This window comes from Salvia splendens, chromosome 4, assembly GCF_004379255.2.
Source record: "Salvia splendens isolate huo1 chromosome 4, SspV2, whole genome shotgun sequence".
Lineage (NCBI taxonomy): Eukaryota > Viridiplantae > Streptophyta > Magnoliopsida > Lamiales > Lamiaceae > Salvia > Salvia splendens.
Genome location: NC_056035.1, coordinates 23807657 through 23879745, shown reverse-complemented (window position 1 = coordinate 23879745; position 72089 = coordinate 23807657). Strand labels below are relative to the sequence as shown.

The 72089-nt window shown below is 38.9% G+C and overlaps 1 long non-coding RNA gene and 1 pseudogene across 1 annotated transcript; one reads left to right on the top strand and one right to left on the bottom strand.

The window, feature by feature from the left end:
* Positions 1–22603: 22603 nt before the first annotated feature.
* LOC121800320 lies at positions 22604–29219 on the bottom strand. The gene is made up of 4 exons (XR_006050477.1): positions 29083–29219; positions 26429–27421; positions 23666–23721; positions 22604–22789 (listed from the first exon to the last, which is right to left on the bottom strand). It is a non-coding gene; the product is annotated as an uncharacterized LOC121800320 (long non-coding RNA).
* A 37846-nt stretch (positions 29220–67065) lies between these two features.
* On the top strand, positions 67066–69157 carry LOC121800862 (annotated as a pseudogene).
* Positions 69158–72089: the final 2932 nt, after the last annotated feature.

Below are 72089 nucleotides of genomic sequence, written 5' to 3'. Positions count from 1 at the left end.
ATGAAGGTCCAGTGATGAGGACGAATGAAGAAACACCTCCCGCGGAAGCCAAGGAAGGGAAGAACTCTGTTCCTGAACCTGGAAATTTGAAGATAGGGAGTACCGTAAGAGGAGATGACCTTCGGGAAGGTGATCTAGGAAGACCGCTACCTAGTGTGGCTGAACTGTTTTTCCTAGACCCAGAGCCAGAAGTGGAGAATGAAATAGTGAGGAAGGAGACAGGCGAGCTTTCAGCTGGAGGTTCTACAAGTCCAGGGAAACAATTGAAACCATTTTCGCATTGAGGTGAGACTAAGAAGAAGAAGGATGAACCGGTGGATTTTATGGATATCTTTGGAAAGTTGGAAATCAACCTACCGTTCTTACAGGCTTTGAAACTGCATGTCTTCAGCAAATTCATCAAGGAGTTCATAGCTGGAAAGACAAGAGCCAGTGGGAAAATCCTGATTGGAGAAAACGTGTAGCAGTGATTCAGAAACGAAGGATGCCCTCGGAATGCGCTGACCCAGGTATGTTCACCCTACCCATTTCCATCGGTGATGTAAGAATTGAGCATGCTATGTGTGACTAAGGGGCGTCAATAAATGTTTTACCGCTTTCCATATACCAAAAGTTGGTAGGAGTAGGAATGGTGGATACGAAAATGGTAATCCAATTGGCGGATAGGTCGTGCATTTGTCCAGAGGGAGTTTTAGAAAACGTTATAGTCAAAGTGCAAGATTTTCTGTATCCGGCCGATTTTCATGTTATTAGAATGAGTGATAATGAATCTTCTGAGTCTAGCGGCGTGCTTCTAGGTAGACCTTTTCTGCGTACCGCTAAGACCATTATAGACGTCTTTGACGGAACCATATGCCTGGACTATAATGGGGAAAAATATACATTTAGCATAGATGAAGCAATGAAGAAACCATTAGATGTTGAGAATTTGCATGTTGTCGATGTTATTAACCCCCTGGTCTAGGGATATCTTGAGATCGAGTTAATGCAGGAGTAGATTGATAATTCAGAGTTAAGTCACTCTATTGACAGAGATGTAGTTGGTTGGTGCGAGGTAATGCTCACAAAGGAATTAACGGATGAGAACCTAGCCGAAGCTATTTCGGAGTTTTGTAAAAATCCGAAGTCAGCCAGGGCAAGGGGATTAGCCCATGTGGCTAGTGTGGAAAATTCTTCTGGGTCTGAAAAGGGAATGACAACTGACGCGACAGAAAAATATCCCTTGTCCCAGGAAACAAGTACCCCCAAGAAGGAACTGAAAACGCTCCCACCAGGCCTCAAGTATGCCTATCTGGAAGAAAATAAGACTTTCCCAGTAATCGTTAACAGCAACTTGACCGAGGAACATGAAAGGGAATTACTGGAGGTAATCAGAAGGAACAAGAAGGTAATAGGATGGACTCTCTTAGACCTAGTAGGAATCAGTCCCGATCTTTGCATGCACCACATCAGGTTGGAAGAAGGTGCGAAGGCCTATAGGTGAAGGAGTTGGCAGCTGAAGCGTGCATGTAATCCGATCACATAAATTTGATCTATTTAGTAGATTATTTAGACAAATTCTATTCGCGTAATTATCACATGTATCATGCTCATAACTTGAATTAAAACATGCTTTAGCATATGAAATCCCGAAAACATGCTTACTACGGAATTAGCCAATTTACCTCGTGGATTCACTCAAGAATCGATGATGGCTTGCTCCGTCTCCACGTGAAGATCTTCAATACTCGATCTCGGATCTTCTGACTGGTGTCCAGGACTGTACACTGATATTTGTGTGGGCAAATCTCACCAGCGTACTAGGACTTGAATAACGAAGACAGAACTCAACTCACGGAGGAGGCAAAATTTCGAACTCTCTCTTTCTCTAAGGGGGACGAAAATTCTGAGCAATAATTGTTATGTTTTCTGTCTCCTTTATTCTCCTATTTATATTAAGTCACATATTGGGCCCAGTCAGGGATCTAAGGAAGAATTTGGACATGGCCTCACCCAATTAGCTTTTTACTAATTAAATTGAACCTACAATTTAATATAAGCTTATATTGGAATATTACAAGCAGCCACTACAGAAGTAATATTGCACTGCCTTTCCAAATCCGAAATTACAAGTATTCCGGGTTTCCTTTTATTTGTTTAATTCATAGAAACATCCATTAATTAATTAATGTCTGCTATGGACTTAGTTAATTAACATATTATATTCTCCAAGAGTGGACTTAGCAAGAAACTCTTATTTATTATTCATAGAGTAATTAAACTCCAACTAGCTAGGTTCCGAATAATAAAACCTTGTTTCGAGCTCCTCTTGTGGATGTTATCAAACGAGACTCTCCTCGCGCACGATTCAACATAATAGCAATCCTAGCACCGCTAGATAATGATCACCACTACCCAATATACCTGGATCGTTGGGTGACGAAAAACCTGCACCTTTGGTAAGTCAAAGTAGTAGATACTCAATATCGTATGCTCAATGCTAACGTACATTGATTAAGAAATTAATTTTCAAGACCTCGTCTTTCAGTAGATAGCATAAAGACTCGTCTTGCTGTTAGATCCATTCAGTGCTATACCACACCAACGTCATCATATTTCAATAATTCTTAGAAATAATCGGACTGACATTGCAACATTTCACGATAGGTAGTCTAGGTCTATCTGGGTTGTGAAATTCTTATTTTTCTTTGTTCAGAACTGACCGCGTACCTTAAATTGAGCGCAGCCCACAACCGGTCTACTAGAACAAAGACTTAAACTTATGTTATGTTCGCTTATACATTTAAATATGCAATAAATATCCATTAAATGTAAAACATAACAACATTACGACAAAAATAATCTGTTGCATTCATTGGAAAAAATTATTAGAGTTTTACAGTATTCAATCACTCGAATGGTGATTTCTAGTATACAAACCCTAACAATCTCCCACTTAAACTCAAAATAGTTTTCGAGTATATAAAACAGTGTGCACACGTCAAATTTCTCCCACTTATACTGAAAGCGAGTTGAGGTCTTGAATGAGTCGAACTCCCATCTCTTCAACGTGGCCTCGAACGGTTTTACCGCCAATACCTTTGTAAAAGGATCTGCCAGGTTGTTCTCTAACGCAATCTTAACCACTTGTATGTCTCCTCTCTGCACTATATCCCTTATGATATGATACTTCCTCTCTATGTGTTTGCTCGCTTTGTAAGCTCTTGGCTCCTTCGAATTTGCCACAGCACCAGAATTGTCAAAATAAACCGTGATGCTCTTGGGCAGATTCGCAACCACTCCTAAATCCATAAGGATGTTCTTGAACCATACCACCTCTTTTGCAGCCTCCGAAGCGGCCACATACTCGGCTTCCATGGTCGAGTCCGCGATGCATTTCTGCTTCACACTCTTCCAAATTACGGCTCCATCTCCTAAGGTGAACACATATCCTAGAAGTAGATTTTCTCGAGTCCTGATCAGCTTGAAAGTCTGAGTCAGAATATCCCAAAGGACAGAGCTCGACTGCATTGTAAACTAGAGCATAGTCCTTAGTCCGTTTAAGGTACTTGAGTATGTTCTTTACGGCAGTCCAATGTCCTTGGCCCGGATTTGACTGATATCTTGCCACCATGCCAATAGCAAAGCAAATATTAGGCCTCGTACAAAGCATAGCATACATGAGACTTCCAACTGCCGAAGCATATGGAATTTTTCTCATTGCTTGTATCTCAGACGGCATTTTGGGGCACATCTCTTGAGATAGATGGATGCATGTCTAAAAGGTAAGAAACCTTTCTTGGCATCCTGCTTGCTAAAGCGACTAAGTACTGTTTCAATGTAAAGTTCCTGAGATAAGCACAACATCTTCTTTTCTCGATTCCTAAGAACCTTGATCCCGAGGATGTGTCATGCGTCTCCAATATCCTTCATCTTGAACTGGTATGACAACCATGTTCGTACTGATGACAACATCTTTTTATTGTTCCCAATTAGAAGAATTTCATCTACATATAAAACTAAGAACACTACATTCCCCTTTCCAACCTTCTTATACACACAGCTTTCACTTGGGCATTTTTCGAATCCAAACCTGCGAACAGTGTTATCGAAACACTGGTTCCATGGTCTAGATGCTTGCTTAAGGCCATAAATGGCCTTCTTAAGCTTCCAAACCATGTGTTCCTTGCCCTTTGTGGTATAACCTTCGGGTTGTTCCGTGTAGATGGTCTCCTCAAGACCGCCGTTTAGAAACGCAGTCTTAACGTCCAACTGCCATACATCCCAATCCATATAAGCTGCTATAGACAATAGTATCCAGATCAATTTGAGCATGGCCACTGGGGAGAAAGTCTCGTCGTAATCGACACCTTCCTTTTGGGTATACCCCTTAGCCACTAGTCTTGCCTTGAAGACTTTAACTCGTCCATCGGGTCCACGTTTACGTTTATATATCCACTTGCTCCCAATGGCAGTACAGCCTTCGGGTAGGACGGACAAATCGTAGACGTCTTTGTCTATCATAGATTGTAGTTCCGAATCCATTGCATTCACCCATTCGCAATGATCGACATTTGTCTGCGCTTCTGCAAAGTTCCAGGGATCTAATACATTGTTGTCTGAGTAGTGATCTATAGATTCCCCCAAACCAATGTATCTTTCGGGCTCATGTGAGACCCTCCCACTGCCGCGCGGCACTACAATTCTTGGAATAGAAGTTGAAGTTTCTGGAATTGTTTGTACACTTGCTACTCGTTCTTGGTTAATGGAATTTGTGACAGAAGTTAGATCATCAAGAGCCACTTCACTGTTGGGTTTATGATTCATTACATAGTCTTCCTCTAAGAATGTGGTGTGAGTGCTCACAATAACTTTCTTATCTCGGAGACTAAAGAATTCATAAGCTTTCGTTCCTCTGGGGTACCCTATAAACAAACATACCTCCGTCCTAGATCCTAGCTTAGTTGGATCCTTTTCCAATACATGAGCCGGGCAACCCCAAATCTTGAGATGTGGCAGATTGGGCTTGCGCCCAGTCCACAACTCATAAGGAGGAGTAGGTACGGATTTTGATGGTAAATTGTCTAAAATATGGCTTGCAGAAAGCAAGGCATGTCCCCAAAACGAAGTAGGTAGCCGTGCATAACTCATCATCGATCGGACCATGTTTAATAAGGTCTTATTTCTTCTTTCAGCCACGCCGTTCTGCTGGGGCGTGGCCGGCGCAGTCAGTTGGGATTCAATTCCCGATCAGATCGTAGGCTTTTGATACTCTTACCATGATACTTCTCCACAAGAGTCTTAAAGTCCTTGAACTTATCAAAAGACTCTGACTTGTGGCGCATCAAATAGACGTATCCAATTTTCAAGAAATCATCAATAAATGTGATGAAGTATCGAAAACCACCTCTTGCCTCAGTAGACATTGGTCCACATACATCGGAATGAACGAGCTCAAGTACTTCCTTGGCCCTATTGTCCTTCGCCTGAAAAGGCCTCTTGTACATCTTGCCTTTTAAGCATGACTCACACTTATGAAAAGGTTCCTCCTCTAGATCTTTAATAAGATCTTGTTGAACAAGAGAATGGATCCTCCTTTCATTGGCATGACCAAGTCTAAGGTGCCATAAGTACGTTTCGTTCATTGAACTTGAAGGTTCATTTCGTTTCTTTGAAATTTTCGATGTTGTATTGAGTTCTGATTTGCGATTATTAAACTGTGTAGATGTGATTGTGTACAGATTGTTTTCCATGATACCACGACAGATATAAGAACCATCTTTCTTAATAACACAATTGTCATTAAAAGAAATCGAATATCCTTCAAAAACTAATTTAGAAACTGAAAATTTCTTCTAAGAGAAGGTATCAACAAAACGTTCTTCAAAATAAAAAATCTATCACTACTAAAACGCAAATATATGTCTCCCACTGCTACGGCCGACACTTTAGTAGCGTCGCCCAGCTGAACCTCGATCTCACGATCATGTAGCCGTCTTGTCACCTGCATTAAGTCATGATCAAAACAAATATGATCAGTGGCTCTAGTGTCAATAACCCAAGTGCAAGTAGACTTCGAAGCCAAACATGACTCGACTACTAAAGCTTGGTGCATACCTGTAGGCTTGCCCTTTTTAGGACAATCTGGCTTCCAATGCCCCTTCTCTCCGCACTTGAAACACTTCCCCGTGGGCTTCTTGTTTGCCCTCTTCTTCTTCTTATCCTTAGCTATCTTGGCCGGTCCTTAGTTCGGTGCCTTCCTTTTTCCTGCGCTAGGCTTGAAGCCAGAGGAACGAGGCGCCGAAGTCATCATGGCCGCCTTAGCCTGGATCATAAGGTCCTCTGCCGACTGAAGGTCAGTCAACAGCTCTGCCAAGGTGTAGTTCCTTTTGTTCATCTCGAAGTTGAGCTTGAACTGCTGGAAGCTAGGGAGAAGACTTTGAAGGATAATAGTCATCTCGAGGACATGGTCCTTCACAGATGAGCCTTCCTTCATAGTCTTCGACATGATACTCAGAAAGGCTTCAGACTTAGCCGTTCGATTCTGAGTACCAAAAAGATTCTTGAGATTTTGCATGATCTCGGCGACAATTTCCATGGCTGAATGCTGATGATTGAGTACTGCTGATATAGATGCCAACATATAGCACTTAGCCATCTCATTCGCCTTATGCCACCGTCTGTGTGCATCTCTGACTCTTTCCGCAGCGTTAGCTGGAGGCACTGGAGATCGCGGGGTTGTGAGTACAAAGATGTACTCATCTGCTGTGAGAACGATGTCCAAATTTTGTTTCCATTCTATGTAATTTTTGGCCCTCGAGTTTATTTTCTTTAAGTATTGCAGAAAGAGGTTTGAACGACATATTGACGATTTGATTTGCACTTTAAAACAGAATATTCACCTTTTGTCATTAACTTATGTAAGAAGTTTGATTAGATTAACCATAAAACTTTTCAAAATATTACAACAGTAAAATTAAAATTTTGTATCCTCAAGTGGAAGTTAATACGCATTAAAATCTTACAATTTTTACTGGTCACAACACCGACGAATAGTCCAGAGACTACAGAGTGGCATGGCCGCCTAATGTTGCCTAAGCAAGACCATCTCTTTAGCATTACATAGTCTCATTTTTACAACACACTCCCATAACAATGCTCGTGTGCTGCTAACAAGATCAAGCTATCTCATAAATTCTGTGTGAACATTTGAATCTCGTAGTTTCTTAGGATTATTGTCTCCACATAGCAGGTGGCGATAATATTGGAAACCACATTCTAGTTCATACTATTTATTTTTTTAGAAGTCCGCCCTCATGAACTTGCTATTTTCTTAGGATTATCGTCCCCACAGAGCAGGTGGCGATAATATTAGAAAAGGGCTTCATAAATTGCAGACCAATTGATGGAGACCATATACAAACGTTGAGTTCGTAATTATAGCTTAGATATTTGGGTTATGGTTTTTCTTTAATTATCCTTAGCCTTTAGGTAGATAAAAGCTTAATTAAATTATGTTGGTATTTAATTTACTGGATAATTAAATCTTTAGTTTTATGTCGTTATCTTCCTTTAGGAAACTATTATTCTAGAATTTAATTCTTATTCATGTCTACTATAAGGATATCTAAAATAAATAAATTATTTAATCCTTAATAAGACATGAAAAATAAATTCAAATTATTTCCTTGTTCAAGATTAGGAAGTGATATTTTATTATTTAATGTATTCATACATATCTATCCTTATTAGGATCTTAGATATATATAAATATTAGGAAACTATTAATTTTTCTCATCCATATCATCTAGGAATCAAAATAATATTATGTATTTCCATAGATATAGAAAATAATAAAAATATTCCTTAAATCTAGATAAATATTATGAAACTATTAAATTATTCTCATCCATAACATCTAGGAATCAAAATAATATTATTTATTTCTATATATAGAAAATAATAAAAATATTCCTTAAATCTAGATAAATCTTTCAAAAAAGATTTTATTTCCATTAAATAATAATATTTTAATGATATATTTTAATAAAATAATTAAATTATTAATAAAATAATCCTTCATCGTTATCTCATCGTACGAGGTTCGCACGAACGATGAACGATGAAAATCCGACGAGTTCTTCGTCGGACCACGACGCACGCAGTGTCTCGGCCACCGGCGCGCAGGTGGCGCGTCTGCGTCTCGGCCCGTCGAGCAATCGGGTGTCGCCTCCGTCTCGGCCAGCGGCGAGTACCCGTCTTGGTCGTGTCGACAGTAAGGTGCCGACGCGTCTCGGCCCAGCGTTCCATCGGGTGGCTCGAGCTCTCGGCCAGCAGAGCGCACGGTGGCGCGCCTCCTCTCGGCCAGCTCCGACCGCCTATCTTGGCATCTTTGATGCGCCGGGTGGCGCGCGCTCCCGACCAGCGGCTCGCACGTTAGCGCAGCTGCTCTCGGCCAGTGCCGCCATCTGTTTCGACCCTTCCGCCTAGGGTTCTCGGCCTGGTGGCTCAGCACCTCGGCATGTTCTCAGTCGAACTGCCGTGCCACGCCTTCCGTCGTGTCGATCTCGACGCGAGCTCCGTCTAGGGCGTGAGGTCTCGGCCAGCGGCGTGCACGAGCCCACACTCATCTGCACGTCGCCCCGTGATCGGGGTTCCCTGGCTCCCACTGTCTCGACTACCCTACCTCGATCGCGCGTCGTGCGATCCGTCCCGGCACGAGTGCCGACGGATTGCACGTCTCGTACGATCAAGCAATTAAAGTTCTTTGTTTCGATAGTTCTGAGTTCATCATGCATAATAAATTAAACAAAACACCAAGAACATGCTACGCAATCAAAAAATACATGCATACATAAATTTCGTGAAATTTAAATCCAAATAATCAGAGCCAAAGACTGGCTCTGATACCAATTGAAGGGGTTGGCAGCGGAAGCGTGCATGTAATCTGATCACATAAATTTGATCTATTTAGGTGATTATTTAGACAAATTCTATTCGCGTAATTATCACATGTATCATGCTCATAACTTGAATTAAAACATGCTTTAGCATATGAAATCCCTAAAACATGCTTACTACAGAATTAGCCAATTTACCTTGTGGATTCAATCAAGAATCGATGATGGCTTGCTCGGTCTCTACGTGAAGATCTTCAATACTCGAACTCGGATCTTCTGACTGGTGTCCCGGACTGTACACTGATATTTGTGTGGGCAAATCTCACCAGCGTACTAGGACTTGAATAACGAAGACATAACTCAGCTCACGGAGGAGGCAAAATTTCGAACTCTCTCTTTCTCTGAGGGGGACGAAAATTCTGAGGAATAATTTTTATGTTTTCTGTCTCCTTTATTCTCATATTTATATTAAGTCACATATTTGGCCCAGTCAAGGATCTAAGGAAGAATTTGGACATGGCCTCACCCAATTAGCTTTTTACTAATTAAATTGAACCCACAATTTAATATAAGCTTATATTGGAATATTACAAGCAGCCACTACAGAAGTAATATTGCACTGCCTTTCCAAATCTGAAATTACAAGTATTCCGGGTTTCCTTTTATTTGTTTAATTCATTTCCCGCCCTTAAGATAGAAACATCCATTAATTAATTAATGTCTCCTATGGACTTAATTAATTAACATATTATATTCTCCAAGAGTGGACTTAGCAAGAAACTCTTATTTATTATTCCGAATAATAAAACCTTGTTTCAAGCTCCTCTTGTGGATGTTATCATACGAGACTCTCCTCGCGCACGATTCAACATAATAGCAATCCTAGCACCGCTAGATAATGATCACCACTACCCAATATACCTGGATCGTTGGGTGACGAAAAACCCGCACCTTTGGTATGTCAAAGTAGTAGATACTCAATATTGTATGCTCAATGCTAACGTACATTGATTAAGAAATTAATTATCAAGACCTCGTCTTTCAGTAGATAGCATAAAGACTCGTCTTGCTGTTAGATCCATTCAGTGTTATACCACACCAACGTCATCAAATTTCAATAAGGCTTAGAAATAATCGGACTAACATTGCAACCTTTCACGATAGGTAGTCTAGGTCTATTTGGGTTGTGAAATTCTTATTTTTCTTTGTTCAGAACTGACCGCGTACCTTAAATTCAGCGCAGCCCACAACCGGTCTACTAGAACAAAGACTTAGACTTATGTTATGTTTGCTTATACATTTAAATATGCAATAAACATCCATTAAATGTAAAACATGACAACATTACGACAAAAATAATCTGTTGTATTCATTGGAAAATAATTATTAGAGTTTTACAGTATTCAATCACTCGAAAGGTGATTTCTAGTATACAAACCCTAACTGTAACGCCCGTACTTTTTATGGAAGATGACGCGCGTAATTTGAGGAACGGTTGAATGAATATTATATTTGGAACAACACCAAATATAATTTATGTACGTTTTTCTCGTACTTTAATTTTTGATTATGAGGAACGAGATAGCAAAATCTAATAAAGGACCGTGAATTTTAATGAACAAGGGAAATATGAAAAAAAAAAATATATAAAAAGTATGAATTTATTTTGGCTTCTCCAAAATAAATTTGAAGCCAATTAAAAATGAACAACTTGTTTTTCTAATCACCCTTTTATGTTGGGCTTGTATTTCTTTTTAGCTCATTAGAAAATAATTCTATATGCAAGCCCAAGCATGAATTTAATTAATTAAGCCCAAGTTTTTCTTTCTTTCTTTCTTCTTTCTTCTTCTTCTTTCTCCCCCATGACCGACGGTTTTCACCCCCTCCCCATGATGTCGACGGTTTTCTTTTTACCTCCCCACTTCCCCATCAATACCCACACCCCAAAAGCCACCCCCTCACTTTCACTTTGCAAAGAAAAAAAAAGAGAAGAGAGGAGGAGAAGTGACGAGAGAGAGAAGCCGAGAGAGGAAGCGAGAGGGGAAGTTTTCACATCTTTGTCCATTCACCATCAAGTCCAACCATTTCTTTTTGGAGGTATACTCCCTTCTCTATCTCAAAGCATGAGTTGTTATTAGCTTTGCATGCATATAGTTGATTTATCCTCCATAACCGAGCTAGGTAGAATTTAACGTAGAACCTTTCCGAACGATCGCCGCGAGTAACCGGAACTTAGAAAGAACTTAGTTTTTGGTTAATAAAACGTGTTGCGAGCCTTTGCGGGGTGTTTTCGGGCGGTTTCGGAGTGGTTTCGGAGGAGGAGGAGTCGCCGCCGGCGACGGGCAGCGGCGGACAGCCGCGCTCGACGTTCCCGGTGCGGATGACGGCTCCCGGTGGCGACGGCGGCAGCAGCAACGCGACGGGAGGCAGCAGCGGCCGGTGACCCCGGCTGGCGGCGACGCCGTGCGCAGCCCTCCGCGGCAGCAGCTTCTCGGCGAACCCAGCGACGGCAACCGGCTGAAAGCATCGACTCCTTGACGACGGGGCAGTAGCAGCGACGTCCCTCGCCGGAGAAAGGGCGACGGCGGCATGCCTTCGTCGTGGTGGCAGTCGGCGAGAGGGAAGAGTTGGCCGAGAAGGAGAAAGAAACGGCGAGAGAGAAAGAAGAAAGAAGGGAGGAGAGAGAGGGAAGAGAGAGAGAGAGGGAATTAATCTTTTGGGCCATGTGTTTTTAAAAAGATTGGGCCTTGATTAATTATGTTGTTGATGGGCCTTTTAATAAATTTTTTTGGAAGTCAAATTAAATGTGGGCTCTTCTTTTAAATGATGGGTTTCTAATTAATTGTCTTGAGGAATAAAGTGGCTAAGAAATTTAATCTCGGCCGGTAATTAAAGTTCGATCGGAGGAAATTATTTAATTAATTTCCGGAAAACTTTTAGAGGAATGAATAATTTACCTAAGTATGAAATGATACTTTTTCAACGGTAAATAATTACGAAAAGTTAAGCTTGCGCTTGAATAATTTTTAGAAGTTATTCCGACGACATGGAAAATACGAGGAGCCAACGGAGGAAAAGAACGAGCGTAAGCGGCCGACCGGCGTCGCACGCGATGCCTTGGGCGGCCGCCGAATAGCTGAAAATGCACGAAAACCGAGAAAACGAATTAAAGGATTTAATTAGAGTGCATGCATTCTAAAATGGTTTTTGTTACCGAGATTGATATGAATCTTATGTATTTTCCGAAAAAGTGGTTCGCACTCACGTTAAAAGTCGGAACGAGGAATTTACGGAAATCCGAAGCGTTTGAGGTGGGCTCTATTACTTAAACTCTTTTATTTGCAATGATATGTTTACGGAGAGATAAGGGTGGTTTGAATGTTATGTCATGCCGTATTTTATGTTTTGAATTGCCTATCTGATTGTCTACTAGGATAACGTCCTACTAGACTTTGATGGTTAACGAATTCGGGTCTGACTAGGGAGTGAGTCCCTACTCGGACTAGTGCACTGATGGGGATCGTGAGCCGTCCTTTGTGGTCGGCCGGTCCAGTGATCGAGTTTGTGGCCACATTCTCGTTTCACATGATGGTTCAGATATGGTACATGATGAAGGATGATGATGATGATGTTTGCATGCGCATGCACCTTTTAAGGAATGATTTAGTGTTTCTCGGCCTTTTAAAGTAAAACCCGAGTTTCACTCAATGATGGCTTGACATATCTTAACGATGAATGTATTCCGGGCATGAGTTCACTGAGTGCATCAAGTACTCAGCCCCTGCATATGTTTTCCCTATGTGCAGGTTGAGTGTGGACGGGGGACGGGGGACGGAGGATGTTGAGCATTGGACAGAGACAATATTCAATAAATGATCCGGTTGCTATTGTGTCTTCATACATAGTAGTAGCTAACTCTCAAATGCTTCCGCTATGCCAAGTTTAGGAATTTCTTTGATTCCTTTGAATTGTCAAACTATATCATTCACGTTATGTACCTTCGGGATTTGGAACCCTGTTGATAAATGAAATTTCGTATTTCGACCGATATGTCGTACTTCTTTGATTGTTTCCCTTTCTTCCCCGCTTCTTAATTCCCCCACTAGTCACGATTCCCTGTGTTTTCTATCCTTAGGAAGCGCGGTCGTGACACTAACAATAGGGACCCGCAACGTAAGCTGAATCCAAACTTGAGGGAGGAAGTTCTGAAGGATGTTTTGAAGTTGCTTTCCCTAGGTATCATCTACTCCATTTCAGATAGTGAATGGGTCAGTCCAGTTCACATGGTGCCCAAAAAGTCAGGAATTCAGGTAGTTAAGAATGACAAAAATGAATTAGTGCCCACCCGACTTGTCACTGGGTGGAGGATGTGCATAGACTACAGGAAGCTGAATGAAGCAACCAGGAAGGATCATTTCCCATTACCCTTCATTGATCGGATGCTGGAGAGACTGGCCAGAAAGCAGTACTTTTGTTTCCTTGACGGGTACAGTGGATACTTCAAGATCTATGTAGATCCCGAAGACCAAGAGATGACTACGTTTACGTGCCCCTTTGGCACGTACGCTTATAGAAGAATGTCGTTTGGTCTGTGCAACGCGCCAGACACTTTTCAACGCTGCATGATGAGTATCTTCTCAGATCTATTGGAGGTTTGTATTGAGATCTTCATGGATGACTTCACCGTATATGGGAACTCTTTCGAATCCTGTTTGGCAAATTTGGACGTAGTATGCTAGGAGAAGAATTTGGTCCTTAACTTCGAAAAGTGTCACTTCATGGTACCCGAGCGAATTGTCCTGGGCCATGTAGTCTCAGAGAAGGGCATATAGGTGGACAAAGAAAAGGTCGATGTGATTTCGAAATTGCCTTACCCTACGAATCAGAAAGAAGTCAGGGGGTTCCTAGGGCATGCAAGTTTTTATAGAAGATTCATAAAGGACTTTGCAAAGATGGCTCGGCCACTTACCCACCTTTTGCACAATGATGATAATTTCGTCTTCGACGAAGAGTGTAAAAAGGCATTTCAATTATTGAAAGATAAACTAGTGTCTTCCTCTATCATCAGGGCACCCGACTGGAGTCAGCCGTTTGAAATAATGTGTGATGCAAGCGACTTTGCAATGGGGGCAGTACTAGGTCAAAGGATTGATGGAAAAAGTTACGTGATCTTCTATGCATCGAAGACACTCAACCAGGCCCAGAAAAACTATGACACCACTGAGAAGGAAATGTTAGTAGTCGTGTATTCATTTGAGAAATTTCGACCATAATTATTAAGGTCGAGAGTAATAGTTTTTACCGACCACACGGCTATGAAATACTTACTGGCGAAGAAAGAATCAAAGCCAAGGTTAATCCGGTGGGTGTTACTTCTGCAAGAGTTTGACTGGGAGGTGAGAGACAAAAAGGGGACGAAGAATAAAGTGGATGACCATCTGAGTCGGATCTTCCAGGGAGAGACTGAGGAAGCTATACCAAACGCATTCCCTGAGGAACATCTATACTACATAGGAGAATCTCCTAGACCTATTAGTTGGGAGGCAATAATGACGATAATAGGTACATGAGATGCTGAGAAAGGGAAGTGTCAGCTGAACGCTGAACCTTGGTTCGCAGACCTGGCAAATTACTTGGTCACAGGAGAGGTGCCCCGTTCAGAAGAAATTTCCCGGGCCCAGAAGATGAAGCTTAAGAGCGAGGATAATTATTATTTTTGGGACGACCCCTTACTTGTGGAAGATGGAAGCTGACCAAGTAATCAGGAGATGTATCCCTGAATGGGAGAAGAGGGATGTACTTAATCATTGCCATGCGTTGGCATGTGGAGATCATTTTGGGCCTAGGAAGACTGCGAGGAAAGTCTTAGACAGTGGATTTTATTGGCCTACATTACACAGGGACGCCTATGAGTTCTGTCAAAACTGTGGGCGATGCCAGCAAATTGGAGGAATTTCAAAGAGAGATGAGATGTCGCAGGTCCCAGTAATCGTTATGATATCTTTGACGTCTTGGGGATAGATTTCATGGGCCCATTCCCATCTTCATACGGAAATACGTACATCCTTGTGGCCGTAGATTATGTGTCAACGTGGATAGAAGCCAAAGCTACCACTTCTTGTGAATCCAAAGAGGTGGCTAAATTTCTTAGAGCTAACATTTTTAACAGGTACGGTGTGCCCCGAGCTATTATATCTGACCAAGGAACACATTTCCATAACCGAACCATAGAAGCTCTGATGAAGAAATACGGAGTCCACAACAGGCTTTCTACTACCCATTACCACCCTCAGTCTAATGGTCAGGCAGAGATCTCGAACAGGGAGATCAAGACAATATTGGAGAAAATGGTGAACCCGTCAAGGAAGGATTGGAGCAAGAGGCTTGACGATGCATTGTGGGCTTACATGACTGCGTATAAAACTCTTATTGGGATGTCGCCTTGCATGCTGGTGTTTGGCAAGATGTGCCATCTGCCCGTGGGAGTGGAGCATAGAGCGTATTGGGCGGTAAAGGAGATCAATATGAAACCCCAGGCTTGTGAGGAAGAAAGGAAACTGCAATTTTAGGAGCTAGAGGAGTTAAGACTTGAGTCGTATGAGTCCGTAATGTGGTACAAGGAGAAGACAAAGTTGTGGCATGACAAAAACCTCCAGGTCAAGGAACTACGAGAGGGTCAGAAGGTGCTCCTCTTCCAGTCCAGGCTCAAGCTGATGCCTGGGAAGCTGAAATCCAAGTGGATTGGGCAATACACCATTGTTGGCCTTCGAGCGAATGGAGCTGTGGAAATCCAAGGAAGTGCCTCGAACTCTATCCCTTTCCTTGTTAATGGTCATCGAGTGAAAGTCTTTAGGGATAATTCAGAGTTGTGTGTAGTGGAGGAAGTGCCACTACACGCACTCTCTATTATCGTCTAATCGGTCTAGTGAGTAAGTATTCTCGAGAATACACAAATGAAAATGTAAATAGTTTAATTGCTTAAAAATATAAAAAAAATATTCGAAACACCAGACCTCTTAGGGAAATTGTTTTGTCTCATATCGAATCCTTGACCTGGGAGTCTGGCGTTTCATCTTTGAAATTTTCCTAAGCGTGGTATTGCGGGAAATGACATTTACATGGGGAGGGAGAGATTTTCGGACCAAAAGTTTTGGGAGGGAAGTTGGGATATTTTCGTAATTCAAATTTAAACTTTATGGGGGAGGCATACAATTGCTTACATCACTCCTGCAACCGTTCCTCTCCCTTATACAAAATACCCAATATTTTCTACCCTTTTTTTTTTCCAATTTAACAAAAAAAACTGAAACTCTTCCACTCTATTTTCTCCCCCAAATCTTTTCTCTCGCAATACCCACATTCCGCTAACCCTAATCAAGAAAAAAAAATTCCCCAAGTTCTTGAAACTTTTGCAGAAAATAGATCATGAAGAAGGCACCTGCTTACACCACGAAGACAGGGAATCCCACCACCACCATAGATTCCGATGCGGTGGCGCTCATGGACGATTTGACGCGGAAGTTGGGAAGTAAGGAGGAGGAAATGAAGGCTTTCGCCTTCTTCTCAGCGATGAGTGAAAGGGAAACACCTACAGCAGCCACAACCGCAGCACCACCGCCGCCGACGTTTCCAGAGGATTCGACGGTCCCAACCCTTAATCTCTTTTGCAGTGAACGAGCCGAACACAAGTACGCCGGAGCGTGAAGCAGTGGAGGGCGGTGAAAATGAGGATATAGTGGTCTGGTGGAGGGACTTGAGCGCGTGGCGGTGGGTGAACAGAAGACAGAGAAGGCTGTTGAGGGGGATATCCCTAATTCTGAAGCGAGTTTGGAGGGGAACACCCCTGTTTCTGGAAGAGTGGTTGCTGAGGGGTAAACCACTGTCTATTTCGAGGGAAGAACCCCAAATTCGGAAGATGTGGGGGAAACCCCGAAAGAGTCTGTGGGGGAGAAAGCCCCCGTTCATGCTGAGGTTCAGGTGCCTGAGGAAGGAGGGCTTAAAGTAGTTGTGGATCTGGTGGACAAGCTAGAGGAAGAGGACTCGCCGATAGGCCAGCGAGATGCCCGACGAAAGGCCAGACGGTGCTTGCGGGACTAGATAGATGACCTCGCCCAGCTTACAGAGAAGGAGTACCTTGCCCCAGAGGCAGAGGGCGAGCAGGGGGAGGAGACTCCTGGGTCTGACGGGGAGGTGGATGAAACGGAGGAACGCCGCTTGGCCGCGGAATGAAAGTGAAAAGGGAAGCACGCGGCCACTCCCCAGCCCAAGAAGTCGAAGAGGATTGCATCGGTCACGTACGTTGAGGTTCCACTCCCCGCACCAACCAAGGTTCCTTACGCCAACGAGCAAGTCGGTCCTAGCCCAGCCAGCGAGTCTGAAGATGAAGAAAACGAAGTGCAAGAGGAAGAGCTCAACTACGAGCGAACGGAGGTCTGGATAACCAAGGGGCTGCTAGAAGCTATGGGAAAAATTGATGACCCAAAAAGGGCAGCGACTTATAAGGAGCGGAGCAGCATTGGAAAGCTGGCCAAGTCTGGAAAGCAATATGATCCAGAGGAGCTGAGGGAAATTGATTCGGACGACGAATTCGGCACATATATCGATGCTATTAGGTTCGAATGGCTACTGAACCATAGCACGACTGAGGTGCCCATAGCGTTAGCTCGGGAATTCTTCTCAACCTTCCGTCTCAACCCACTACTGACCTCGACGCTGACTCCATCACCTTCAGGCTTTTCACCGAGGAGTATGAGATGAGCATAAGGGAGTGGTCCCTGAGGATGGGTTTATTCACCCGAGCTGAGGACGAAGATAGAATCTGGAATGAGCGCATGGTCGGAGCCCCCAACGTACCACTCAGTCTGGCTCCCGCGGGGGCCAGACTCAGAATTGATATCCTCAGAGACCAAGTAAATTTTACTTTTCAGTTTTTTTTCATTGTCTTTTTGTTTATTATCTGTTTGTATGTTTGTTGTTCTAAGTCTGTGGTCTTGTGTTCGTTGCTCAAGCTTGCCTCGTTATGTATATATTTGTATGTGTTTTCTCACACTTAGCTCAATCTTTGGTCTAAGTGTGAGAAGTTTGTGTTTTTTGGGCATGTTTTGGTTTCTGTTCTGTTTTAGTTTCTCCCACTAAGTCCGTTGCTCGGTCTAAGTGTGAGAAGTTTGTTTTGATTATACATGTTTGGTGTTTTGTGTGTTGTGTTTTATGTTTATGTTTTGTTCTTTTTAACTGCCCTGTTTCCCCCCTTCACTGGTATGGCTTGGGGACAAGCATGAGTGAATGGGAGGGGAAGGGAGTTAGTGCAGTCTGTGTCTAACGTGAATATGAGTCATTAGGTCTAGGTTTTGTGTCTTGTTTCATGAGTTGATGAATATAATAAGGCAAGATTCCCTTAGTGAGAGTAATTGAAGATATGATACATGTCAACTTTGAGGCCTCTTTCTTTAATAAGCGGAAATCGGTTTGGATGAAGTGAGAACGATAGAGGATGCCTTAGCAGACCTAGTTGTGAAACCCCACTATATAAGTGAGTTATAAGCCTAAACACTTTGAGCTAACATATACAAAAGAGGGCCACCACTGGATGTTTAGGGAGAAGAGTCAGAAGGATAAAAATAGTGGGGAGTGGGTTCTAGAGGTATAAGCTGGACGAAGTCCAGAAAAATGAGGTATAAGCTGGACGAAGTCCAGGAAAAGGAGGTATAAGCTGGACGAAGTTTAGGTAAAAAAAATCTAAGGGTAGGAAGCAATAGTAACCTAACCCGAGAATGAAAGGAAAAGAAGTTGTAGGAAGGAGAAACTCTCATAACCCGAAGCATCAGTGGTGTGGCAATGACTTAAGAGTGAATCGATCCTAACATCCCTGGTGAGGAATGAGTGATCGAGTGAATCCAACAATTGGGAAGTTAATAGGTTATCTTGACGAACTAATAGACCGATTAGGTAGAAGAAGAGAAGGGGAGGATTTGGAGACTATAGACGATCGGATAGACCTTAAGCTTGTGGGGACAGCTGCCTAAAAGTTGAAACTGGTTCATGCATTTTTGTTTTTTTTAAGTGTTCATTTTATTTTTCGTCGTGTCTGTTAATGTTTCTAGGTCTAGGAGTTTGTGTCTGCAGGGTCGGTCATAGGATAACCATGCATTGAAATTCACCTTATTTCCTTTTCTTGTCTTTATACTTGAGGACAAGTATGGTTTAAGTGTGAGCAGTTTGATAAGGTTAATTTCATGCATCAGTTATGGGGTCAAATTCAACAATTTACGAGGTCTAACACATCTTTTAAGCCAGGTGTGTAGAAGAAATCGTCAGGTCCAGGAAGGAAGGAAGATAATCGCCTGGCGAAGGAAATTGGCGAGAAAGTGAGCAGAATGAAGAAAAATTTCCAGACGGAGGAGATCATTAGCTGGAGTGCAGAACGGAGAATTCAAGAGAAAGCTTCTAGAAGATCGCCTCCACGTCTATAAAAGAGAGAGCATGCAACAAAAAGAAAGAAATTTTTGCAAAAGGACTTTTGGCTCTGAGCTCACTTTCACACACTTCTACACACACTTGGGGTGATCGGGAATCTATAGGGGTTAGGTTCATTTTCAGTTCGCTATTGTGTACCACCGTCCTCGTGTAGGGTGAAGAAATAATTTATCCGCTTTCGTTTTAGTTTTCTGTTCGAATTTCTACCGAGTCTTTGCTATTCGAAGCTCGACTTTTGTTATTTGTTGAAACTTGCTTATCTATCTATGGAATTTCTGATTGTGCATGAATCTGATGTAGATCTGTTCGGTTTCCGATTAATCGCCCGTTTCCGACGTCCAAATTAAATTGTTCTGTTTGAATCTGGGTTATTACTCTGTTTTCTCCATGTTCGAGCTTGAATCAGGTGACGAGACGCAGAACGTTGTTGGTTGAATTCATAGTTAGTTATTTTCAGCTTTTCATCCGTACTTTACTATTTTCGGGAAATGGTCCCCACTGCATGTTCAATCTCTGTTTAGCTAGATTAGGAAGCGGTTTGCTAGGTCGAGGAAGTTTGTTGAGATATTGAAGTTAAGATGATGTTCCATTCTTGCATGATGTTCTCTGTTTCCTAGGTCTAGTGTCAGCCAATTTTCATTCCTCAACCTAGTTATAATTTTCTCAACCCCAAAATTGTGTGGCAGCAGCCAACCCCCTTTTCAGAGTCTTTTAAATGCATTCTTACGCATCTGTCTTCGTAGGATCGATCCCTACTTCTCTGTACTAATTCATACTGTAGAGGGCTGAGGGTTTTGAATGCAAAAATTGTGTGTCCGACGACCGAGACTTCCAGGATCCTCTGAGTCCCTAGACCTTGTGATCGAGCGTATTCTCTGTGTTTGAGAAGCTTGACCAAGCACAAAAGCACACACAGTTTCCGATGAGAGTTTTCACTTATACATACAATTCACAACTTTAATGCAATCCTTGCTCTTCGTACCCATGTACGCATAACAACCCTTGTCAACACCATAACACAATCAGTTTTTCCATCAATACATTTATCATGCATACCCTATCGTTCCTTTCATCGTTTTTCTTTTATTGCCCATCCCAAATGTTCACCAACATAAACGAAACGAACATTCTAGCATACAACAATGTGCAACACATAATCACATCATAGGATACGTTCCTTATTCACACATGTATCATGTAATTCGCTCAAAACTTGTCAACAAAGCTTATTTCAAAAAAACCAGAATCTGGCATAATAGCGCAGTCTTTTTGTAAAAATTATTAAAATTCCATCTGACCTCATATGAACCTAAGATTTGGTCACCACACAGTAGACACATAAAGTTTTATTCAGTTAAAATTTCACACCAAAATATGTCTTTTGATCGTTGAAAACAAAAACGAAACTCACTGGATGGAACACACAATTCTGGCAGTACTGCGCAGTTCAATTGAAAAATTCATTATAAATTCATCCTTCATCAAATGAAGCTGAAATGTTGACACGACACAGAAGACATCTAAAACTGCATCCAGTTAAAAATTCGGGTCAAAATAAGATCGTTTGATTGGTCAAAAACCCGTCGGAACCTACTGTCTGTACACAACAGTTTTCATGCTCAACATTCACAGACCCTAGTTCGTCTATTATACATTCACACATACATATTCATGCTTCCAACACATATTCATGCTTCAAAACGAGATTACACCCATGATTTCATAATCACACGTAACATTCACCAAAGATTCAACCACACACTTACACACACACAAACATACATGGACACGCATAAACATTCTTGTGCAACCATCCTTCCCAACTAAATAATTCATGGATTTACGATTCTCCACTCACTATATGCATGAGGGGTTCAAAAATTATGGATTCAATGGAAGAATGAGAGGGATGAATCAAAGTATACCTTTCCCTTGAAAAACAATCGGTAGGAATGACGAATGATGCGATTCTTCGATGAATCTTGAGTTTCCAACTCCAAAACGAAGCAAGAACAGGGAATTGGTGAAGGATTTGTTGAGAGGGGGGAGGCGTGTAGGAGAGGAGAGGGAGAGAGGGAGGCGTGAAAATGAGGGGTTAGGGTTAGGGTTTTTAAAATTTATATTAATCCCACAATTAAATAAAACAATTAAAATTGTGGGAGAATAAAATAGTAGTCAATGAACAAATTCCACAATTTAAATGAAAATAGGCGTGTAGTAACAAAATAATCCAAGAATTCTCCAAGTAGGAAAGGGGGGGGGCATGTAAAATAGGGAGTAGTCAAAGGAAATATTTAAATCCTCCAATTAAGTAGGAATAGGATTTAAATTTTGTAATTTCTTGTGGGAAAGACTCCCATAAAATAGGTAACAATTAATTTAATCCCACAAGGAAAATGAAAGGCATATGGGGCGAAAATTATATGGTCTTAAAGATGGAAAGAGTCAAATCCTAATTAAAGTAGGATGCGGAGAGATTTAATTGGATTTTAATTCAAGGAAGGAAATAAACAAAGTACTAATTAAATCTGCAAAATAATTCCTTCTCCTAAACAATAGGAGATTTTTAAAAATCCCAAGGAATGGGGCAAGGGTCGAAAATTATGTAGAATAAATTAGGGGTATTTTGGTTTTGGATTTAATTTGGATAAATATCCCAGAATAATTAATTAAATCCAAGAAAGAAAATGTTATTTCTAATAAGTAAGAGGGCCGAAAATTCCAACAAAACTGGCTAGAACAAATATGCATGATCCCATTTAATTTAATCCACACATTGGAACATAATTCACTCTTATTCCACATATCTCACAACAACTTATTTCACATAATTAACTCAATTACCCCGAACAATTAAATTTCATAAAAGAAATTCCCATTCAACATCCACATTAATGAAAACAAAAGTCGCAAATTTTTCGGGGTGCTACAATAATGTACCAATAGTATTTAATAATGTACACAGATCAGTAAATAATGTACAGATTGAAGAGAATAATGTTGAAAGTAAATTGAATTCTTTCCCTTTGGGTTTAGCAATCTATGGGTTAGGTTGTACTACCCGCTCACAAGCGGAACTATCAATAATGTATCACATTAATCTAATGTAGTATATATATCCTTTGACATGCATAATGTACAAAATCAATCAATTATTGTATACTAATCTGTTAATAATGTAACTAAATAAAGAATCAATGTATACATAAAAAAACAACAACCATACAATTACAACAAATGGTGAACGACCAAATAATCAATTAAACCCTCCTGAAATAGAGGAGGTTCCCTTTCTTTGAACTACTGGGCCCTTCACCCACTTCAGCTTGCACTTTAGGGTGCTTCTCTTTTTGTTCTACCATTCTCTGCCGGAAACGCTGCGCAATTGCTATCGGAACAACACCATCCAACATCTCTTCGTAGTCTACCCTTGGTAGCTTTGATACGGTGTAAAACACGGTTTCAAAAATTTTAGAGTGTTATATACGATAATATTGTACACGCAACATCAATTAATGAATATGTCATCACATATGATGTAGTACATTAGTAGCAAATAATATACCAATTAACCTGAATAATGTAACCTAATATGTGTAAGAATGCAATAGAGACTACTATACCCTAGCCCATGAATTGCTAAATGATTTGTCCAAAATAAGACACAGTAATGTATCACATTAATCTACTGTAATGAACACTTCTTTATAAATAAGGTACAAAAATAAACAAATAATACACCGATCAATAAAACATCGACTTAATTCCAATATTTCTTTGAAATCAATTGATACAGCATATCACAAACACATAATGGACAACACTGCTTACAATAATGTACAACTATTCCATTTATACAAATGACAAGTTCAATAGATTGCTTAATAATGTACAACAACAAACAAATAATGCACAAATTCAGGGGAACTAATAGTTGTAGCTTAAACCAAAAACTTATACACCACTGCCTACTACAATGTACAAGTTCTCGATGAATACAAATGCCAAATGTAAGAGATTGGTCAATAATGTACAACATCAAGCAAATAATGCACAAATTCAAGGGAACCAATCGATTCAGATTAAAACAACATCATCATATACTCCACAGTTACAATAATGAACAATTTCTCGATGAATACAAATGGAAAATGCAAGAAATTGGTTAATAATGTACCACAAGAAACAAATAATGCACAAATTCTGGGAAACCAATCGTTTCATATTAGAACAAAATCATCATATACACCACAGACTACAATAATGACCAACTTCTCGATGAATACAAATGGCAAATGCAATAGATTGCTCACCTGCAGTCTGGGTAGGTTGGCTTTTGAAGGGTCTGCCTCTTTTTGTCATTGATGTTCTGTCAGACAAACCAACAATCAAAACATAATAAGATTTAATTTACAAAATCGACAATTACACAATTGTATTCTGGTAATTAACTACGAAATTCAACAATGGACAAAACTAACAAAAATGAGCCCGATTTCAGGATTTACGGATATATGAACTGAACATTTGTGAAAAATCGTGAAAAATCAGCCGAACGATGGTGAAATTCATCAATTCAAAGTGTCTATTCACGAAAAATTGGAACTTTTAAAACCTACCTTATTATCGAATGGAAAAAGACCGTCGCGTGCGAAGGGATTGAGGCTTCAACTCCGAAATGGCGGCGGAACGTGGATTTGATGGCGGAAATCGAAGATAGGGTTTAGGAATGGTTGGGAATGTGGGGAGAAGATTGAGAATTTTGGGTTGACGAGGGGATGCGGTTGGAGAGTGAGAGATAGTGAGTATTTGGAAGGTCACTCAAAATCCCGCTTAATTATGTGTGTGATTCATTGTATTTTTAGATTTATAACCCTATAATGTACAGACTACAACTAATAATGTAAAACGGTTCCCTATATCAAAGCCTCATCATAACCGTCTAACATCTTAATCCAATGGTTGATATTAAGTTGGAACTTAACACTAAGGGGGCAATAAGACCTTAATACTCCTATATATATATATATATATATATATATAGGGGTGCGTTAAAATTATAACACCTCTTAAAGTAACACCATACCACCATCCTAGCCAATCATTTGTACACGTGGACGAATAATCAGCTGCCATGTGCCAATCATAAAAAATGTTCAAGGGTAAATTTTATCGGCTAGCAATATCCAAAACACTAGACAACAATCTATAGATTGTTTTCTAGCGTTTATACTCTTGCTGGATACGCGGTGTCACAGTGTCACTTTAAGAGGTGTTGTCATTTTAACATAGATATATATATATATATATATATATATATATATATATATATATATATATATATATATATATATATATATAGAGTTGTGATCAATGTCGAACCAATTTTAAAGACCGAACTAGAGACCAAATCTGGGCCATTAGATCTAGTTTTTTTGATAAGATGTGCTGCTGTGTAAATTTTTCGGTCTTCATTACAAGCGCATTTTGCTTCATTGTATAGGTTTATTACTTCATTCCGTACGTAATACCTTGAAACTACAACATGTTTTTACTTTCTTCCAGTAGGTTTTGAAATGATTCAACATATGTTTCATTTGAATTCATTGATCTGAGTTTTTACTTTATTTACATTAAAAAATGTAATTTATTCAAGTGCGTTGATTACTTCATTCAGAAACTTTATTACTTCATTGGATAAGGTTTTTACTTCATTCCAGTAGGACTTTCAATGCTTCTACACATACTTCATTCCAATAATTTATTACATCATCCCATGTGTTTATTACACCATATCAGCGTTGTGGCGGTGGTGATAGAAATTGTAGAGAAAGAACGGCACGCGACGGCGAAACTGCATTTACGTACTAGAATGAAGTAATAATCCTACTGGAATGAAGTAAAAACCTACTGGAATGAAGTAAAAACCTACTGGAATGAAGTTAAATCTTCGTAACATGTTAGTATGACTTATTTACCTTCGGATGAATTAAAATAGGCTCGTGATGAAGGCTAAAATAATTGATAAATTTGTGTCTCTCATCCATAAAAAACTAGATCTAAAAACCCTAATTTGGTATGGTTCGGTGGTTCGGTCTTTAAGAGTGGATTTGTGAATAATGGGACTCTATATATATATATATATATATATATATATATATATATATATATATATATATAGGGGTGTGTTAAGGTCCTTCGCAGCTTTTTAGACCAATCTTCAATCAGATCACAGTCCTTGGATCTTTGAATTGGATGGTTGTGATGATCTGCATTATTAGTCGGTGTGCATTATTCAACTGAAATCTGCATTATTAGATGACACGTGGCATCAATCTAACCGTCGGATGACAAAATCGTGTGGCTGAGGTTAAAAAGAACAATAGAACAAAAGATACAAAAAGGAAATGAATACATCCATATATATATATATATGGTTGTATCAATTGAGATTTTTTAGCCTAATTGAAAATTGAGATTCATTATCAGCAACTCATTTTTATTAAATCGGTGGTCCAGAATTTGCCACATAGAAAAGATTTTTAGATTAATTAATTATGAAAGGGCAGAATGGTAATTGCACTGGCTTATTTATGATCCTTCTGTCAAAACTCTCACTCCGAACAGTATGAATCCTCTTCCACAACCGCTTACTTCAGATCCTGTGCACGAGCTTTGGCCATCTTCCCGGCGGAGGTGTCGGAGCGCATCGCCGCCATCGGTGTGAAGTAGTATGTATCGCCTAGTTGCACCACCGTACACGTGGAGGCTCAGTTAATGTAGAGAGAGAGAGAGAGAGAGAAAGGATAGAGATGCAGAGACGAACGACGAGGGTAAGGTAGTCGACGGCGGAGGAGCCAGTGGCGAGAATACACCGACAGGAGTGGTGGGGTTTGGAGCCCCTTGCACAACGGAAGTCATGAATTCACAAATAAATCATACATACAGATCTATTTGACCGATTATGGGATTAATTAACTACATGTTAAACAATCAAAAATGCATGCTAGAACGCACATAAATCATGTAAAAGGAATTAAAACCTAAAACATGAATTTCCTACGGATTAAAATTACCGATCTAATTCTCCAAAGTATCGTCGATTGCTTGCGGCTTCTCCACGTGATGTTCTTCGTACTCAACCAAACCTTCTAATCTGTATCCCGAACTCAGAATCCGACCTTTGGGTGGGCAAAGCTTGTCAGAATCGAAAAGGACTTGATTAGAAAGGAGACAGAACTCTAGTTCTGTGAAGAACTATTTTTTCCGTCCACTCCTAGAAGGGAGCATGAAATTATGAGTTAAAAAAATTCACTTAATCTTCTTTCTAATCACCTTTTATATAGAGTTATTATGGGCCAGATTAGGGATCCATGGAGGCTGGACTTGGGCCAAGCCTGTTGGACTTTTACTAATTAAATTGAGCCCCAATTTAATACAAGTCCAACAGAATATTATTATCAGCCACTATAGTAAAACAATATTGTCTGCCCGTCCAATCCTAAATTATGAGTAATTCGGGCTCTACCTCTTTAATTTATTATTTCCCATGTTTAAGATATAAATATCCATTAATTAATTTAAGCCTGTGTCACGACCGCCCATACTAGGGTTACCACAAACGCGACGATCGTGACTAAAATGCACGGACAACGTCTTTAAAAAGAAACTTAATTAACTTAAAGGCAGAAAAAAAAGCATTTTTGTTTTAAAAAAAAAGTTTAAGGTTAAAATTGTACTATTAATTAGAAATGACTCATGATAAAAACACTTTTAAAAGAAGCAGCGGAGAAAAATAAACTTTAAGAAACCCAAATAACTTCTAAAGTAAAACATTTAATTTAATTCACGGAAAACACCATTTTCAAAGACAACGTAATTACTTGGTTAAAACCTAACACCACCATACATGTTCAAAACACAATACGGAAACGATTTAAGTCTTGAGACATAATTAATAATATAGCAGCGGAAAAAGGTTTAAAGAGAGAGTCAAGGATCAAGCCTATGTATGAAGACACAACACATCCTAAGGCTAGCTCAACATCCTCCGCAACATCCTGCTCAACCTGCACATAAGAAAAAATAATATGCAGGGCTGAGAAAACATTTTTAATATAATTATGTCATCCATACCAGTGATCTCGAGTGATAGATAGCAAGAAAATATCACGAGAATACAAAACATTTCAAGTCTGGCCAGACAATTTATCTCCCCAATTTTCACATCATTCCATCAATCACAATCATCATATCACAGTGCGACGAAAGTGTGGCCACACTATTCGCCCACGAGACCGGTCGACTAGCAAGGACGGCTCACGATCCCACCATTGTACACAGCCTGATAGGGTTTGCGGCCCTACTCAGACCCGAATTCGTTTTATAACACAGCCATATAGCCTAACGGAGCAAGCTCAGACGAATTAGGCATCAGGCAACAATCTCACAAACAAAAACATGGCATGACATAACAGTTAAACCACCCTTATAACACCACGTAATATTTTCGGAAAATAAAGAGGTTTGAAAAGAAAGCCCACCTCGTTCGCTTAACAATTCACAACCTAACTTATGGAAACTGTCGTTCCCCGAGTTCACGAATACACAATCACCCGTGTAAATCCCAACACAAGTCAGCCTTCCACCAAAAACACATTACTATGCATGTCCTATCGTTTCTCTCTCATCATTTTTCTCAATTACCCAACCCTAACATACGTCACAAAGATGGAAAGACACACTGTAATATATTTCAACTTATCTCACGCGATCACATCATTAAACACGTTCCTTGGACATACATGCATCATATAACACTTTTAAACTTGAAAATAAGATTTATTTTAACAAGGCAGAAAACTGGCAGAACTGTGCGACCGTTTTGTAAATATCACTATAAATTCACCCGACCTCATATGAAGCTAAATTTTGGTCACAACACAGAAGACACATTCAAGTTCATCCATACAAGTTTTCACACTGAAATCACGTCATTTAGTCAGCCGTATCAAACACTAAACTCTCTGGTCGGAACATAAAATTTCTGACAGCACTGCGCAGCTCATTTGAAAAATTCACCATAAATTTATCCAATGCCCAAAAAGGCTGAAAATTTTACACGACTCAGAAGACACTTCAAATGTTCATATAGGTCAAGAATCACATCAGTCAGAGGTCATTTGGTCGGTCAAACAGAAAACGAAACATTCTTGGTGAGAACACAAGTTTCTGGCAGATTTGCGCAGTCCACTTCAAAAATTTATTAAAAACTCATTTTTTGACAAAAAGGGCTGAAATTCACACGAGACATAGAAAACAACTTGGAGTTTACTCAGTAAAAATTTCATACCAAAGTTCGATCGTTTGATTGGTCAATTACAGATCAGAAGCTACTGGTCGTACGCCACAGATTTCAGGTTCATAGTTTCGAAAATAGGGTTTTCCTCTTCCATCGAACAACACCAATTTTTCATGCTTGAAACACACAAAGTCATGCTTAAAAGTTTCTCATAAACATGTTTGCACATAGACTCACACCATTCACCAAATATTCCAATCCAACTTCACATGAATTCAATAAAAAACACATAACTATCAAAGTTCTTATGAAATTACACTTTCCCACCGTTAAATTTTGCGATCTATCAATCCTACACCCACTACATGCATGTAGGACTCAAGAACATGGTTCAAACGAAAAGGATGAGGGAAAGTGAAGCAATTATACCTTCTTCGACGAAAACGGATCGGTAGGGACAAGAGACGATGCGATTCGTCGGAGACTCTTGGAAAAATAGGCTTTAACGGATGCAAGAACAAGAATTTGATGGGGGATCTTTGGAGAGATTGTAGAGAGGGAGGGGAGAGGCGTGTGAGAGTGAGGGAGAGAGAGAGGAACGATTTTTGTGAGGGAGAAATAGGGGCTAGGGTTTGTTTAGGTGGTATTTGAAGTCTAGGGTTATGTTTAATATTTAATTAATTAAGTAATTGTGGGGAAAATACAATTAAATAAATCCCACAATTAAAAGAATAAAATAGGCTTGTGGGGAGGGAGGAATTTCGAAAATTCCATGTAGCACACAATAAGGAATTTATTTGGTATTTACTTGGAGAATATATTCATAACTTAGGAAATAAAAATAATGAATACAAGGAAACAAATAAATTAAATCTCCAAGTAGGAAAATAAGGTGGGGCTGAAAATAACTAGAGGAAAGCACAAGGAAATTATTTAAATCCTCAATTAAATAGAATAGGATTTGAATTTGGTAATTTCTTTATGGGAAAAGACTCCCATATAATAGGTAACAATTAAATAAATTTCCACAAGGAAAAAATAGGAGCATGGGGCGTGTGATATGGGTAAGAATTAAAAGGAAATATTCACATCCCCATTTAATTAGACATAGGAAATTAGTATGGTATTTAATTGAATAAAAAGGGATTCCACAAAATAGGAACAAATAAATTCTCCCCTACAAAATCATGAGGGGGGCCGAAAATTTGGCTTAAAAGGCCAAGGAATTGTTTCAACTCTTTATTTAAGTTGGGAGAATAAATAAAATATGACATGATTTAATTGGATTCAATTCAAACGAAGGGAGTCAACAAAGCACCTAATTAAATTAAAGAAATTAATTCATCCTCCCATTTTAAATAGGGGATTATCGAAACTCCCAAGATGAATAGGCTAGAGTTCGAATTTCATGTGATACAATTTAGGGATCAATTGGTTTGGATTTAATTTGGATAAGAAAAATCCCAAAACAATTTATTAAATCCAAGAAAGGAAATACTATCTCAATAATTAGGAAGGGCCGAAATTTTCAATGAATTGACTCGAAAAGAATAAATGCATGATCCTATTAATTTATTTTTTTCCTCAATGGAAAAAAATATAAAAACTCAAGCTCATCATTCCACATCAACCACGACAATCTATTTCACGTAAAGCACTTAATCACATAGAACAAAAGTCTCATATTCGAAAATTTCAAAAACATAAATAAAAGAGTCACAAAAGTTTGGGATGTTACATCCTTCCCCTCTAAACAGAAATTTTGTCCCGAAATTTGATCGTCTCACATAAACAACTCGGGAAACTTTTCTTTCATTTTATCTTCTAACTCCCACGTAGCTTCCTCGGGACCATGGTGCTTCCACAACACCTCCACGGACGATATCGACTTGTTTCGTAACTCTTGTACCTTCCGATCTAAGATTGCTTCGGGCCATTCCTCGTAGCTCATGTCGGGGGTTAGGATTACTTCCTCCTGATGAATCACATGCTTGGGGTCGAACACGTACTTGCGCAACTGCGACACATGGAACACGTTGTGCACGTTCCCAAAGCTGGGAGGTAAAGCCAATCGATACGCTACAGGACCTACTTCATCGATAATCTCGTACGGTCCTACAAAACGCGGTTTCAGTTTGCCTTTCACACCAAACCTCACAACTCCTCTCATCGGGGATACCTTCAAGAACACCTTGTCACCAATGTCGAATTTGATTTCTGTTCGACGCACGTCAGCATACGACTTCTGCCTATCTTGAGATTCCTTGATCCTTGCGAGGATTTGATGCACAATTTCGGTCATCTCCTTTATAGCGTCGTGGCCTAGCATCTTCCTCTCGCCGACTTCATCCCAATAAAGTGGAGATTGACACTTCCTGCCATACAAGGCTTCATACGGGGCCATATCGATCGTCGCTTGGTAGCTGTTGTTGTAGCGAATTCAACCAATGGTAGAACAGTTTCCCAACTTTCACCTCGATCTAAGACACGGCTCGCAGCATATCCTCAAGCGTCTGAATCGTCCTCTCTGACTGCCCATCCGATTGCGGATGATAAGCAGTGCTGAAGTTAAGTTGCTTGCCCAATTCTCATTGCAAACTCATCCAAAACTTTGATGTGAACTTCGTATCGCGGTCGGACACAATGGTCTTTGGCACCCCATGCAAACACACAATCTCATTCACGTACAACTTTGCTAACTTGTCTGCGCTTTTCGTTAGTCGATCGATGATCACCCAAATTGCAGTGTTGCCCTTCTGTGACTTCGGCAAACCCGTGACGAAATCCATAGCTAGATGCTCCCACTTCCATTCGGGAATTTCAAGTGGTTGCAATTTCCCATATGGTCGTTGGTGTAAGGCCTTCACTTGTTGGCATGCTAGACATTGCTCTACATACGACGCCACGTCTCCTTTCATTCCATTCCACCAAAAGCGTTGCTTCAAATCTCGATACATCTTCGTGCTTCCGGGGTGAGCAGTGTAAGGCGTGTCGTGCGCTTCACTCAAAATCTCATCTTTTAGCGTCTCATCGCTCGGCACACACAATCGTCCATCGTACGTCAAAGCATTATCCGCCTCCTCACGGTAATGATCAAGCTTATCGGCTCTCACCTTCACACGTAACTCTTCCAACTTCTCATCACGTCGCTGGGCTTCTATAAGCCTGGTTCTCAAATCTGGCTCAATCACTAGTGTCGCCAATCTTGCTTCTACTATCTCGAGCGCTTTCACTATCTCTAATCTCATCTTGTCGAACTCGTGAATCAATGCTTCCTCTTGCGTTAGGACATAAGCCAATTGCGGTTGGTTCTTTCTACTCAAAGCATCGGCTACTACGTTCGCCTTGCCCGGGTGATAGTGAATACCACAGTCATAGTCTTTCACAATCTCTAACCAACGTCGTTGTCGCATGTTTAGCTCCTTCTGTTCGAAGAAATACTTGAGACTCTTGTGATCCGTATAGATTTCGCATCTCACTCCATAGAGATGGTGTCTCCAAAATTTTCAGTGCATGCACCACTGCTGCTAACTCCAAATCATGAGTCGGAAAGTTCAATTCATTCGGTCTCAACTGTCGGGAAGCATATGCTATTACCTTCCCATCTTGCATTAACACGCATCCCAGTCCCACTTTTGACGCGTCCGTATAGATGGCGAAGTCCTTATCGGGTTCTGGTACCGCTAGGACTGGTGCTGTAGTCAATTTCTCTTTCAATGGTTGGAAATTCACCTCGCACTCTGGCGTCCAAACCACCTTGATTCCTTTCTTTAGTAGTTGCGTCATTGGTCTCGCGATCTTAGAGAATCCCTCAATGAATCGTCGATAATATCCCACCAATCCCAAGAAACTGCGGATTTCACTTGGCGTTTTCGGCGATTTTCAATTCTGCACGGCCTCGACCTTTGCTGGGTCTACTTGAATTCCATTTGCCGTCACAACATGACCAAGAAAGTTCACTCGAGTCAACCAAAACTCACACTTACTGAACTTGGCATAAAGCTTCTCCTTTCGCAACGTTTCCAACACTGTTTGTAGATGCCATCTATGTTCTTCCTCATTCTTCGAGTATACCAACACGTCGTCGATGAAGACTAACACAAACTTGTCAAGATACTCATGGAAAACTCGGTTCATTAAGTCCATGAAAATGGCTGGGGCATTGGTCAGCCCAAATGGCATCACGACGAATTCATAGTGGCCATAACGAGTGCGAAAGCAGTCTTGGGCACATCCTCTCGTCAGACCTTTAGTTGATGATACCCTGATCTCAAATCCATTTTCGAGAATACGCCCGCTCCTCGAAGTTGGTCAAACAAATCATCAATCCTTGGCAGTGGGTACTTATTCTTCAAGGTCATCTTGTTTAGTTCACGATAGTCGATACACATCCTCATTGTTCCATCCTTCTTCTTAACGAACAAAATTGGCGCTCTCCACGGTGACACATTGGGTCGAATAAAACCCAAGTCTAACAGTTCTTGCAACTGTACCTTCAACTCGGCTAACTCCTTAGGGGCCATTGGATATGGCGCCTTTGATACTGGCGCTGACCCTTGGTTCCAAATCAATGGTGAACTCCACTTGTCTGTCGGGCGGCGGTCCTGGCAAAGCTTCGGGAAACACATCGGGAAAATCTCGCACCACTGCCACGTCTTCCACTTTCAACTCCATCTTTTCCTCTCCATTTAAGTACACAAGATACGCCGGACGCCTTTTTCTTATCATCGTAGTTGCTTGCAAAGTGGAGATTATGGAGTTTTGTCGATTCATGGAGATCCCATTCAAGATAGTCGGCTTTTCGCCCGGGGCTTGAAAAGAAATATGTGTCTCTTTACAGAGAATTGTTGTGTGGTTCTCGGTAAGCCAATCCATTCCCAAGATTATGTCTACATTCTCCAAAACCATAACGTGCAAGAGTTGGGCCACTACTCCTAATTCTCCTAACACAAACTCTAGGTTCGAGCAAGTTCTCACAATATCAATCAATCCTCCAACCGGTGAAGACACATTCAATTTCGGTTCAAGCTTAGCAATAACGAGTTCTAAGGCATTCACACATGACATTGAAATAAAAGAATGCGAAGCACCCGTATCAAACAGCACGATAATAGGAAGTTGTTGGAGCTTTCTCATACCTGCCAAATTCTTCTTGCCCTTGATGGCTTGGGGTTCCTTCCCTTGATTTCCCCTTAGCGCATATGCCCTCGCTTGCTGTGGGGCCACTTGTCGGATTGGTTGTGGCTGTTGGGGTGGCCTCTGTCCTTGCCCATTCTTCGCTCCACCATTGTTGTTATTTGGGCACTCTCGAGACATGTGCCCATTTCCACCGCAGGCATAGCACCGAATGCCTCCAATTCTGCATTCCCCAACATGATACTTGGAACACCGATTACAGTAGGGTGTTCTCTGCGGGTTTCCCCTCTGATGTGGCACAACTTGGCGCCCATGGTTCTGCGGTTGCCGAAAAGTGGAAAAACGCCGCTTGTTGTCAAAAGGAGCTCGGTTTCCATCCCACTTCCTCTTGTCTCTAAAGTTCGATGGGGGTGCGGACGTTGTAGGATTTGTTGTCCTCTCATTCTTGGGCAGCGCTTCTTCCACCTCTAGAGCGCAGCCCAACACCTCAGAATAAGGAATTCCCCTGCGACTGGCCACAGCTACCCTTATCTCGGGTCTAAGGCCGGAACGAAACTTCGCAGCCATCTTCTCGTCTGTGTCTACCAATTCTGGCGCATAACGGGTCATCTCACATAGGGTGCGGTCGTACTCCGTGTCCGTCATGTTTCCTTGTATTAGGGTGCGAAACTCCACTACCTTCGCCCTCCGATAACTCATAGGAACATACTTGTTGTAAACTTCTTCCTTAAACTCTTCCCAAGTAAGCGCCTCGCGGCGAGCGGGGTCCATGGTTCTCTTCTTGGTTTCCCACTAAAAATCAGTGGGTCTTGTCAGTTGATAAGTCATGCAGGCCAGGCGTTCCCTATCCGTGCATCCCATAAAGTCAAAGATACGCTAAAGGTGGCGTACCCATGCTTCCGCCTTCGGGGGTTCTCCCAATCCATCAAATTTGGGTGGGTTCTCTTTCCGAAAGGCCTTGATGTATTCCCTTTCATTTGGTTGGGGTAGAGGTGGTGGTGGAGGAGGGGGTGGATTCCCGACACTTCCCTCTGTCTGTTCCCCCACATTGTTCTCCACTCTTGGACCACGTCTACGTCTTGGTGGCATGGTGATCTAAAACACAGGTTAGCACCGTTGTGAATATTCATTGTTATTAAAACACCACTGCTTTCATGCACGCGTACGATACGATAAAACACAAGCACGTAAAGTTATGCGAAAAGTGGAACTTCCATAGATAAGGTGGAAAGGAAAAACATAGTACTCGTTCGGAAACAAAAAGGTACTACTGCCATCGTCATAACAACTTAAGAAAACAAAACGGCATCTAACTATTCATCGTTATACTCTTTCTCTTCCGGGTCCTCTTCCTCTTCCGGGTCTTCTCCTTCCTCTGGGTCCTCTTCTACGTGATACTCGTCAACCATGCGGAGGGCTTCTTCGATATCCATGCTATCGTCCACATAATCATCCTCAAAACCCGGAACCATTCCTTCTTGTGGTACTGCTTCTCTTTCTCTGTGGGTTTAACCTCGATCACGTCTTTGTCTTCCCATACTGTTTCATCTTTCCCTTCTTCTGTCGACGGTGGTCGCTCGGAACGTGAGTCAATCAAAGCACACGTTAGGGCCTTCAGGAAACCTTTCATGTCACCGGCCATCATCTGGTTTCTTGGTTTGTACCACGTGAATCGACTGGCTGTTGTTTCCATCCAAGATTCCCAATTTCGGGCATCAACTCGATTAGTCTTCTTATGCCACCATAGGCCGATACATGGTACCCACAGACGTCTCGCCATAGGGTTTCAAAATGGGCGACAACCTCTCTCAAGGATTTTCCTTCTTCTCTCTCAAAGTGATCGTAATCGTATATTGCTTGTCGCATTCTGGCACTATATAGACTGCTCTTAAGCGCGGTTCGTTTAGTTCGTGCCATCTACGCGAAAATGAAAGTTTCTTTTTCAAACGCATTTTATAACATTGTTTGTTTACGATAGTCCCTATGTTTGTCACGTAGTTTGATGTTTAATATTATTTTACGGCTTCATATCTTTTCATGCTAAAGTCGTGGTGTTCTCGCACATGATACACATCCAAAAACATTACTAGTTCATGCTCATCCAAAATCATGCCATATCAATATCACTTTCGTATATACAACACATGTCTTTAATTATCATGCCAGTCATTCTTGTATTCCACGAGATCATGCTATTGCAACATCATATTTACGAACTTAATATATGCTTAAGCTATCACAGCAAACATGCCCACATAGTCATCCCATTACAACTCATCCTCATGCGTATCGTTCATTCACATGTATAAACTTGTCAATCGTCATATCATATCATCATCCATTTCATGCCTTCAACAAATAAAATATACCTCACTTTCATTGGTTGAGCGTGATGTTGTGGATGTTGAGCCTTCATGACACTTCTAGTCAATAAGGAATCACTAATCTATACTTAAGACAAAAGAAGACTATCGGACCAGAGCGAACACTAAACTCTGATACCACTCTGTCACGACCGCCCATACTAGGGTTACCACAAACGCGGCGATCGTGACCAACATGCACGGACAACGTCTTTAAAAAGAAACTTAATTAACTTAAAGGCAGAAAAAAAAAACATTTTTGTTTTAAAAAAAAAAAGTTTAAGGTTAAAATTGTACTATTAATTAGAAATGACTCATGATAAAAAACTTTTAAAAGAAGCAGCGGAGAAAAATTAACTTTAAGAAACCCAAATAACTTCTAAAGTAAAACATTTAATTTAATTCACGGAAAACACCATTTTCAAAGAAAACGTAATTACTTGGTTAAAACCTAACACCACCATACATGATCAAAACACAATACGGAAACGATTTAAGTCTTGAGATATAGTTAATAATATAGCAGCGGAAAAAGGTTTAAAGAGAGAGTCAAGGATCACGCCTATGTATGAAGACACAACGCATCCTAAGGCTAGCTCAACATCCTCCGCAACATCCTGCTCAACCTGCACATAAGAAAAAATAATATGCAGGGCTGAGTACTTGTTGTACTCAATGGGCTCATGCCGAAAACATTTTTAATATAATTATGTCATCCATACCAGTGATCTCGAGTTTTAGATAGCAAGAAAATATCACGAGAACACAAAACATTTCAAGTCTGGCCAGACAATTTATCTCCCCACTTTTCACATCATTCCATCAATCACAATCATCATATCACAGTGCGACGAAAGTGTGGCCACACTATTCGCCCACGAGACCGGCCGACTAGCAAGGACGGCTCACGATCCCACCAGTGTACACAGCCTGATAGGGTTTGCGGCCCTACTCAGACCCGAATTCGTTTCACAACACAGCCATATAGTCTAACGGAGCAAGCTCAGACGAACTAGGCATCAGGCAACAATCTCACAAACAAAAACATGGCATGACATAACAGTTAAACCACCCTTATAACACCACGTAATATTTTCGGAAAATAAAGAGTTTTGAAAAGAAAGCCCACCTCGTTCGCTTAACAATTCACATCCCAACTTATGGCAACTCTCGTTCCCCTAGTTCACGAATACACAATCACCCTTGTAAATGACAACACAAGTCAGCCTTCCACCAAAAACACATTACTATGCATGTCCTATCGTTTCTCTCTCATCGTTTTTCTCAATTACACACCGTAATATATTTCAACTTATCTCACGTGATCACAACATTAAACACGTTCCTTGGACATACATGCATCATATAATACTTTTAAACACAGTTATGGCAGAAAACTGGCAGAACTGTGCGACCGTTTTGTAAAAATCACTATAAATTCACCTGACCTCATATGAAGCTAAATTTTGGTCACAACACAGAAGACACATTCAAGTTCCTCCATACAAATTTGCACACTGAAATCACGTCATTTAGTCAGCCATATGAAACACTAAACTCTCTGGTCGGAACATAAAATTTCTGACAGCACAGCGCAGCTTATTTGAAAAATTCACCATAAATATATCCAATGCCCAAAAAGGTTGAAAATTTTACACGACTCAGAAGACACTTCAAATGTTCATATAGTTCAAGAATCACATCAGTCAGAGGTCATTTGGTCGGTCAAACAGAAAACGAAACATTCTTGGCGAGAACACAAGTTTCTGGCAGATTTGCGCAGTCCACTTCAAAAATTTATTAAAATTTCCGTTTTCGTCAAAAAGGGCTTAAATTCACGCGAGACACAGAAAACACCTTGGAGTTTACTCAGTAAAAATTTCATATCAAAATTCGATCGTTTGATTGGTCAATTACAGATCAGAAGCTACTAGTCGTACGCCACAGATTTCAGGTTCATAGTTTCGAAAATAGGGTTTTCCTCTTCCATCGAACAAACACCAATTTTTCATGCTTGAAACACACAAAGTCATGCTTAAAAGTTTCTCATAAACATGTTTGCACATAGACTCACACCATTCACCAAATATTCCAATCCAACTTCACATGAATTCAATCAAAAACACATAACTATCAAAGTTCTGATGAAATTACACTTTCCCACCGTTAAATTTTGCGATCTATCAATCCTACACCCACTACATGCATGTAGGACTCAAGAACATGGTTCAAACGAAAAGGATGAGGGAAAGTGAAGCAATTATACCTTCTTTGATGAAAACGGATCGGTAGGGACAAGAGACGATGCGATTCGTCGGAGACTCTTGGAAAAATAAGCTTCAACGGATGCAAGAACAAGAATTTGATGGGGGATCTTTGGAGAGATTGTAGAGAGGGAGGGGAGAGGCGTGTGAGAGTGAGGGAGAGAGAGGAACGATTTTTGTGAGGGAGAAATGGGGGCTAGGGTTTGTTTAGGTGGTATTTGAAGTCTAGGGTTATGTTTAATATTTAATTAATTAAGTAATTGTGAGAAAAATACAATAAAATAAATCCCACGATTAAAAGAATAAAATAGGCTTGTGGGGAGGGAGGAATTTCGAAAATTCCATGTAGCACACAACAAGGAATTTATTTGGTATTTACTTGGAGAATATATTCATAACATAGGAAATAAAAATAATGAATACAAGGAAACAAATAAATTAAATCTCCAAGTAGGAAAATAAGGTGGGGCCGAAAATAACTAGAGGAAAGCACAAGGAAATTATTTAAATCCTTAATTAAATAGAATAGGATTTGAATTTGGTAATTTCTTTATGGGAAAAGACTCACATATAATAGGTAACAATTAAATAAATTTCCACAAGGAAAAAATAGGATCATGGGGCGTGTGATATGGGTAAGAATTAAAAGGAAATATTCATATCCCCATTTAATTAGACATAGGAAATTAGTATGGTATTTAATTGAATAAAAAGGATTCCACAAAATTGGAACAAATAAATTCTCCCCTACAAAATCATGAGGGGGGCCGAAAATTTGGCTTAAAAGGCCAAGGAATTGTTTCAACTCTTTATTTAAGTTGGGAGATGAAATAAAATATGACATGATTTAATTGGATTCAATTTAAAGGAAGGGAGTCAACAAAGCACCTAATTAAATCAAAGAAATTAATCCATCCTCCCATTTTAAATAGGGGATTTTCGAAACTCCCAAGATGAATAGGCTAGAGTTCGAATTTCATGTGATACAATTTAGGGATCAATTGGTTTGGATTTAATTTGGATAAGAAAAATCCCAAAACAATTTATTAAATCCAAGAAATGAAATACTATCTCAATAATTAGGAAGGGTCGAAAATTTCAATGAATTGACTCGAAAAAGAATAAATGCATGATCCTATTAATTTATTTTTTTCCTCAATGGAAAAAAATATAAAAACTCAAGCTCATCATTCCACATCAACCACGACAATCTATTTCACGTAAAGCACTTAATCACATAGAACAAAAGTCTCATATTCGAAAATTTCAAAAACATAAATTAAAGAGTCACAAAAGTTTGGGATGTTACAGCCTACTATTTGACTTTAATTAATTAATATCTTTTTCCAAGAGTTGTCTAGTTCAAAATCTTTATTTATTATTCTGGAATAAATTACAACCGGCCGGGTTTCTGAATAATAAAACCTTTTTCGAACACCTCTTGAGGATATTATCAAACTGGACTCACCCAGCACACGATTCATTCCAATAACAATACTAGCACCTTTAGACATTAATCACCACTACCCCAGATATCAGGATTCTTAGATTGCGAAAAATCCACACCATTTGATAAATCAAAGTAGTGCATAATCAATATCGTATGCTCAATGTTATATCAACAATGATTAAGAAATAACAATCACTGAGACCTTGTCTTTCAGTAAATAGCAAGAAAGACTTATCTCAACTGTTAGATCCTTCAGTGCTATACCACACCAGTGTCGTTTATTTCCTAAGGTAAGGAAACATGAGGACTGACACTGCAACCTTTCAAGATAGGTAGCCAAAGCTTATCTAGGTTGTGGAATTCTATTTCTCTTCTACAAAGGACCGACAACGTCACCTTCTGTGAACGTCGTTCACGACTAGTCTACTATGCAGAAGAATTAGACTTATTTGCTTCTTATACATTTAAATGTTTGAGAAACATCTTATAAATGCATAAGCAAACACCAATGCGATAAAATTAATTCTTCTCGCCTTGGGTTAAAAGTGGATTGTAGAGTTTATTGTATACAAGCAATTCTATCCGTGCAACATGCTAGTATACCAATCCTAACAAGGAGAAGGAGCAGGCGCCGAGAATCGCGAGAATTCGGATCATGTTTAATCAGCGATTCTCCTTTGAATATCTGCCGGATCGCGTTTGGATACCATCCGGCGTATTTGCTGCCGTCGTTGCCAGAGGCTGAATTCCGCTCTGAATTTGATCAGCGAGAGGTTCAATTCAAACATAACTTTTCTCTGGAAGATCAATCACGCCCTAGGTTTGGGGAAGGAGAAGAAGCTAACGGGGAAAATCGATGAGGTTTGTGAATTCGCGAAGAAAATAATGAGAGAGAAGGAATAGGAGCTGCGACGGCGATCGATGCTTGAATAGGAGGATTTACTCTCTAGCTTTCTCAAATCTGGTTAATCCAACAAGGAATTCATCATCGACGTCGTGATCTGCTTTATCCTCGCCGGAAGAGACACCAAGTCAGCGGCGCTGACGTGGTTCTTCTAGCTGCTGTTGACATTTTGCTATAAGTTGTTGACATTTGATATGCAGGTTGTTGACATGTGTTGTATGATCATGATGCCAGAACTTGTGTCAAATAAAAAAAATAAGATAAAATCGTTGTTATTTTTTAATTACAATAATTTTTTTTGAGTTGTTGACACTTTATACAAGTCGTTGACAAGCTGTTGACATTTTATATACAGGCTATTGACATGCTATTAACATTTTGCTATAAGTTGTTGACATTTGATGTGCAGGCAATTAACATTTCAACTTTTATTTTTCCGCCATTATAGAAATAAAATGACGATAATACCCCTTAGTTGACATAATCTACTTGCAGTTGACATTTCAAAAATTTTGTGGATAAGGGGTTGAAAATGTATCTCAATTCTGAATGAAGCTAAAAAATCTCAACCTAACATAACCATATATATATATATAGGGATGTATTCAAGATTTTTCTTTAAATTAACTCCTATATAAGGGAGGAAATTACAAATAAACTCATATACTATAGATAGGAGGAAATTACAACTGATGTCAAGAGGGCTCGAACTCGGCACCTCATGCAATAATGCCTAAGCTCCTTGCCGCTAGGACAAAGGCTCTAGACTAGGGATGTATTCAAGTTCAACATGTAAATATTGTCCAAACATTCAACTGAATTTCAGCCCCACAATTTTGTCATCTAATGGTTAGATAAATGCCTCGTGTCATTTAATAATGTAGATTTTCACGCTAATAATGTACACCGACTAATAATGTAGATTTTCATTCTAATAATGTACACCAACTAATAATGTAGATTTTTCATCAAATAATGTAGCTCGGCTATTTTGAGCACAACCATCCAATCCAGGGATCCAAAGGTTGTGATCTGTTTGAAGCTTACACTAAAGAGCTGTGAGGACCCTAACAGGCCTATATATATTGGCCCCCTTAGTGTTAAGTTCCTACTTAATATCAACCATTAGATTAGGTGGATGGACGGACTGTGTTGCATTATTAGGCATAATCTGTATATTATATGGGTATAATTGTAAAACAACATTGAATCACACACGTTTCAAAATGGAAGGAGCGAGAATTAAGTGGGATTTTCATACACCTTCCATCTACTCACTCTCTCACACTCCAACCGTCTCACTCCTCAATCCACGACTGAATTTCGTCTCCCCTAGTTCCCCTCAATTTCCAAACCCTAGCCGCCACTACAAGCCACCAGAAATCAACAAAAATGTCAATTTTCGCCGTTAAATCAACCTCCTGCGCCGTTTCATAGTCCAAACCTCACTCCCTTAGCGTGCGACCATCAAGTCAAGGCGACGACAAGGTAGGGTTTAAATGGTTAATTTTTTGGTAATACCCTCTGTTAATCGCCAATTGTCACCGCTGACACACCACCTACTTGTCGATTCAATAATTTCTCCCAAACAAAATCACGGTTTTCAAACTCGTTTTGGTCGATATTTTCGTAAATCATAAAATTGTGTTCATTTTTGTAGTTAATTACTAGTATAAAATTGTGTATTAGGTGATTATGTAGAGGAAATGTTATCGGGTTCTGATTTTTGGTTCGTCTCACAAATCCATTATGACGAAAAGAGGTCGACCTTTCAAAAGCCAACCAACCCAGGCTACAGGTAAGCAATCTATTGCATTTGCCTTTAGAATTCCTGGAGTAGTTGTTTATTATTGTAAGCAGTGGTGTGCATTATGAATTTGGTTTAAGCTACATTAGTCGGTTTAATAGAAAGGTTGTAAATGGGTGAATGTTATATTCATTTGTGCATTATTTGATTGCTTGTGTACATTATTTATCAAGTATTATGCATTATCTAATATAAATGCGATACATTATTGATACATTCGATTATAATCATGTTATGATGTTGTATATTGGGCAGCAGCGAAGCAGCCTAGATTGGACATTGACGAAGTGGTCAATGATGTTATTCCAATTGCGATTGCGCAAAAGTTCCGGGAGAGATTGGCTGAGCAAATGGCCGAGACGAGTACCGCTCATGAAGAGGTAGAGCAGAGGAAACCGAGGGGGAAGAAAGTTGACCATCTCTACTGTCGACGGACCCCAACCGAGTTCCTGAACTGTTTAAAGAGCCTAACTCCACAGCAGAAGGAAGCCGTTCGAGAACTGGGTTTCGGAGCTATCCTCCATTTCAATATAAAGGAAATTCCGAGACCTAGCCTATTGGGTTCTAAAGACATTTAATCCAGCTCGGTGCCAAATTCCATTATCGGGAGGTGAGAGCCAAACCCTGGATGAGGAGGACGTGCATCTGACGTTAAGCGTTCCGAGAGGTCCAACACCCATTTCACGCCCAATCAACAAACAAAGCAACTTCGAGTTCAATGACTATGCTACAGCATGGTGTCATAAGGGACGGTTCAAAATGACCCCTAAACACATTGCGCAGATGATGATGTAGGACGTTGATAGGGGGCCAGATTTCATCGACGATGCCGTTATAGAGACTCCGGCCGACGGCAATCGCAAGCCAAAGATTCTGCATTTCATCGACGATGTTGATGAGATTAGAAACTTGAATTGGTGCGGTTACGTTTTATCCATTCTTGAGGTCACGTATCCCAGTTGGGCAAACGACCAAAGTGTGTCTTTCACCGGGTCTATCCACTTTTTATTGGTAAGTGAAATAATAATTGCATTATATGCCTATTTACATACATTAATTACATGATACAATATGCAATGTTGTGTCTGTTGTAACAAATGCATTATATATATAGATTGGTACATTATTGCACCTTAATTTTTCGATGAATATTGAGTTAATGGCGACGACAAGGTAGGGTTTAAATGGTTAATTTTTTGGTAATATCCACTGTTAATCGCCGATTGTCACCGCCAACACACCACCTACTTGTCGATTCAATAATTTCTCCCAAACAAAATCACAGTTTTCAAACTCGTTTTGGTCGATATTTTCATAAATCATAAAATTGTGTTCATTTTTGTAGTTAATTATTGGTTTTAAATTGTGTATTGGGTGATTATGCAGAGGAAATGTTATCGTGTGTCTTTCACCGGGCCTATCCACTTTTTATTGGTAAGTGAAATAATAATTGCATTATATTCCTATTTACATACATTAATTACATGATACAATATGCAATGTTGTGTCTGTTGTAACAAATGCATTATATATATAGATTGGTACATTATTGCACCTTAATTTTTCGATGAATATTGAGTTAATGGCGACGACAAGGTAGGGTTTAAATGGTTAATTTTTTGGTAATATCCACTGTTAATCGCCGATTGTCACCGACAACACACCACCTACTTGTCGATTCAATAATTTCTCCCAAACAAAATCACAGTTTTCAAACTCGTTTTGGTCGATATTTTCGTAAATCATAAAATTGTGTTCATTTTTGTAGTTAATTATTGGTTTAAAATTGTGTATTGGGTGATTATGCAGAGGAAATGTTATCGTGTGTCTTTCACCGGGCCTATCCACTTTTTATTGGTAAGTGAAATAATAATTGCATTATATGCCTATTTACATACATTAATTACATGATACAATATGCAATGTTGTGTCTGTTGTAACAAATGCATTATATATATAGATTGGTACATTATTGCACCTTATTTGCTTCATTATATAGTTCTGCCAATCTTGTTACAGTTATAATTTATGCATTACATGGACTTGATGGTACATTACTGATTTGCATGGAAAATGTAATTGTTTTGGTACACTATCGATATGTTTCCTTGAATCATCTGTTAAGTTTCAGTTGCAATAATCATTACTGTTGTTGATCTCTTGCATTATACCACTATTACTCATGCATTACGTACATATTAAGATACAATATTGACCTGTTACATTATGTGGTTATTGTCAGTGTGCGTATGTGGACCGCGTTGTTTACTGCCTGAGGTGACTCATCCGTGCCTGACTGACAATAAAAGGTTGGACGGCGAAGACCCTCAAGCAAAGGGAGCACGCAGAGCGTGACAAGTACGGAACATGGAGGTTGGAGGCCCGGATTGACAAGGAGAAGTTTCTTCAAGAGGAGGAAGTAAGGGGGTTGGAATCGTTGAACAGGGGAGAAGGAGGAGCGCCCAGCAGGTATAGAGTGAAGCGAATCAGAGATCACTTTATCGTTTCAAGCTCGCTCATTGCCCATGTAATTTCGACGCGGGTAGATGATTTTAAAAGAATACCAGTTGAGTTGCTAGATGATGAGTGCTTCCGAGTAGGCAGTTAGATAGGAAAGAAATTGTTGGGATTGGAGGAAGAGAATATGGTGGAAGATGATGAAATTGTAACAAAACTGACACATGCAAGGGATAACGAAGAAGAGTACAGCCCGGAATGGATTAAAGAGATGGAGAAGATGACGGCAGAATATGACAAGAAGAAGACGATTAATAGCAGCTTGCTAGGCCACCGTTTGTGTTGGATGGGTTCAATTGTCCTGACCCCTTTGCTACACAGCAAACACATGGGGCAGAGGGCAGTGGTGGTGGAGAGGAAAATAACAATGATGACAGAGCACATGATGCCCCAGTTGTTGATCAGCCGGGGTTGATGATCAGCCAGGAGACATTCCAATGCACGAGCCAAGAGGTGATGATATCTGCGATATCATATCAAAGGATGATGGTGTAGTCAGACTTGAAGTCCCATTTGAAATGCATACTTCAGTATGTGCAACTGGGACATCATCAGATATGGCGGCTGGTAGGGGAGTGTTGAGCAAGACTGGGGTATCCATTAACAAACTAAACCCTTTGGTGCTCTTACTTTTGTACATTATTAACATGTTTTCAATTTTGGTGCAATTGTGTATAGGCGTCTGAGACAAGAGTTCAAGATGGAGGTGGTGCAATTGTGGTGAGGAAAGATGGAACTGGTACCCAGACAGAGAAAGCCACCAAAAAGAGTGCAGCGGTAGAGGAAAGTGTCAAGGTATTTACATCTTAAACATTACATGGATTATATACTAGTATTGGTACATTATTGTCACTGCATTTATTATTACATTATATGTCTGTCTGGCTACATTATATAGGTTGTCTCCTAAATTAATTGGTTTTTTAACTCAGATGCATGCCTCGGCCAAGGAGGAACGCGCTGATATTCAGGTTGATAAAACAACACAGCCCATTAAGGAGGGAGCTCCTAAGGGAGGGAAGGGAAAACAGCTGGCCATTCCAAAGGTGGTTGCATAAATACAATATATGCTTGTATTGGTACATTATTTGGTGGTTACCTACATTATTTGTTTTTTGTTTTTTTCAATCAGAAACCTGCTTCAGCTAAGGGGAAGGGCATTGAGATTGGTGTTGTGAAAACAACACAACCGTCTAAAGATGTAGTTGGAAAGGGTGGGAGTGGAAAAGAGTTGGCCATTCCAAATGTGGTTTCTCAAGGAAAAGGGAAAGGCAAGCAGATCCAACAGGATGAGGCTGGAGATGTGGTATGGAACGGCTTATTTCATTCAAACATTAAAGTACTGGATATGTCAATTTTACCACGTATGGATGTTGCTTACTTGTGTTAACCATATCTTCCATTCGTGCAGGAGGCTACGAATCTTGCAACATCTCGATTGAAGAAAGCCAGTCTGGCTGCCCGGTCTTCATTCAACGAACGGGCGGTTAGACTAACAGCCAAGCCCAACAATGTTGATAAGGAGGTCTACTACAGGGTTATTAGCACAACTGAAACAAATAATTAAGTTTTGTAATTTTGTTTTTATTGTTGGCACATCGGTTATTTTTGTTTAACGGTTTAATGTTGTTCAGGGATTCTGTTGTCTACCAAGACAGCTTTAGGAAAACTGTGCAGATTGAGTTCCAGTCTTTAGCGTCGTTCAAGGCAGTGAGCCCCTCTATTATAGATACTTGGAGCTCGTACCTGAATAACATGGAAATGCTTAAGGCACCGGAGACTGTTTCCAGACTGTTCTTCTCAACAAATCCATGCGTGAGTGAAAAATGTTATACTGTCATTTACAAATTATTGTTGTAATTAAAAATAATTAACTAGTTAGCCAAATAAACTGTAGAAATACACCGTGGTCGACACACCTCCTGAATGGACATAACAACTGCAGTTCGAGTCGTTCTGGACTCTACTAGTCGAGAAAGCGCTTGGAACGAGTAGATTTCAATGGGAGAAATATGACATGGTGAGTGATATTATAATAATGTATCTGATATTCATTAATAATGTACACAATAATGTGTCATGTAATGTACCTTTCATTGTGCAATTCTTCTTTCCAATTTGGGGTACGAGCCAACATTACGGGGTCTGTTTCGATCTGCCTAATGGCAAAATGAACATCATCGACCATAGTTTGGTGAATCCCACGGCTCATTCAGCGCAAAGTATGGAAGACACCCTTCATTCTGCTACGTAATGTGGGTCTTCAGTTACGTTACATTATATTCAACAAAATGTACATTATTTTGAGTTCTTACACATTTTTTTTATTTGATGTAGAAAACATTCTTGCCAGATGCACTTACGAAGTGCAAGGTTCCAAAAATGGCAAGTCAGGTCCAAAAATGTAGTACACATGTCGTGACAATGCCCTGGAGGAACAACATCTGCACCATGGAGACGGGGGTCTATGTCATGCAGCATATGGAGACCTACTTTGGTGAGAGGGTGAAAGAATGGGAGAGTAGATTCAGCGCCAAGGGGACAAAGAGCTTGGAAATGTTCCGAATAAAGTTTGCAAAGACTCTCCTTACTTGTGCACATAAATCCAGAGGTGACATCAACCAAAGTCAAGCCACCAGGCATTGGAGAAAGAGTCCACCAAAGTTCAACTTCGATAAGTGGGTCGACAATTATGGGCTGGAGTGATCATATGGATGATGATTGGATACGCTATTTATATTAGTTGAACTCTCTGCTTTTTTTATAACTCATGTTGGAATGGAAAATAGCCGACTTGTGGCTTGGTCTGTTTTGAACAATGTCTAGTGTGTTGAACTTCTTGCAAACATAATCATATTTTGGTATTAGTGCATGATGTCATTAATTCAAAACATATAATGGATGTAAATTATCGAATAATGTCACGTTACTGCTTAATAATGTAATATAGGAATAAAATAATGTAGAACAAGTTAACTGAATTTTAATAATAATGTACATCAAACTAAACATATATTGCATATAGAGTTATGCGATCATGGACTCTCAACATATAATGGATGTAATTAACCGAATAATGTACAGAATGGCCTTATTACAGAACTCTACTGGAATAATTGTGTACAGTAAATTAAGTGCTTGTGAACAATAATGTACAACTTCATGAATAATAATGTACGCTAACAGATTAATAATGCAATATTATTATGTATAATGTGCAAAATGTGTCTAATAATGAATTGTACTCGAATAATTGTGTATAATAAGTCAAGTGCTTGTAAACAATATGTACAACTTCATTAATAATAATGTACATTAACAGATTAAAAATGTAATATTATTATGTATAACATGTTGACAGTGGTAATACTAATAAGAGTAAGACAACGAATTGAATAATAAGGCTAAACCGAAAACCAAAACCAATAATGTTGTGAGGTACAAAATACATCAACATTTCCTCTTGCCCTTACGAAGCTCTTTCTCCTTCGCCATCTCTTTAAGCATTGGACAATTTCTAAAGCCGTGATGGACCATCTCATCACACGCCTTACACCGTCTAAGAGGCCTAGTAGCCTCCTTTATAGCCTTTTCTCTTTTGGAAATCAGACGGCTCGCTGAGCTGCTAGCGTTGCCCTTGGTCTTGACAACATCGGAGAATGGACCTCAACTACTTCAGGCCTTACCATTCCATAAAACTCTTCAATCATTCACCTCTTTTCCGAGGCGGACGTTGACGAGTTCCATCTTGAAGAGAATTACCAAGTTCTTCTACACCACCTACGAATGCACGAAGTACGTCAATGTCCGTCTCAAATCATCGAATAAAACTATAGAAGATCAAAATCCCTTGATTTGAAACAGTTTGCCTATCGTCAACGATGGACCTGGTAGGTAGGGCGTCATCAAACTGCCCATGTACATCCTTGGCTAACGGAGTCTTCATTCATCTGCTTTCGCAGTATTTATCAGGAATTTTTTTCACTTCATTGTTCCTGAATTGCGATTGTTGTCCCCCCAAGCTTGTAGGTGTCAACCATATCTGTAGATTAAAAACCAAGCACGTGGCATCTGTAATTACCCTCACGTGGCATCTGTAATTACCCTCAACAATTTCGTCTTTTATTTTCTTGAACATACTATCGGTGTACAACGTCAAAGCATGTTTCTCGCAAAGTAGTGGCCAATATGGGCAGGGCAGTTGCATCGTGGTAGTCCGATGAAATTCAACGCCATTGTTGAAATTCAAGTAGAATTCGGCAATGTTAGCTCGGGGCTTCAAAATATTTTTGTAGAAGCTGTTCTCCGATAAGGATATGGATGTAGTCCTAATCATCGAACCCAGTGGAAAATATCTGAAGTACGCCAGTATCCAAAATTGCCTATAGTCGTACAATGTGTTGAACCAGTTAACGTCTTCCAGCCCATGATGTTCCACCACTCCATTCCACTCCTCTTTGAATTCGTCGGGTTCAAGGAGGTCCGACAAAACGCAGTCATTGAATTCCTTCTTGAAATCTTCGTCCCTCAATAACTTGTTTGGAACCTTAGCGGCCAACTTATGCATTATATGCCACATACACCATCGGTGTCGAGTGCCAACAAGAACCTCTTCAATAGCTTATCTCATGCCCAAGTCTTGATCGGTTACGATCATTTTGGGTGCTACACCCATGCATTCAACGAAATGTTTGAACAACCAAGCAAATGCTATTGTTTTCTCGTTGCACACCAATCTGGCGGTGAAGGTTACAAATAAGCCATGATTGTCCTTTCCCGTGAAAGGTGTGAAGATCATGCAATACCTGCATATCACAGAGTAATGCATCATTAGCATCATTACCTACGAATAATGCATCGTTAGCTACGAATAATGTATAGGACAAGCGTTGTAATGCAGAGAGTAATGTACAATACATGCGTTGTAATGTACAATACAGTTCGTTTTAGTGTATACATGTTTGTGTTGTCGTGGAGTCAAACGCCACAATATCACCAAACATATGGTAATTCCTCTTCATCAAACCATCGCACCAAAAGAGAGCAACCAAAAGGTTAATAGCATTAACTTCGTAGTGATATGTGAACGCCCCGGACATTTCCTTCTTCATAGCCATAACATCCAACACCATTTGCACGTGTGCGCATGCTTTGATATCTCCAGAAGCGGTTCTTGATATCCCCGAAAGTGCAATCGACAAGTTCAAACTCACCGAGAATTTCCTTCAATACCTTAAAGGTAAGTATGGGGCCTATATTAGCTACGAATAATGTATAGGACAAGCGTTGTAATGCAGAGAGTAATGTACAATACATGCGTTGTAATGTACAATACAGTTCGTTGTAATGTATACATGTTTGTGTTGTACGTGGAGTTAAACGCCACAATATCACCAAACATAAGGTAATTCCTCTTCATCAAACCATCGCACCAAAAGAGAGCAACCAAATGGTTAATAGCATTAACTTCGTAGTGATATGTGAACGCCTCGGACATTTCCTTGTTCTTAGCCATAACATCCAACACCATTTGCACGTCGAACCCATGTGCATGCTTTGATGTCTCGAGAAGCGGTTCCTGATATCCCGACAGTACAACCGACAAGTTCAAACCCACCGAGAATTTCCTTCAATACCTTAAAGGTAAGTGTGGGGCCTATATTAGCCTTGGAACAGTCAAGAATGAATTTGTGATGTACATCATCCAACTTTCGATTAAGTGCCATAAAATGCTGATGCTCTGACTCAACCATATAATGGTTATGAACCTCGTTAAACTCTTGAATAATATAACCTGGAAGTCCTCCTTCGGAGAAGAACTTGAACGATATACTCGCTTTAAAACCACAACGCTTGGATAACCGTCTGCGTTTCATAGAAAAACCAGAACGTGCATTCAATTGGTCATCCTCGTTCAACTTCTTGTTGTCTTCCCTATTGCATACAACATAATACCAAGTAGTAACACTGGCATATCAAAACCAACAGCAAGGGCATATACATCGTAAAACGCGAAAGAAAAATCTAGTGATTGGAACATCTGACCAACAACGGGCTTCAATTCTAGAGAGCATTCAGGTACAACCACCACCGTATAAAATAACAAAAAATGGCTCAGAAAACATAAACATTACAGATCATAAATCGTCCATTATTGAGTCAATAAAAACCATTACACAGTAATATATGTACATTATGTTTATTAGTTAAAACAACTCCCTAACCGAGATGATATCTAAACCCTAGAGGAATGACTAAAACTTGTGGACTTTGGCGACAGTTTTGTTACTTACTACATACTACACCCTAGCCCCAATGATTGCTAAAACCCTTGGGGAATAAATGAAATGTGCGTCAAATAATACAAAACTGCCAATCTTATATTACTCAAGAAATTGTGTAACACAACCAAACTAAAACGGCTCAGAAAATATATACATTGCAGTTCACACATCGTCCATTACATAGTCAATAACATCCATTACCCAGTAATATTTGTACATTATGTTTATCAGTTAAAACTACTCCCTAGCCGAGATGATATCTAAACCCTAGCGGAATGCCTGAAACTCGTTGACTTTGGCTACATACTACACCCTTTCCCCAAGGATTGCTAAACCCTTGGGGAATACATGAAACGTGCGCCGAACAATCAAACACGACCAATCTTAAACTAAACCCTGAAATTGTATAACACATAAACAAAAAGGCTCAGAAAACCTTATTGCAATGAACGATTACTCCATCAAATCGGTTTTTAAGTGAACAAATTAGTTTAATAATCAACAAAGGAACAAATTAAATTAACTTCTTCCATTGTTGAAGAAAACGAAAACAATGCATGACTGCTCCAACAAAAATGATTTTCTAGGAGGAAAAAAAATCGAAGAAAGTTTGGAGAGAGAAGAAAGATTCGTTTAATTCCATAACAAAGACCGCTGCAATCTTTTGGTGGAGAAAATCAAGCAACTTACCATAACCAACTCAATTGTGTATACCAAAAAGGCCCTTTATGATTTATTTAATCATTTAAATTAAATACATATGGCATTCCTATATATATATATATGGTTTTGATCTATGCAAAACTAGATTTAAATACCGAAATGCAGAACAATATCATGCGTGGTCACTTTTAACTCATAGTTAGTTAATTTTTAGGTCATGCTAACAAAGCATGACCTAAAATGATCTTAGCATGACATTAAACCCAAATATTATAATATGACCTAAAATTGTTTAATTATAACCTTCCGTGTTTTTGGTTAATTATTGAGTTGACTTTGTGTTGACATTTTTTGTTGCTACTAGTTTGTCATCTGTTGATATTTTTTAGCGGTCCAGATCATAGTTTGGAGTTTGTACAATATATATATAGGGATGTATTCATATCCTTTTTCTAATTATTGTTCATTCTTCCAACAAAATCTCAGCCCCACAATTTGAAGATGTAATGGCCGAAAATAGTGCCACAAGTTATTAAAGAAAATATTAAATAAATTCAAAAAGGTCATTTTTGGTATACACAATAGATTCAGTTATGGTAATTTCCTTGATTTTCTCCTTCAAGGATCAGCTAAAATACGTTTAATTCTTTCTGATTTTTTCTACAAGATTACATGCCAATTTATCTTTCTTCTATCCCTCAATTATTCTCGGTTTTTCTCCATTGAAGGCGTCTGGTGTTTAGGGTTTTCGTCACAAAACCAAATTGTTGGAGTATTCATTCACGACGCCTGAAGAGAGGAGGATTGAGAAAGTGATGAGAGTGGTGGAGAGATTCAATCACGACGCCGATTTCCAATTCCTCCACAATTGCATTTTCGATCTCTTTGCGCAGCGGTTAAGATCGGATATGGAGAGGTTGAAATTGGGGGAATTGAACAATCTTTCTTCTCTCCCTCATCGTTTTTTCTCCATTGAAGACCTTCTCAAGAAATTGTTGTCTTCTTTGAAGACGTCTCTTTTTTTATTATTAATAAATTTTGGTAGAAAGTTGTTATATTAGTCGTGTAATTGACATCTATGGTTTTCTATATTTGTTTGTGATTAGTTCGTTCTTGTATTTAGTTTTATTTTGCATGAATTGTCGTTTTATTTTCATGAAATCATCCATTGCTTACAGATTTTCGTGTTTTCTTTTCGTAAGTTACAACTTGTAAATTTTCGAGAAGTAATATACTATATTAAGTGTAAAATGTAGATTATATTAATGTACGATTATAGTTGTATAATGTATATGCCGTCTTTGAATAATGTACTAATCAATGGGTTTAATGTGTGACAGAAGTTAAATCCATTCCCCAAAGGGTTAGCAATCCATAGGGCTAGGGCATATTACTAACCCATACATCAAAATTCAATTTCGAATTATGTACGTGTTTCAGGGAATAATGTTTAGGCTAAGTAGAACTAAATAATGTACGTCAAGTGGCCTTTAATGTACATGTGTAATACTAAATGATGAACATGTCTAAGTATTTAATGTTTGGCGACATTTGAATCCATACCCTTTGGGTTCGGCAATCCATGGGGCTAGGTTGTAGTACCCACTCACAAACGAAACCATCACCAAGCGCATAGAGTTTGAATCATTCCCCTTGGGTTTAGCAACCCATGGGGCTAGGTTATAGCACCACCACATGAATAAAATTTTATTTTTTAATGCGTCTAAGATTTGGTACAGTAAATAATGTACCAATAGTATCTAATAATGTGCATGGATCAGTGAATACTCTACAGATCGAAGAGAATATTGTTGAAATGAACTTAAATTCATGCTCTTTGGGTTTAGCAATCCATGGGGCTAGGTTGTAGTACCCACTCACAAACGGAACCATCACAAAGGACAGAGAGTTTGAATCATTCCCCTTGGGTTTAGCAACCCATGGGGCTCAGTTATAGCACCACCACATGTATTAAATTTCATATTTTAATGCATTTAAGATTTGGTATAGTAAATAATGTACCAATAGTATCTAATAATATTCACGGATCAGTGAATAATGTAAAGATTGAAGAGAATAATGTTGAAAGGAAATTGAATTCATGCCCTTTGGGTTTAGCAATCCAGTGCAAAATAATGTAAATATTTGATCAAACAATGTCTAAAGGCCTAATGTATGCATATTTACTGTAACCTTATGAAGCTGGTAATGCAAGTAAAAAAGTGTATTAATATAACACACCCTTATATAACACACAATAATATAGCACATCCGTATCAAATAATGTAAAATTTTGAGTAAATAATGCACAGAAAAAATGAAAAAATGTAACAGATCATACATTCATACTATAACACAGAATAATGTAGCACAGTATGAAGTAATGTAAATATTGGGTTAAATAATGTGCATATGCCTTTTGAAAGAAGATACAGAGGACCATATAGAGCAGAAATTGTAACTCAAAAAATTTAAAAATTGGATCCCGATAACAACCCATTCAAATTCAAATCAGAATAACGTAGTAACAACACATTTCACAGAAACACACAACTATGCACAACAAATGACCACATTAATTATATCAAGATTCAAATTTGACAAAAATTGGATCCCAATAACAACTCATTCAATTAAAATCAGAACTAAGTAGATTCATCAAAGAATTACTAAAACCTAAACACATCTCAAATCAACCAAAATCAAAAACATTTCCCCGCATTTTGGCTGAGGGTTGACAGAGAGTTTCACAATAATGCAACTAGGCAACTAAAATCAGTTTTCCCAATGTTGAATTAACTACAAGTTGACCGAAAATTACCTTATTACTAACCAAGGAGTAAGCGACTTTGAGATGATGTATGGTCCATCGTCAACACACATTGAGATGAAGGAAATCAGTATACGAACTACTAAAAGTCGTCGTCGGGGATTGAATCGGCGTTGATTGGAGTTTTTCCGACTTCTGAGTTGTGGTTATGGTTTTTTCGGAGAAGAAGCGAGGGTGAAGCGGAATGAGGGGAATGAGATCTATTTAGTATAATCGGGAAGGTGAATCGTCCCTGAAATAAATCCCCCTAAAATCATGGAAATGCAGTTTTAAAACTGATTGACTTTTGTGTGATTCCAATTCTACCCCTATAATGTACCAAATCGACCTAGTAATGTAACATGGAATATCACATCTCCTACAAATCTAATCCGTCCAAAATCTTAAGCTAATGGTTAATATCATGTTGGAACTTAACACTATAGAGGCAATAGGACCCTAATGCTCCCCTATATATATAATATAATATAATATAATATATATATATATATATGGATGTATTCATATCCTTTTTCCATCGTTTGTTCTATTGTCCTTCTTAATCTCGGTCATTCAATTTCAAGATCTGATGGCCAAAAATAGAAGCTGTATAATTTTAATTTACTTGATTAAAAGATTCGAAAAGGCCAAAATTGGTATACACAAATGTGTTTGTTATGGTATATTCCTTGATTTTCTCTTCCAAAATCTCAGCGGTTATTCTCAATGATATCACGGTGCAATCTGTCTTCTCTCCCTCTTTCTTCTCTCGTTGACAGCAACATTGGCTGACATCTCTACAGGAACCCTAGTTGACAGCGAAGGCTCATACGCCGCCACCCTTTGCTAAACCCTAGCACACCGACGTGAAACCCGTGCCGCCGTGGTCGGTTGCATTGTTGGTAAAGAAGTCGCCTCGTTTTCCTTTTGCTTGCGGGGGTTGTACATCACATCAGGCTCAGGCTCGTCGACCAGGTGCCCATTTTTCAGATCGGCGATTCGAACCTCTTCCATCTCTTTCTGACCCACGCCGTACATATTATATTATATGATGGTTGTTTTAGGCTCTGTAACGCATGATTTTGTGATCTGTAAAGTACATTTTTATTGACCTGTATAATTTAAATTTGGCCGTGTTTGATTGATCGGCGTACGTTTCTTGTTTTCCCCAAGGGGTTAATAATCCTTGGTGCTAAGGTGTAGTATGTACTAAGTCTTCAAACCGTCGTCAAAGTAGACGTGTTTCAGTCATTCATCTAGGGTCTAGAAATCATATCCGCTAGGTAGTATTTTTTAACTGATACACATAATGTACATATTATATTAAATAATGGTTATTTTAGGTTCTGTAATGCATGATTTTTGATCTATAATGTACATTTTTACTGACCAGTTTAATTTAAGTTTAGCCGTGTTTGCTTGTTCGGCGCACGTTTCTTATTTTCACAAAGGGTTTAGCAATCCTTGGGGCTAGGGTGTAGTATGTACTAATTCTTAAAACCGTAGTCTAAGTACACGAGCTTCAGTCATTCATCTAGGGTTTAGACATAATATTGGCTAGGTAGTAGTTTTAAACTGATACGCATAATGTACAAATTATATTATATAATGGTTGTTTTGGGTTCTGTAATGCTGCATTTGTGATCTGTAATGTACATTTTTACTGACCAGTTTAATTTAAGTTTGGTCGTGTTTGCTTGTTCGGCGCACGTTTCTTGTTTTCCCAAAGGGTTTAGCAATCCTTGGGGCTAGGGTATAGTATGTACTAAGTAACAAAATCATTACCAAATTCCACGAGTTTCAGTCATTCAACGAGGGTGTAGATATCATCCCGGCTAGGGAGTAGTTTTAACTGATTTACATAATGTACATATTATACTAAATAATGGTTGTTTTAAGTTCTGTAATGGTATAGACATGACTTGTAATGTATATGTTTGCTGAACCGGTTTTATTTTGGTTAGACAGAAATTCTAATCCCTAGATTTCGCTTTCGCTTTTTACGCTGTGTATGCCCGTGTTGTTGGTTTTGATACGCGTAAACAAGGGATGAGGAAGGCGGCCGATGTTACAATCTGGTATTATGTTGTATGCAATAGGGAACACAGGAAGAAGTCAAATGAGGATGACCAATTGAATTCACGGTCTGGTTTTTCTATAAAGCGCAGACGGTTATCCAAGCGTTGTGGTAGTAATGACTGAAACATAATATGTTTGCATTACTAATCTATTTTCGTTCATTATTGGTAATGAAGTTTTACATTATCGGATACTAGCACTTCACTTACTCTATATAGTTATTCCATTACAGTTCATTATTAGACACATTATGTATATTATATATTGCAATATGAAATAGATAATGTACATTGTTGGCCTTTAATTTGTACATTATTGTGCACATGCACTTGATAGAATGTACATTAATAATATACTACTGCTACGCACCATACTATCATTATTCATTTATTTATATCCATTACTTTCAGTCTATTGGACATTATTATCAAAATAAAGTTAACTCTATCTACATTATTTTATTCCTATTTTACATTACTATGGAGTAACGTTTCATTATTATATAAAATAGAACAATTACATTTGTCGAGTTAATGTAATCATACACTAATACACAAACAGTTTTCAAGCAATTTAGGAACTCGGACGAGGTTCGTCGACAATACAGATGGTCCACCTTTCTTCCCCTGGGTTTCTTCTGCTCACCCTGTTCTGTAGCTGTGCTTGGGTCGGCCTCGGCCAACCGTTCTCTAAATTTCTGGGCTAGTGCTACTGGAATAACGTCATCGACTGTTTCGTCGATTACCAGTCGTAGCTGCTTCTCTTGTGTGGAATCATCAACATATAACAGGAACACATTATTATTACAAACGACATAATGCATAATATTTGATATATAATGCATACTACTGGATAAAGAATGTACAAATTCATTTAAATAATGCACAAATGATTATTATGCAAGCATAGTTGTGAGTTGTGATTTCTACCATGTCAACTATGTACACATGCAGTCTCATAATGCATACTACCTGGGAAATACTGTAAACTACTACCTACATAATGTACATATTCAATCAAATAATGCACATAGGTATATTGCATTCACCAGTCCACCCACATCACTCTGTAAGCAGTCCAAAAATGCCTAATAATTAACAAATAATGTATACTACCAAATACATAATGTACAGCTTCAATCAAATAATGTACAAGTTGTTAGGGTGTATACTAGAAATCACCTTTCGAGTGATTGAATACTGTAAAACTCTATATATTCTTTTCCAATGAATGCAATAGATTATTTTTGTCATAATGTTGTTATGTTTTACATTTAATGGTTGTTTATTGCATATTTAAATGTATAAGAGAACGTAACAAAGTCTAAGAATATAAGAATTTCACAACAACCTAGATAGGCCTAGACTACCTATCGTGAAAGGTTGCAATGTCAGTCCGATTATTTTTAAGCCTTATTGAAATAAGATGACGTTGGTGTGGTAAAGCACTGAATTGGATATAAAACGGCAAGACGAGTCTTTATGCTATCTACTGAAAGACGAGGTCTTGATAATTAATTTCTTAATCAATGTATGTTAGCATTGATCATACGATATTGTTTATCTACTACTTTGACTTACCAATAGGTGCGGGTTTTTCGTAACCCAACGATCCTGGTATCTTGGGTAGTGGCGATTAATATCTAGCGGTGCTAGGATTGCTATTATATTGAATCGTGCGCGAGGTGAGTCTCGTTTGATAACATCCACAAGAGGATCTCAAAACAAGGTTTTATTATTCGGAACCTAGCTAGTTGGAGTTTGATTACTCTATGAATAATAAATAAGTGTATCTTGCTAAGTCCACTCTTGGAATTTATAATATGTTAATTAATTAAGTCCATAGCAAACATTGATTAATTAATGGATGTTTCTATCTTAAGCGTGGGAAATAAATAACGAACAAATGGAAACCTGGAATACTTGTAATTTCAGATTTGGATGGGCAGTGCAATATTACTTCTTTAGTGGTTGATTGTAATATTCCAATATAAGCTTATATTAAATTGTGGGTTCAATTTAATTAGTAAAAAGCTAATTGGGGGAGGTCATATCCAAATTCTTTCTTAGATCTCTGACTGGGCCCAATATGTGACTTAATATAAATAGGAGAATAAAAGAGACAGAAAATACACTTGTTTTACTTGACAATTTTCGTCCCCCCTATTCTAAGGAGAGGAACGATTTTTGCTCTCCTTCCGTGAGCAGGTCCTGTCTTCTTTATTCAAGTCCTAGTATTCTGGTGAGATTTGCCCACACAAATATCAGATTACAGTCCGGGATACCAGTCAGAAGATCCGAGGTCGAGTACTCAAAATCTTCACGTGGAGAAGATACAAGCCATCTTCGATTCTTAAGTGAATCAACGAGGTAAATTGGCTAACTCCGTAGCAAGCATGTTTTAGGGATTATTTGTGCTAAAGCATGTTTAAATTCAATTTGTGAGCATGATACATGTGAGAATTACGCGAATAGAGTTTATCTAAATAATCTGCTAAATAGATCAATGTAGCACCCCGAAAATTTTCGCCTTTTGTTTTGTTAATGTGGATGTTGAATGGGAATTTCTTATATGGAGTTTGATTCTCTATGTGACTAAGTTAACGTTGTGAATTTAGTTGTAGTGAGTTATGAGAAATAAGGTGAATTATTTTTCTCAATGTGCGAATTAAATTAAATGGGGTCATGCATATTTGTTCTAGACATATTATTGGAATTTTCGGCCCTCTTAATTATTTGAAATAGTATTTTCTTTCTGGGATTTAATTAATTGTTTTGGGATATTTATCCAAATTAAATCCACACCAAATTATCCCTATGTTATTCTACATAAAATTTCGACCCCTTGCCCATTTCTTGGCATTTTTGAAATCTCCTATTAATTAGTAGAATAAATTATTTTGTAGATTTAATTGGTACTTTACTTATTTCCTTCCATTGAATTAAAATCCTATTAAATCTCTTCATGTCCTATTTTAATTAGGATTTGACTCTTTCCTTCTTTAAGACCTCATAATTTTTGCCCTTTATACCTATAAATTTCCTTGTGGGATTAATTTATTTGTTACCTATTTTGTGGGAGTCTTTTCCTACAAGAAATTATCAAATTTAAATCCTATTCCTATTTAATTTGAGGATTTAAATATTTTTCTCAATTGCTTCCCATATTACAAGCCCCCAACCCCCTCTCCCCCCTTCTTTTCCTAATTGGAGATTTTTTAATTGGTTGTTACCTTATTTATGGTATACTCACTATCTTTTTACCTATTTTTGTGAGTATATTTCTCTCCAAATAAATACCAAATAAATATCCTTGCTAATTAAATAGCATAAAATTCGAAAATCCATCCCCCTTCAATACACGCCTATTTTGTTTAATAATGGGATTTATTCATTGACCTCTATTTTATTCTTCCACAATGTTATGTGTGATTATGAAGGCATGGTTGTAATCTCGTTTTGATGCATGAATATGTGTTGGAAGCATGAATATGTATGTGTGAATGTATGATAGAAAAACTAGGGTTTGTGGATGTTGAGCATGAAAACTGTTGTGTTCGGACAGTAGGTTCCGACAAGTTTTTGACCAATCAGACGATCTTATTTTGACATGAATTTTTAACTGGATGAAGTTTAGATGTATTCTGTGTTGTGTCAAAATTTTAGATTCTTTTGATTACGGATGAATTTATAATGATTTTTCGTACGAACTGCGGAGTCCAATGAGTTTCATTTTGTTTTGACCGATCAAAAGACATGATTTTGGTGTGAACTTTTAACTGAATAAACCTTTATGTGTCTACTGTATGGTGACCAAATCTTAGGGTCATATGAGGTCGGATGGAATTTTAATGATTTTTACAAAAAGACTGCGTTGTTCTGCCAGATTCTAGTTTTGTTGAAATAAGCTTTGTGGATAAGTTTTGAGTGAATTACATGATACATGTGTGAATAAGGAACGTATCCTATGATGTGATTATGTGTTGCACGTTGTTGTATGCTAGAGTGTTCGTTTCGTTTATGTTGGTGAACGTTTGGGATGGGCAATAAAAGAAAAACGATGAAAGGAACGATAGGGCATGCACGATAAATGTATTGATGGAAAAACTGATTGTGTTATGGTGTTGACAAGGGTTGTTGTGCTTACGTGGGTACGAAGAGCAAGGGTTGTATTAAAGTTGTGAATTGTGTTGTATAAGCAAGCGAGGTGGGCTTTCTTTTACTAAACTCTTTTACTTTTTCAAAAGTATGATTACGGAGTTATAAGGGGGGTTTAAAGTGTTATATCATGCCATGATTGTTTTGATATTGAGATTGTTGCATGATGCCTAGTTCGTTTGAGCTTGCTCTGTTAGGCTATAGGGCTATGTGTGAAACGAATTCGGGTCTGAGTAGGGCCGCAAACCCTATCAGGCTGTGTACACCGGTGGGATCGGGAGCCGTCCTTGCTAGTTGGCTGGTCTCATGGGTGAATAGTATGGCCACACTTTCGTTGCACTGTGGAAAGATGATGTGATTGTTAGATTGTTGAGAAAGTGGGGAGATTGATTGTCTGGCCAGACTATGAAACTATTTTTGTGACACTCGATGATATTTCTTTTCTAAACGTAAAACTCGAGTTAACTATGGTATGGATGACATAAATTTTATCAAATGTTTTCGGCTTGAGCCCGCTAAGTATATCAAGTACTCAGCCCTGCATATGTTTTCTCTATGTGCAGGTTGAGCGGGATGTTGCGGCGGATGTTGAGTCGAGCTTTAGGAATTCCCGGATGCATCGTGTCTTCATACATGGGCGTCATCCTAAGACTCTCCTTTGATACTTGTTTTGCCGCTGCCTTGTTTGAAATTGCTTTCTTTCTAAAAGTCTTCCATTTTTTTTCTCATACTATGTTATGACATTAATTACCTTAAGACATTAATCCGCTGCTTAACCATGATATACATTAAAATATTTTTCTCCTGAAGTTTAGTCGAGCTTTGTGTTAAATGTCGTCTTTTATTGTGTCCCCCAATTTCTTCCCTGCTTCTTAGTTCCTCCCCTAGTCAGGATTTCCCCGTCTTTACTATCCTTAGTAAGGGCGGTCGTGACAATCAAGTTTCATGTGATCCGTGATAAGGCTAATTTCATGCATAGGTCTAGGGCTTTAATTCGTGAAATTTCTGGGTCTAACACGCGTTTTAAGCCAGGTGTGTGAAGATTTTCGCCAGGTCCAGCAAAGAAGGGAGACAGTTGTGTGGACCTAGGAAGAAGGCGAAAGGGTGGACATTATGCGGAAAATTGCTCGACGGAGGAAGCCTCGGAGTTGAAGGGTAGAATAGAGATTTCTACGAAGACTCTAGAAGGTTATGTCCGCGTCTATAAAAGAGAGAAGCATGCACGCTGGAGGGATCTTCTCGGTTGGAGACCTCGCCAACAGCTTGTAGCTTAGTTCACTTTTCTTCACACACTTGGGTTCTTTCGTGGGAAATTCAGGGCATACTTGGGGTTCACTTCTAGCTTACACACTTTTCGATCTGGTGGTAACACCGTCCTACTTGAGGGCGAAGAAACAATTTATTTTCTGTTTACGTTTCTGCTGAATTTGCCGAGCTTCGCTGTTTGAGGCTCGGACCTCTTTGTTTTCTGGATATTCTCTGTATTTATGCAAGTTTCGTTTTAGTTTATGCCGACTGTGTTGATCTTTGTTTGACGATTATGTTTACTTGAATTCTGAGTTGGATTGTTGGAGTTGGTTGTTTTCTAGATTATTGCAGGTTTGTGGTTGGATCTGGGAGAATGGAGTTTGTTTGTGGATGAATCGGGTTCTTAACTTGTTGATGTCGTAGGGCTGTCTGTGATTGTTGGGATCTGAAGTTGATTTGAGTAGATCTGTGAGAATCGGAGCTATGGAGTTGATTGTGCTGGGTGTTGAGTTCGGATGTCTTGGATCCGGAGTGGATTAAGCATTCGACGTGAATCTGAGTCGTGTTGGTTTAATTTTATGCCTAGCTTACGTGTTTTCGTTTCATTTCGTTCAGTTTATGTAGATCTGTTGTACTTCCGATTCGAAGCGAGTTTCCGGCGTCTCGATTTCTATATTCTGTTCGAATCTAGGAGTATGCTCTGTTTTCTTCATTTACGTTTGTCACGACCGCCCATACAAGGGGTACCACAAACGCGGCGATCGTGACCGACATGCATGGATTACAATTTAAAAGAACAACTTAATTAATTTAAAGAAAGAAAAACAACTTAGTTTAAAGAGTTTAAGGTTATAATTTTTTTTTTAAAAGACATAAGATAAAATACTTTTAAAAAGGACAACAGGAAAAATTAGACTTAAGAAATACAACAACTAATAACTAAAGTTGAACAAACACTTAACTTAAATCTCGAAGAATGAAATTTTCAAAAGACAACGTAAACACTAGTTTAAAGCTCATCACCACCATACATGTTTAAACATAAAACATAAAGGAAAGAGTAAGTCTTGAGTCATAGTTCAAATCTTAGCAGCGGAAAAATAAGGTTTAAGGAGAGTCAAGGATAACGCCTATGTATGAAGACACAACGCATCCTAAGTACTTAAGCCAGCTCAACATCCACCGCAACATCCCGCTCAACCTGCACATAAGAAAATAATATGCAGGGCTGAGTACTTGTTGTACTCAATGGGCTCATGCCGAAAACATTTTAATCATAGTTATGTCATCCATACCAGTGATCTCGAGTTTTATGTAGTAAGAAAATATCACGAGAAACACAAAAGTATTCAAGTCTGGCCAGACAATTTATCTCCCCACTTTTCACATCAATCCAACAATCACAATCACTGTGCGACGAAAGTGTGGCCACACTATTCACCCACGAGACCGGCCGACTTGCAAGGACGGCTCACGATCCCACCAGTGTACACAGCCTGATAGGGTTTACGGCCCTACTCGGACCCGAATTCGTTTCACAACACAGCCATATAGCCTAACGGAGTAAACTCATACGAACTAGGCATCAGGCACACAATCTCATAACAAAAACAACATGGCATGACATAACAGTTAAACCACCCTTATATCTCCACATAATATTTTTCGGAAAAGTAAAGAGGTTTGAAAAGAAAGTCCACCTCGTTCTCTTAGCAATTCACAACCCACTTAGCAACTCTCGATCCTCGAGTTCACGACTACACAACACCCTCGTCAAAGACAACACAATTAGTTTCCCCCAACAACATATTACTATGCATGTCCTATCGATTCTCTCGTCGTTTTTCTCAAATCCCCGACCCAACATACGTCACAAAGATGGGAGAACACATCGTAACACATTTTGATTTATCACACGTGATCACATCATTTAGACACGTTCCTCGGACATACATGTATCATATAATACTTTTAAACATGAAATAAGTGTTATTTTAACAAGGCAGAAAACTGGCAGAACTGCGCGACCGTTTTGAAAAAATCACTATAAAATCACCCTACCTCAAAAGATGCTAAATTTTGGTCACAATACAGAGGACACATTCAAGTTCATCCATGAAAATTTTCATATCGAAATCACGTCATTCAGTCAGTCATATCACATATTGAACTCTCTGGTCGTAGCATACAATTTCCGACAGTATTGCGCAGTTCATTTGAAAAATTCACCATAAATTCATCCGATGCCAAAAAGGCTGAAAATTTAACACGACTCAGACGACACTTCAAATTTTCATATAGTTCAAGAATCACATCAATCGGAGGTCATTTGGTCAGTCAAACAGAAAACGAAACATTCATGGCGAGAACTCACGTTTCTGGCAGATTTGCGCAGTAAACTTCAAAAATTTATTAAAAAATCATTTTTCGATAAAACAGGCTGAAATTTACCCGAGACACAGAAAACACCTTGACGTTTACTCAGTAAAAATTTCGTAGCAAAATTCGTTCGTTTAATGGGTCGAATACAGATCATAAGTCACTGGTCGTGCATCACAGATTTCTGGTTCAAATTCGGGATTGGGGTTTTTTTTTTTAACTTCCACAACACAACCACCGATTTTTCATGCTCGAAAACACATAATCATGCTTACACGTTCTTCATACACATGTTTCCATACAACCTCATATTATTCACAAATATTTCGATCCAATACACATGATTCTAATCAACAACGTAAAAATCAAACAAGTTCTTACGAACACACAATTTCCCTCCCGTTAAAACTTGCGATCTATCAAACCTACACTCTCTACATGCATGTAGGACTCAAAACATGGTTCAAAAGAGAAGGAGAAGAAAAAGTGTGCGATTATACCTTCCTTTACAAAAACCAAATCGGTAGAAGAGAAGAACGAAGCGATCCGTCGGAAACTCTTGAAGGTACTTTCAATGGATGCAAGAATAAGCTTGAATGGAAGATTTTTAGAGATGGGAGAGTGGGAGAAGAATGAAAAAAACGTGTGGGAGAGGGAGAGAAGAGAGGGGACGTTTTTTTTGTAGGGAGAATGGGGGCTAGGGTTTGTTTAATTGCTATTTATTTGTTAGGTTTAAAATCCCACACATAAGGAATTAATTAAATTGGAGGAGATATAAAAAAAGAAATTCCCACAATTGAAATAAAAAGGTGGCGTGTGATTTGAAGGTGGGGAAGTCAAAATTTTGTGATTTAATTACAAGGAAATATAGCAATATTTACTTGGAGAGAATATATTCATAATTTAGGAAATAAAAATAATGAATACAAGGGAACAATTTAAATTAAATCTCCAAGTAGGAAATAATAGGAGGGGGCCGAAAATTTAAGGAGAAGTTGTACAAGGAAATTATTTAAATCCCCAATTAAACAAAATAGGATTTAAATTAAGTAATTTCTTTATAGGAAAAAAAGCTCCCATAAAATAGGCAACAATTAATTAAATTCCCACAAGGAAAAATAATGCAAAGGGGCGTGTGATATGGAGGAAAAATAGAAGGAAAATATTCACATCCCCAATTAATTTGACATGGGAATTTATTTGAATAAAAGGGGGTTCCACAAAGTAGGAACAAATAAAATATCCTCCATATTTTATTGGAGGGGCCGAAAATTATTAGGCTAAAATAGCCAAGGAAATGTTCCAATTCTCTATTTATTTTGGGTGAAGAAAAAAATATGTGGCATGATTTAATTGGATTTAATTTAAAAGAAGAGAGTCAATAAAGCACCAATTAAATCAAATGAAAAATAATTCAATCTCCTATTGGAGATTTTCGAAACTCCCAAGGATAAAAGGATGGAGTTCGAATTTCATGTAGTGTAATTTAAGGTCCATTGGTTTGGATTTAATTTGGAATAATGTCCCAAAACAATTAATTAAATCCACAAAAAGAAGTATTATTTCAATAATTTGGGAGGGCCGAATTTTTCAATGAATTGACTTGAGAAAGAATAAATGCATGATCCTATTAATTATTTCCCCACATTGGAATAACATAAATCTCAAGCTCGTCATTCCATAATAACCACGTCAATTTTTTTCACACAAAGCACTTAATCACATAGAAACAAACGTTTCAGAATTCCCTAAAATTCCAATTACATGAAAAGAAGTCACAAAAGTTTGGGATGTTACAACGTTTCTGAGTTGGATAGGAAATTGCATGAGTTTGTTAGTTGCAGCTTTTACCGTACTTACCTTATTTGAATGTCCTGGTCCCCACTTTTTAATTCTTCCTGCCTAGTCATATTTAGTTAATCATTTACACGGTCTAGCGAGTTATTGTTTCTTTCGATGTTGATGTCTGATTTTGCAAGTATTCTGTTTCTTAGGTCTAGCATTTAAATTCCGTGCCTAGGTCTAGTGGTAGTTGTTATAAACCTCAACCCTTTGCGTGGCAGCAGCCGCTTGTTTCCAGAGTCTCTAAACACTACTCACGAATCCATCTTCGTGGGATCGACCCCACTTCCCTATACTAATTTAATAGTAATTTGGGTTGAGGGATTAATTTTTGAAGGAGAGTCGAGCGTGTCCAACGACAACAACACTCTGTGTTCCTTGGGTTCCTGGACCTAGTGATCCAGTGGATTTAAGAAGCGCGGTGTCTTGACCGAGCACTTGTATTAGTGTTCCCTGTAAGCACACGAAACACACACGATCCGACTCAGCTACCTACTTCAATCCGTTAGAATGCACGCTTTCGCAGCAAACCCCTTCACAAGCATACTTGTGATGTGTGGTATTCACCATTTCACCCATGTACACAATGATTCCCTGAACGCCTAATACCTGGTAAATAATGTAAACTACTACATACATAATATACAAAATCAATCAAATAATGCACACATGTATATTCCATTCACCATTTCACCCACACCACTCAGCAAGCAGACAAATAATGCCAAATACTTGACAAATAATGTATACCAATACACATGTAATGTACATTTTCAATCAACTAATGCGCACATTAATCTTAATCAATCTCCCATGTAGACAAGCAGTTTAAAAAAGGAATACTACACGATACATAATGCATAACCCGAGAATTAATCATGTACCAAACCAATTAAATATGCACAGAAGAGTTTTACAATTACCCATCCAGCCATTTACAAGATCTGTCGATGAATGCACACAGGAAGCCTAATTGATGTTCAACTCCTCAAGTAATTCTACATTCATTTAAATTGATTTGTTACCTGCAGCCTGTGTAGGTTGAGGTCTTGACGGTCGGCCTCTTTTCATCATGTTAACTCTGTGATACGAACCACAAATCAAATCGCTGAATACACACTTTTAAACCAGTAAATAATTACAGTTTCTATATAACACAAAACCCTAACCAAAACGACAACCCATTTGTGCTTATACAAAATCGCGACCAAATCGAGGATAAAAGCATTGATTTTTTGGATGAAAAATACGGGAATCGACTAGTAGACGGTGTCTATCGGCGTCTACCGGGTGCTATTACTAAAAAAAACTTTTTGCAACCCACCTTGTCGACGCGTTCATCAATATGTTCGCGCGCTACCGGAGTGAGAGTTGGAATGTGAAAGCGACGAAAACTATCACTGCCTGCATATACCCTCTGGAAAACAGTGGCGGCTAGGGTTTGAAGAGTGGTGGAATATTGGGAGACGAAATCTCAGAGACGTGGAGAGAGGGATTGACGTTTGGAGTGAGAGGGAGAGAGTAGATGAAAGGTTATATCAATATCCCGCTGAAAATTCGTTCCTACCGTATTGGGTGGTTTTTAATTTTGTTTTTTTACTAGTTTACCCTTAGAATGCACAGAATCCTACCTATAATGCAACACGGGATCAAAAATAAGGATTCCATCCGGTCTCTCCATCAATCTAATCTAACGCTCCAGATTAAGAAGAAACTTAAATCTAAGGGAGCAATAGGAGATTAATGCTCCCATATATATATATATATATATATATATATATATATATATATATATATATATATATATATATATATATATATATATATATATATATATATATGTGTGTGTTAGTGATCAAAATATAACTAATATTAAGTGTATAACTAGAGAACAAATCTCAGCCACGCATCTTAATGGAACAAATATTATTAATTTTAATAATATAAAATAGGCCAAGGGTATTTTTGGAAATTACATTATGAAAGGAATACGAGCTCGTCGTCATCACCTACAACGGCATGTATCGGTACAGAGTCAGCAACATTTTCCGAGTGACTGGGTTCCACAACTCTGCTCAGCAGTTCCGGTTCCTCGCTCGGCGGAACGTCCTGCCAGCATCGACACAGATAAAACCGACGAGACCACTCTTCAGGGTGCGGTGGAGAGGGCGTACAAACTGCTTAATGAGTCCAAAGTGGTCGTGGTGTACTACACGAGCTAAGTGGACGCCGCGATGATCCCGGGCCACTACGTGATATTCTGGGAGTTGCTGTTGAAGGATCCGGATGGTTGGCCTAGTGGCGAAGTGGTTGAGCAGTGTTGCCTTGCGATGGAGGAGGCGATGGATTCAGTGTACCGGTGGTGTCGGGTGGTCGACAAGTCGATCGGGGCGTTGGAGATTCGGATTGTGGAGAGGGGGAGCTTTGAAGAGCTAATGGACTATGCTGTGGAGAAGAGGAGTGCTACATTTAGTCAGTATAAAACGCCCAAGTGTGTGAGTTGAAGGAAATGGTAGAGCTTCTCAACAAGAGGGTTGTGGCTGTGCATTTTAGCCCCGCTCTTCCACATTGGGCTACGGAGGAACGCCTCTGTCTGATCTGAATAAATTATTGTACATTCCCAAACATTTTTTTGATGTTATTAAAAGGAAGTCTGATGTATACATAACATAAGCACTCTGATGGAAATACAATTCTAATATCTGCGAAAAAATAAATATGTAGAGAAGATTTCTGATAGTTGTGTATGGCTATTTAAATGTCATATGGCGGATTATTCCTCTGCTTTCGGCCGTTTTTTTAGCCACTTTCATTAATTTTTTAATGAGATTTTGGAAATTCTTAAATCTTGATGGACCCCTACGCTACTCTTATACGTTGTAATCTTCATATTATACCTGATTTTTTCTTTTTAAATTTGTCACGAGAATCACGCGTTTCACATGACAAAATTATATCATCACTATTTAACAAAACACATCACTCTTAGCATGATTTTACTTCACTGTTGTTAACAAAACACATCACTATTAGAATGATTTTACTTCACTGTTGTTAACAAAACACATCACTATTACAATGATGTTACTTTATTGTTGTTAACAAAACACATTACTATTAGCATGATTTTACTTCACTGATGTTAATAAAATACATCACTATTAGCATGATTAAGCAGGAATGCATGATTAAGCAGGAATTTGGGTATGCTTAACTATGTTTCCGCTGCCCTGTTTTGTTAATTTCGATTTACGAAATAATTAATCCTGTTTTTCAGATACCGTCATTAATCTGTGAGTAATCGACAGTGGTGAGTAAATTAATATAGCAAAGGAATTGGGCCGTTTAAATCTATGTTTAGACATCTCCAAACAAAACCCCCTATCTATCCTATCTGCATTTGCATTCTCACAATGGCGTCTTCTTCCTCTCTATACTCTCTCTCTTCCGTTCTGAATCAACACCACTGCATCAACCTCCCTAAACAATGCTCAATTCTTACCCTCCGACTCTTCTCTCTCAACACATCTCGTTCTCTGTCTATCTCCAACACTCCAATCTTCGCCCGCCACCGTGCCTCTGCCTAGAGCTCCGCCTCCGCTCTATCTCACACCATTTCCAGAAGCTTCTCGCTGTCTCCGGTTTCTAGTGGCAGTAGGTTTTCTGAGATTCCAAGTCTTCATCAATTCATGCCCAAAGCAAATGAATTGAATTTGCAATGACGTAACCTAATTTTAGCTGTCAATGACCATTATACCCCCGCTTGGTTATTGTGGAATAAATTTGTGAGAGAGAGAACTAATTTCTCCTTTAAATTCTAAGATTACATGTATTAATACTAGCCCTTATTTTCTTAATCTTGTGCCTGTGATTTGTTCTCTAATTATGTAGTTAGTGGGCACTTGCCCTATATATATATATATATATATATATATATAGGGATGTATTCATTTCCTTTTCCTATATTTCTTCCTTTTTCCTTCTTAATATCAGCCATTAGATTAGAGAAATAGACGGTCAAGATCAACATTGGGTAATTAATCTAGTGTTGCATTATTTGTCCTATTTTGTGCATTATGAGGGTACAATAGTAATCTAATAATGGCTGGAAACCGCTACGAATAATGCACCACATGGTCACGAGTAATGCATATAATTGCCTATATAATGCACAATATGTGAACTGCAATGCATACGAACAAGATGTGCTGTGTTATGATGTTTGACACACGTTTCTTGTTTCCCCTAAGGGTTTAATAAGCTTAGGGGCTAGGGTATAGTACGTAGACATGTATGTAATCTTCACATGGTAACGAGTAATGGATATAATTGACTATATAATGCTCAATTTGTGAACTGCAATGCATACGAACAAGATGTGCTGTGTTATGATGTTTGACACACGTTTCTTGTTTCCCCTAAGGCTTTAATAAGCTTAGGGGCTAGGGTATAGTACGTACGCATTAATAACAAATTATAAAACGATACGAATAATTCACCAAATTGTCACGAGTAATGGATGTTATTAACTATATAATGCACAATATGTGAACTGCAATGCATACGAATAAGATGTACCATGTTATGATGTTTGACACACGTTTCTTGTTTCCCCTAAGGGTTTAATAAGCTTAGGGGCTAGGGTATAGTACGTAGACATTACTAAATGCACGTATGTAATCTCCAATCCGTTGATTAACCCATATACACAATGCCTCTAATAATGCATAATATACTGAGATAATGACAATTAACAGCTACATAATGCACTACCTAAACCAAATAATGCACATACGTATATTCCAATAACAACAATTTGTTAGTAATGTCTACGTACTATACCCTAGCCCCTAAGCTTATTAAACCCTTAGGGGAAACAAGAAACGTGTGTCAAACATCATAACATGGTACATCTTATTCGTATGCATTGCAGTTCACATATTGTGCATTATATAGTTAATAACATCCATTACTCGTGACAATTTGGTGAATTATTCGTATCGTTTTATAATTTGTTATTAATGCGTACGTACTATACCCTAGCCCCTAAGCTTATTAAACCCTTATGGGAAACAAGAAACGTGTGTCAAACATCATAACACAGCACATCTTGTTCGTATGCATTGCAGTTCACAAATTGTGCATTATATAGTCAATTATATCCATTACTCGTTACCATATGAAGATTACATACGTGTCTACGTACTATACCCTAGCCCCTAAGCTTATTAAGGGAAACAAGAAACGTGTGTCCAAACATCATAACATGGTACATCTTATTCGTATGCATTGCAGTTCACCTATTGTGCATTATATAGTCAATTATATGCATTACTCGTGAGCATGTGGTGCATTATTCGCAGATACCAAAATGTGGCAGTTACTTTTCCGTCAAATGTCAATAATAACCCTGTAATGCATACAACCACCTTCTATAATGCAACACGGAACCAGTTTTATAGAATCAATCTGATCCGTTGATGCCTTAGATCTAACGTGTAATATTAAGAAGGAAAAAGGATCTAAGATGTGAA